General features: G+C 36.4%; 1 protein-coding gene across 1 annotated transcript; it reads right to left on the bottom strand.

Annotated features, from left to right (window-relative positions):
• Nucleotides 1–5,655: 5,655 nt before the first annotated feature.
• LOC123525035 (TLC domain-containing protein 4-like) lies at nt 5,656–49,127 on the bottom strand. Its single transcript, XM_045303709.2, has 7 exons — nt 48,899–49,127; nt 33,628–33,835; nt 32,643–32,732; nt 29,028–29,086; nt 24,769–24,863; nt 19,565–19,638; nt 5,656–18,403 (listed from the first exon to the last, which is right to left on the bottom strand). Exons 2-7 carry the CDS (start codon nt 33,792–33,794, stop codon nt 18,100–18,102), a joined length of 789 nt encoding a protein of 262 aa, XP_045159644.1. The 5' UTR covers nt 33,795–33,835; nt 48,899–49,127; the 3' UTR covers nt 5,656–18,099.
• Nucleotides 49,128–50,909: the final 1,782 nt, after the last annotated feature.

The raw sequence follows: 50,909 nt of genomic DNA, 5'->3' as shown, positions 1-50,909 counted from the left end.
TTAAAATTCATATAAAAACCACATTAATTATCAGGAAATGTAATTCAGTAGACATGAATTAGGTAAGTTTATTTTCAAATATTCCATTAAGGCAGATACCCCATGAGGACATTTAATACATTATATATGGCAAAACAGTTTACAGCCTATTCATACAGTCTAAATTGAAGCATAGTGCAGGCCATGTCAGTATCCTTACAGCTGTTGATATCAATTACTATCAAAATTAATGGTTTTGAATTAAAAATTCAGTCGGGTGTTTTACAAACCACAATATTTTGTATGACAAAACTTAAGAAAAGATGTGTATATAAAGTGTACATTTGCTGTTTTGTAAATAGTTTGACTCAGTATTAAATATAATTATGTAATATGTGTAATAAATTATTAGTTAACGTATTTAATTGAATTTATTACCAAGACAATCATATGATCATCCTGTCGAAACAAAACACAAGATCAATATATTACTTGAAAAACAAGAGGGTCCTTGACCCTAAAGCGCTCACCTGTGTACAAGGCTTCAAGTGTCTTTGTCTAACATAATGGTACAAGTACTGTATAGAGTTAGGTTATGTCAGATTTTTAAAGTCTGATAGCTGAATACCTATTTTCAACCAAAAAGACCCATATGAGTAATGAATCGGAACCATTTGAGCAATTTTGAAAGAGGGCTACCCAGAGATCATTTGTGTAAAGTTTCATCAAAATCTATTCATTGGTTTTGGAGAGGTTGTTTAAAGAAATTGTTGATGAAAAGTGACCATGCCCTGTGGCAGCCATGTTTTCTGAAAAATCAGAAAAATTTGAACAATAATAATTATAAGTAGAAGGTCACGCAAGGACAATTTGTGTGAAATTATTATAAAATTGGGCTAACAGTTTAATACAAGAATATTTTATACTATATACCTATAAGGGAAAGTGACGTGATGCCCCCTGGCAGCCATGTTTTTTGACGAATCGGAATAAATATATAAAAAGTTGAACAATCTTGGTAGAGGGTCACACAAGGACCATTAATTTGTGTAAAATTATTTTAAATTCGGACTAGCAGTTTCACACAAGAATATCTTTTAATTTCCTCTATTTACATATAGGGTAAAGTGACCACGCTCCCTGGAGGCCATGTTTTTTTTACTAATCGGTATAATCTGAACAATCTTTGTAGAGGTTGACGAAAGGACCATTTGTGTGAAATTATTTCAAAATTGGACCATCGGTTTAGGAGATGTTGTTTGAAGAATTTTCTATTTTTAGCTCTGGTGGCCCCTATGTGCAACCAAGCGGAACCGTTTGAACAATTTTGGTAGAGGACCATCAAAGGAATATCCACACCAAGTTTCATCAAAATATATTCAGTGGTTTTGGAAGAGATTTGTTTAAACATAATTGTTGATGACGGACGGACAGACGCACGACGGACACAGCGTGATCACAATAGCTAACCGTGAGCACTTTGTGCTCAGGTGCTCAGGTGAGCTAACAAGTTGATTTGTGATTTATAAAACACAACAAATGATCCACTTACTTGACGGTAAAGTATACACAGATGTCGAACGTTCACAAAGGCTACTTGACACACACAAGAATAATGAGCACAATAAACTGATAGATTTGTCAGTAAGTCAGGATTTACTGTATTTACTCCATAAAAGAAAATCGCAACTTAATCTTTTAACGTTTAACATAACATAAGAAGCTGTCAGTTTAACCAACACTTCGAAATTAACTATGCATCATAAATTCCTAGTGTACATAGAAGATTTTTAACTTGTTTTGCTATGGTAATCTTCACAGTTGTTTTAGCTCACCTGAGCCAAAGGCTCATGGTTAGCTTTTGTGACCGCTCGATGTCCGTCGTCTGTCGTGGGTCCGTCAACTATTTCTAAAATCATCTTCTTCTTCAAAACCACTGGGCAGATTTACACCAAACTTCACAGGAATGATCCTTGGGTGGCACCCTTTCAAAATTGTTCAAAGAATTGAATTCCACACAGAACTCTGGTTGCCATGACAACCGAAAGGAAAAATTAAAAAAATCTTCTTGTACAAAACCGCAAGGCGTAGAGCCTCGATATTTGGCATGTGACATCATCTAATGGTCCTCTATGAAAATTGTTCAATTTATGCTCTTAGGTTGAAAAGAGACCCCGCCAAGGGAGACCCAAGTCTACACAGACTTGTATAGGAAAAAACTTTAAAAATAACCTTGTCTGAAACCACAAGACCTAGGCCTTTGATATTTGGTATGTAGCATTGCCTTGTGGTCCTCTACCAAGATTGTTCAAATTATGCTCTCAGGTTGAAAAGAGGCCCCGCCCAGGGAGACACAAGTTTTACACAGACTTGTATAGGAAAAAACTTTAAAAATATCCTTGTCTGAAACCACAAGACCTAGGCCTTTGATATTTGGTATGTAGCATTGCCTTCTGGTCCTCTACCAAGATTGTTCAAATTATACCCCTGGGGTGAAAAGAGGCCACGCCCCAGGAGTCCCAAGTTTAACATAGACATATACATAAAGGAAAAACTTTAAAAATCTTCTTGTCTTAAACTGCAAGACCTAGGCCTTTGATATTGGTACCGTGTAGCATTGCCATGTGGTCCTCTGCAAAGATTATTACTCTGGGGTGAAAAGAGGGCCCGCCCTGGGGTCCAAAGTTTTACAGACCTTTATAGGAAAAAACTTTAAAAATCTTCTTGTCTGAAAGTTCAAGGCCTAGGCCTTTGATATTTGGTATGTAGCATTGCCTAGTGGATCTCTAACAAGATTGTTCAAATTATGCCCCTGGGGTGAAGAGGCCCCGCCCCAGCGGTCACTTGTTATACAAGTTATATAGGAAAAAATATAATTACCTCATGACCCCAAGTGATTAGGGGTCACCTGACTGTGACCTTGACCTACTTTCTAAATTTTTAAGATACAGCCTTGAAATTTGGATGACATGTCCCGTACGAAAAACTAAGGCGGAATCCGCTCAGAATTAAAGCGTATTAAGGGCGTAATCCTGCTAAAATTGATATTCAAAGGCGGACTATAGGCGGACACGGATTATTCTAAAAATTACGCCTAACAGGAAGGCGGAATTTTTCTTAAATTCTGGTTAATGCTTTTCAAAAAAAAAGGTGCATTCTCACTAGGCGGAATTCTCAGATAAAATAAGGGGAAATTTTGAACTTAGAAAAAATGGCTTTACTGAGATAAGGCGGAATTTCGGGAGGTGGTAATTGTATATCAATTAATTTGAAATAGGATCACTGTAAGGGTCCAGTGAGTTTACTACATCCAGATGTTGTCACTTCTGTTTAGAGAGAAAGCACTTTCTGTAGGCATTTATACATGGGATGTTGTTAGTTAGGTAGACTAGACTAAGGAGTACATTATATATTTGTGGTAAGTTAGAATTTAAATAATTTACTTCTGTAATCCTTAAGAAATAGCAAATTAAAGTATAGAGAATTTAATGAACATCTTCCTGTTTTAACCAAATCACTATCTGTTAACTACTTACATTTCAAAAGTACATGTATAATGTATAGCATTTACAAAGTAGCAAACAATTTAAATAAGATTTCAATTCTAAGTTAGTATTTAATTGTTATTATCTTAATTAGTATCATAATAATTGCCATAATTATAGACATTTATCACAAAAGTATGGCACTGGCAACACACATTAATGATAATTTCAGTATAATAATCAGTAGTTCATGACATGTCCATGCTTATTTAGTGGAGGTGTAATTCTTTTTAAATCTTTCAAGAAATGTCTGTATTGTTGTGCATTTTCTTCAATAATTCTATCATTAAGCCACAGCTGATATATTTGTAAAATCGAAGCTCACAGTCTTTTTAATTGTATTTGGCAAAGCAAAATGAATCTAGTGAAATGTGAAAAGCTTCATGCTCAAGATAAATACTAAGGGTACTTTTTTATGTTTTACATAAGGCGGATTTTATTCCGGTTAAGCTTTTCTGGGTATTTTTTTCCGCCTAAGCAGTGAATATCCTTAGACGGAATTTTTTCCTGCTTAAACATTTTTACGCCAATTTAGGCGGTTTCCGCCTTACTAACAGGAAAAAATTTGCATATTTCGAGCCCTATTCTCCCTAAGGTCTCCCTAAGGCTGATATTACGCTTAATAGCAACATAAGATGGAAACCGCCTTATTTTTCTGGGCGGTTTCCGCCTAAAGTATGGGCGTACTTTTTCGTACGGGGTAGTTTTGCACTCCGATCTTAAAACTACCTTTCAGTGACCACGAATATGACCTACTGACCTACTTTCTTAATATTTCAGCATCTATTTGACATTTGAAACATGTAGCTCATATTACTCAGGTGAGCGATCCAGGGTCATCATGACCCTCTTGTTCAATAAAGTAAACACTTTCTTAACATTCCTTTTTCATTTAGGTCAGTGGGAACTAACTCAAATTCCATTGGCCCACGTTGTAGTGATTCCAGTCATGGGCCTTGCCTAACATTTAAACTTTTGATGCTACCTACTCAGAGTGAAAGAATTATCCAAGAACTTTTGAAAAACTTTTGTGAATTTAAGGACCATAACTCCAAATTTCTGAATGAAATCTCAAACAGAACACTAGGTGTGCAACTTCACATGCTATACAACAATCCCCTAGTGTTTTATGACTCTTAAGTCAAATACTTTTTGAGATGCAAGTGATACAAACTTGTATCCCATTTATGCATATTTTTGACAATCAAGGGCCATTACTCTGATCTGACTGATAAAGTCCAGAACAATATCCCATGTGCACAACTTCATGTGCTGACTAATATTCCTATGATGTTTCATGACCCTATGTAATACACTTTTTAAGATATGTGCGACACAACTTTTATGCCTTTTTTATGCATATTTTTTTACTAAGTCAAAGGCCATAACTCTGGTCAGACCGAGTGATATCTCTAACAAAACTGCAGATGCACAACTTCACATGCTAAATAACATTCCTGTAACGTTTCATAATACTGGGTCAAATACTTTTTTGAGATGCATGCGATACAATTTATTTATTTATTTATTTGGGTTTTACGGCGCACCAACACAGTATAGGTTATATGGCGCCAAACAGGACACAAATTTTGGTTTCATATCTTATTTACATCGAAATAAAAACGTGAGGTATGGAATCAAAACTTGCATACCTGCTGGAATCACAGAGATACAGCAAAACCAAGTGTTAAGACCCTATTAGTCGCCTCTTACGATCATGCAAGGGCAAGGCAGTGGTTCCAATTCTTTTCATACACAGATCGTCCCAGAACCGCATGCAATACAAACTTTGGCCCTTTTTATGCCTATTTTAGACTAAGTCAAGGGCCATAACTCTGGTCTGACTGTGAGATCCAATTTAAAACCATGGTGCACTGCTTCCCGTGCTGAATAACAATCCTGTGATGTTTGATGAATCTGGGTCTGGCACAAATATAATGTACGTTTTTAAAATATGGACAACTATAGAAATTAAGCATACTTATATTTAGGTGGTCAAAATTGTCGTATACATAGTCATTATCTAAATATTTCAAACAAATCTTCTACTACTCCTCCACTGCAGTTTTTATTAAATTCTGATAAAAATAGCCAACTTACTGAACATGGCAAAGAAACAAACAAAAGTTGATAAATTTTGATTCTTTCTTTATTCAACTTATCCAATTGTTGTTTATCAATCATATGTTCTCTTCAACAGAGATAAATCCACAATTAACAAATGCAGTTTTATGCTAAAAACAACTAAACACCTTTTTTTACAAAACATTCTCAAGTGGAGATATTTTCATATTCATTTTTAAACCAGTAAATATCACACAAAAGATTGTCTGAAGGTAAATAACAAGAGGACCAAGATCACCCTAGGTCGCTCACCTGAGTAACACACCATAACAGTGTAAACATGTTTTACCTAGTGATTTCATGGACACAAATATTCTGACCAATTTTCAATAAGATTGGACCAAAAAAACGTGGCCTCTTTAGTGTACATAAGCATTTTCTTTGATCTGACCTAGTGACCTAGTTTTTTTTACCCCACATGACCCAGATTCAAACCTGTCCAAAATTTCATGAAAACAAACATTCTGACAAAGTATCGGGAAGATTGGAGCCAAATTGTGGCCTCTAGAGTGTATACAAGATTTTCCTTTAATCTGACCTAGTTTTTGATCCCCGTGACCCAGATTTGAAATCATCCAAGACTTCATGAAAACATTCTGACCAAGTTTTATGAAGATAGAATAAACTAGAATGTGTCTGTAGGACACAGGGTGTGCCCCCCACTGGTACATTAGTCACAAATAAGGGGCAATAATTCAAATGTTTGCAGTCTTAATGGGGTATAGCCTCAACAATTATTTTATGAAAAGGGTTCATTATTCTAGGCACTTTACTTTTTGAGCTATGCGCATCACAAACAAAAAATCCACTATTCTGGCTATTTCAAGGGCCACAACTCTGTAATAAGAGTAAGATTCTCAAGAAGAATGACAAGAGTGCAAGGCCACATCATGATAAAGACTCCTGCAAGGTTTCCTGAATTTACATCTAATACTTTTTGAGTTAGGCACATAATTAGGTGAAAAAGTGCATTTTTTTAACTATTTCAGGGGCCATAACTTTAAAAATAGGTGTGGAACCAGCCAAAAAATTAGAGGTGTGCAAGTTTATATCATGATAAAGACTTATGCAAGTTTTCAACCATTTATATTAAATACTTTTTGAGCTAGGCGCGTCACAAGGTGAAAATGTGCATTTTTGACTATTTCAGGGGCCATAACTCTAAAAATAGGGGGCATAGCCAGACGAAAAATAGGAGGTACGCAAGTTCATATCTTGATATAGACTCGTGCAAGGTTTCATCAATTTATATGAAATACTTTTTTAGCTAGGAGTGTCAAAATGTGCATTTTTGACTATTTCAGGGGCCATAACTCAAAAAATAGGAGGCAGACCCAAAGAAAAATAGGAGGTGTGCAAGTTCTTACCATGATTAATACACATGCAAGGTTTCATGAATCTATATCAAATACTTTTTCAGCTAGGTGCGTTACAAGGTGAAAATGTGCATTTTTGACTATTTCAGGGGCCATAACTCAAAAAATAGGGGGTGGAGCCAGATGAAAAATAGGAGGTGCACAAGTTCATATCATGATATAGACTCATGCAAGGTTTCATCAATTTATATGAAATACTTTTTGAGCTAGGCGTGTCACAAGGTGAAAATGTGCATTTTTGACTATTTCAGGGGCCATAACTCTGAAAATAGGGGGCGGACCCAAATGAAAAATAGGAGGTGCGCAAGTTCATATCATGATTAATATACATGCAAGGTTTCATGAATCTATATCAAATACTTTTTGAGCTAGGCGTGTCACAAGGTGAAAAAATGCATTTTTGACTATTTCAGGGGCCATAACTCTAAAAATAGTGGGCGGAGCCAGATGAAAAATAGGAGGTGCGCAAGTTCATATCATGATAAAGACTCATGCAAGGTTTCATGAATTTATATGAAATACTTTTTGAGCTAGGCGTGTCACAAGGTGAAAATGTGCATTTTTGACTATTTCAGGGGCCATAACTCTGAAAATAGGGGGCGGACCAAAATGAAAAATAGGAGGTGCGCAAGTTCATATCATGATTAATACACATGCAAGGTTTCATGAATCTATATCAAATAGTTTTTGAGCTAGGCGTGTCACAAGGTGATAATGTGCATTTTTGACTATTTCAGGGGCCATAACTCTAAAAATAGTGGGCGGAGCCAGACGAAAAATAGGAGGTGCGCAAGTTCATATCATGATAAAGACTCATGCAAGGTTTCATGAATTTATATCAAATACTTTTTGAGCTAGGCGTGTCACGAACTTCGGACGGACAGACAGACGGACGGATGCAAGGACAAGACCAAATCTATATGCCCCCACCACTCATCGGGGGGGGGGGGCACAAAAATGCGCCCCCTAGGGTGTAAACAAGTTTATTCTTTGATTTGACCTGGTGACCTAGTTTTTGACCCAACATGACCCAATTAAAAGTTCATCAGATATTTCATGCAGAAAAACATTCTGACCAAGTTTCATGCACATCAAATGAACAAGAGTGTTAACAAGTTTTTCCTTTGATTTCACCGGGTGACCTAGTTTTTGACCCCATACTACCCAGTTTTGATCTTGGCCTAGGAATCATCAAGATAAACATTCTGACCAAGTTTCATAAAGATAGGGTCATAAATGTGGCCTCAAGAGTGTTAACAAGCTTTTCCTCTGATTTGACCGGGTGACCTAGTTTTTGACCCCATAGGACCAAGTTTGAACTTGGCCTAGAAATCATCAAGATAAACATTCTGACCAAGTTTCAAGAAGATAGGATCATAATTGTGGTCTCTAGGTTGTTAACAAGCTTTTCCTTTGATTTGACCCGATGACCTAGTTTTTGATCCAGGTCTAGAAATCATCAAGATAACCATTCTGTGCAAGTTTGTATCAAATCAAACATAAATGAAACCTCTACATGGCTGAAAGGGCCAAAACAGAAAATTTTACCCCTTTCAGGGGCAGTAACTCTAGAACCCATGAAGGAATCTTGCCGGTTTTCGAAAGGAACTGAGATCTTATTGTGACTTAAGTTGTGTGTAAGTGTGGTTAAAATCAAATATAAAATGTCACTTCTATCGTATTCACAAGGTAAAAACTAACAAATTTTGGCTCTTTCAGGGGTCAGTTAGGGGCCATAACTCCAGAACCTGTGATTGGATCTGACAGATTCATCATGGAATCCAAGATTTATTGTTGTTGAAGATATTTTGCAAGTTTGTATCAAATCAAACCACAAATGAAGCCTCTATATGGCTACAAAAGCCAAAAAGCAAATTTTGGCCCTTTAAGGGCCCATAACTCTGGAACCCATGATGGCATCTGGCCAGTTTTCGAAAATAACTGAGATATGATGCGAATACAACTTGTGTATAAGTTTGATTAAAGTTTATTGCAAAATTTGGTCTCTATCATGTTCACAAGCCAAAACAAGAGGACCATGATGGTCTTGAATGGCTCACCTGTCCCCACATGACCCAGTTTTGAACTGAGTATGACATTGTTTTTTCTATTATTTGACATAGTGACCTAGGTTTTGAGCTCATGTGATCCAGTTTTGAACTTGACCTAGATATCATCAAGATAAAAATTCTGACCAATTTTCATGAAGATCCATTGAAAAATAAGGTCTCTAGAGAGGTCACAAGGTTTTTCTATTATTTGACCTAATGACCTAGTTTTTGAAGGCAGTGACTCAGTTCTGAACTTGACCTAGATATCATCAAGGTGAACATTCTCACTAATTGTCATGAAGATCTCATAAAAAACATGGCCTCCAGAGAGGTCACAAGGTTTTTCTATTTTTATACCTACTGACCTAGTTTTGACGGCACGTGACCCAGTTTCCAAATTTATCTAGATATCATCAAGGTGAACATTCAGACCAATTTTCATGAAGATCTGTTGAAAAATATGGCCTCTAGAGAGGTCAAAAGGTTTTTCTATTTTTAGACCTACTGATCTAGTTTTTGACCACAGTTGACCCAGTTTCGAACCTGACCTAGATATCATCAAGATGAACATTCAGACCAACTTTCATACAGATCCCATGAAAATTATGGCCTCTAGAGAGGTCACAAGGTTTTTTTATTATTTGACCTACTGACCTAATTTTTGAAGGCACATGACCCAGTTTTTAACTTGACCTAGATATCATCAAGGTGAACATTCTGACCAATTTTCATGAAGATCCATTCAAAAGTATGACCTCTAGAGAGGTCATAAGGTTTTTCTATTTTTGACATAGTGACCTAGTTTTTGACCGCAGTTGACCCAGTTTCAAACTTGACCTAGATATTATCAAGATGAACATTCAGACCAACTTTCATACAGTTTCCTGAAAAATATGGCCTCTAGAGAGGTCACAAGGTTTTTTTTATATTTGACCTACTGACCTAGTTTTTATGGCATGTGACCCAGTTTCAAACTTGACCTAGATATCATCAAGGTGAACATTCTGACTTACTTTCATGAAGATCCATTGAAAAGTATGGCCTCTAGACAGGTCACAAGGTTTTTCTATTTTTAGACCTACTGACCTAGTTTTGGATCTCACGTGACCCAGTTTTGAACTTGACCTAGATATCATCAAGATGAACATTCTGACCAACTTTCGTAAAGATCCGACCAAAAATGTAATCTCTAGAGTGGTCACAAGCAAAAGTTTACCGAAGCACGGACTTACTGACGGACGGACGACGGACGCTGCGCGATCACAAAAGCTCACCTGGTCACTTTGTGACATGTGAGCTAAAAAGCAAATTTTGGCCCTTTAAGGGGCCGTAACTATGGAACCCATGATGGGATCTGGCCAGTTTTCGAAAGATATTATGCCAATATTAGTTGTGTGCAAGTTTAATTACAGTTGCTTGCAAAATGTGGTCTCTATCATGTTCACAAGACAAAAATATCAAATTTTGGCCCTTTAAGGAGCCATAACTCTGAAACCCAAGATGGAATCTGGCCAGTTTTCGAAAGGAATTGAGATATTATGCAAATACAAGTTGTGTGTAAGTTTGAATAAAGTTGATTGCAAAATGTGGTCTCTATCATGTTCACAAGAAATTGTGAACGGACGGACGACGGACGATCACAAAAGCTCACCCTGTCACTATGTGACAGGTGAGCTAAAAACTGTAACTTTAAAGTCTAAGTTGAGCAAGTATTCTACTTGAGAATGTTTCTGAAAGCAAGGTTTAATAAATGCAAAGAGTAAGTTTTTTAAACTAAACTGCAGTAAAATTATCATTGCAAACTTCTGTATGACAACTCCACTGCAGTATCAAAATAACTGGTAGCTTTCCAAAAACAAGTAACATCATAAATAGTAAACAAACTACAAAACAGTAATGTCAGAGGTAACATTGTGTATTCTATATCAGGAACCAGTCAGGTGACAGCTAGCAGCATGCAAAGCAGTGGTTTCTGTATCAATTATCCCTTACCCTGCTAAATTTCTATAATGAACTTGTCCCTCTTTCAATTTCGACAGTACCATTAACTGCAAAAAGGGGTGCCTACCAAATATATACTGACTAGTGAACAGGGCAGATCTTGATCAGACTGCAAGGGTGTGCAAGCTGATGATTGCATGTGTCCAGCATGATAAGGGTTATACTCTTCCTGTTGATTATGTAAGTATGAGGGTTGTCCCAAAATAGCATAAACACTTGTCAGAGACTTAATTGTTGACCTTTTAATTTAATAAAATTTGCCATGATGCTGGAACATTTATTTTCCAGCAATTCTATATTACTTTCATGAAGATCTTCAGTAACAAATGCATAAATTATTATTTAAGCAGCTTTTGGCAAGAGCAGCGCAACATGTATTTTGTGTTTTTAGTTCAAAATGTGAAATTAAACGACTGTAGAATTCTTAATTTACATTCCAAAATTATATAATTTTATTAGAATAAAGGAGCACTCATGCTGACAGAACTTTAAGTTAAAAATTGATCTAACATAAAAAGGAGGTATCTGATCACAATTTCACAATGAACTCTATAAAAACTGTATGGTAAAATGACCATGATTAAGCAAAAGGCAGAGCACCTGAATGTGACATTACTTGCTGAACACAAGGAATACCTGTCAAAAACTAAAAATTTTACATTCACTGGAAGAGGTCAGAACTGTTTACACATGACCCAAGAGAATTTCTGACAGCTGTGTACCAAATGAAGGCGAAACACACATAACACCTGCATCATTTACTGCAACAACTGTTCAATCAGCGTTAAAGCAAGCTGATAAAGATCTAAGACAAACGGCTAGGGACATTAGTTTTTCACACAGGCTTTGATAATCATCCGGGAAGATATACGCTATGGGTACTTCAACTCCTCACTGTGAGGTAAAAAAGGTGAATACTGTAAGTGTATTAATATTAGCGGAGTACTAATTTTTGCGCTATTAGCAGGATCGGACATGCGCTAATTCATGTCTAGTGCTAATATTACACTGAAATGAAAGACTTTCTTAATAAAAAAGTACCCGGTAACATTTATCGCATTGAAAATATCGTTATTACAATGCAACAGAACACAGAGAAATACATATTAATAGTGTAAATATGACAATAACTGCAGTCCTAATTAATATTCTGAAGAAAGTTTTGAACAGAATAATAAAATATGTTTGAACATTAGGCAAAAGTCATGTAATTTGTGAAATAAGTTGTCAAACTTGCATTTTTTTATCTTCGCCATTGTTTGTAAACATCGTATATAACACCTTCGGAGTAGATCGCCAGTTTGTCTAGTCGCTCTAATTCCGAGTGTCACCATAACATTTTACTGCTTTGAAAACAAAGTGTGAATTTGAAAACAAAGTGTGAATTTGAAAACAAAGAATTATCAACATTCTGCACTGTATACATGTATAAATTTTCAGTACACAGATTAACACTGATCTAAACGAATGTAGATTTATTTGCGTGCCTGGCCGATTTGATAACATTATTAATACAAGATTTCCATACAAATGCAAACATTATTTATATATTTTTAAGGAAAAAACGTGTATATATAGTCCCAGGCAAAACTGATTGACACAATGGTCACGTTGGGGCCATTCCGTACTTCATCGGAAATTGGTTTTTCAGGTTGGCTATTTTAGCGCTGCTGATACTGCGCTAATACAAGTACGCGCTAATAAGCCGAAACTACTCAGTTTAAGGCGTTTGCGCTAAAATTTAGCTGCGCTAATATAAGTACACTTACAGTATCTCGAGATAAAAGAGTGATGTAAAGTTTCTGTTTGATGTGGTTTCTGACATGCACTAAGATATTATGCTTCATATTTTATCATTTGTTTTTTCTTTCATGCCCTTTTATGACTTTGCAAAAATATTACAGAGGAACAACCCTGGGCCTACTAGCATTTCTCTTTTACTTTTGTTTGTTCTTTTACTGCCTATGTCAGAACCATGGGTTCTAAAACTATGAAATATGATACCAGTAAAAGAGTTTATTCTATACCTTACTTCAAATAGAAAGAAAATTTTACAGAACAGAATCCAGTTACTCCTGCCAATAAAAGTAAATGTGTACAACAACCGAAAGTGTGCATTGCCCTGATGCCGATACAGGTTTAGCCATGCCAATAACTATCAATAAAGGAATGCCATTGTCATTTCATAACTGTATAACAAAAACCTGCAATAAATTTACTATGTATATTATTTCTGATAAAACAATTGGTAATGCCACTTAATAGTTTAACCCACTTATAAAGTTCATAGTAATACTAACTGGAATATAATATACAGTGCTACAAATCATGATTTCTACATTGTAATACCTATAAAATGGAAGTATGTAAATATGGTTGATTTTATTTTATTTTGTAGAGTTTAACGTCGCACTGACACAATTATAGGTCATATGGCGACTTTCCAGCTTTGATAGCGGAGGAAGACCCCAGGTGCCGCTCCGTAAATTATTTCATCACGGGCGGGCACCTGGGTAGAACCTTCCGTAAGCTAGCTGGATGGCTTCCTCGCATGAAGAATTCAAAGCCCCAAGTGAGGCTCCAACCCACATCGATGAAGAGCAAATAGTTTGAAGTCAGTGAACTTAACCACTCTGCCACAGAGGTCCCCTTAAATATGGTTGAATAAGTATGGCTTCATAGTATTATACTGTCTTGGATCAAGTTATGTGTGGTACAATTCAAGTCAATTACTGAATAAAAGCTTGGAAATAAGCCATAATCAACAAACTATGGTACATCTATGGACATAACGGATACACAGTGAATGGTATAGACGATAAATAAAATCTGTATTGCACAACGCCACTACTTCCTGATCTCTCGCACAATTGTAACAGTGAAAATCATACAACACCAACGTAAAAGAATTCCACTGTTTAGATGGAATGTGAGAAATGCTGGCTGCTTTACACCAGACTTTTAAAATTGATATGATAATAATAAAATGTAATATATCAACTCAGCTTATCTTTTTTCAAACAGTATATAATATTCTAAAATATTGTAGCGGCATACAGATGAACCATTCAGAAAGCTCTGGAGGGATTTCAGACTTTCCAAAAAAGGGTAATAAGCTCCATTTTTCATTGCAGAGAAATGCCAAGAAAATCACAGATTAAAACTGAACGGATAAAATTATCATTAAAAATCGGCTAAAAATTAATTTTATATACAAAATATTCAAAATGATGACCTTCTCAAATTCTAATTTTCTTATTTTACTGCCACAGTGAAATAATGACGAAATGATGGAATGAACAGAAAGTAAATTTTAATATTATTTTAAACTTTGTTATTGCGTTCCAATGTTAGATTTGTTTTTTAACCTTCAAGACTTCCTAAAAGCATGATATAAAAAATTAAAACTTTTTTTGTCAGATTTGACACAGCAAATTGTTCCATTAAAAGATAAAGTCTTCTGGATTCATATTTTTTCTCCACCATAGACCAAATGTCACTTTAACATTGATTCTTTCATGATACATTCTCCCTGTAAATTCACAGTAAATGGACAAATCTGTCTAATAAATAAAACACAAAAACAGTTATTACTGATATGGATTCAAACAAAAACTTTTAAAAGGACAATACTTATTTTGAAAGACTTAGTGTACTGGATATATAAATGTATAGTTTTCCACTTTCTGCCAATCTGGTAACAAATATTTGAATAATATACAATATATACATACACAAACAATCATTTTATAAAACCTTTAACCATTATCCTGCTAAATTTCTGTAATGAACTTGTCCATCTTTCAATTTGGACAGTACCATTAACTGTTAGAAAGGTTGCATACCAAAAACATACTGACTGAATGGCGAACAGGGCAGATCATGATCAGACTGCAAGGATGAGCGGGCTGATCATGATCTACACTGGTCGCAAAGGCAGAATCATTCCTGTCCTGCATGATAAGGGTTAAGCATGTAACATTCCACAAGATACAATGGTTTGATTTCATTTTTCCCTCTCTCATATCATATGGAGAAATAAAATATTTCAATTTTTACAAGAGACAGAGTTAAAAAACATTCAACTTTACTATTCACAACCACGCTTAAAATCTATATGGCAAAAACAATTCTTTTCAGAGTTAACAATGATTTAACTAACATATGGACCATTTCATGAGAAAACTTGTTTTAGTGACAAGATAACACTTTTTGCATGATAAATAGTTTAAAATACTGGGAAATCATTGTTTAAATGTGTCCATGCAGAAACTAGAAACCAGTATACCGTATAACCCCGTTTAAACGCCCCCGGGGGCGATGCATTTTACGAAAAATTTGATCCAAACAATGTCAGTAACTCGTATAAACGCCCCCCTATTCATCCAAGTTCATGCACTGACATAACCCGATACGTAATCGTACTGGGAATCTGTGTAAAGTCGCGCGCTGAGTGACATCATCCGAGTTAAATTCGATCAATACTGTAGCGTTTATAGCGTGGCATATTCAGTACTTACACACAGTAGCTTTATTTGTGCCATGCCTGTTGATGTGTTTAAAAGTTTGTGTTAATAAAGTGTGGTTTCTTTTTAAATTCATTTGTACTGTTATGAAATTGTTATTATCTGGATATTATTGTGTTGGATCTAGGACCAATTTTTGAAGGTAAGATTCTTTTATTTTCCCCAAAAAACGTGGGGGGGGGCGCGTTAATTAGAGGGTGGGGGCGTTAATACGGAGTTATACGGTATTGTAATTAACAAAATAACATGTTCTTTTTGTTGTCATGACAACAGAAGTTCATGAACCATGACGAGAAGGCTGGTAATGGAACCAAAACTATAGGCTTAAGTTATTTTCAAACTAAAATGTTTTCCAGCAGTCTGTAAATATTCAAATGTATGATGACAAGTTAGTGATACATAAAAATGGTTGCATAAATGACATGAAATTAACACACCATGCACGACGATGTCAAACTGCTTTCACAACATTCCTGATGTATTTAAATTTTTTCAATGAATAATTTAAAACCATTGTAACTCTTCAAATAGTGAAGGTAGCTTATTTGAAAGGTAAGGAAATATTCATTAATATTTTGCAATCTTAATTTTGATTTTTTTTTGTCACTAATTCAGGTTTTATCCTGAAACTGCCTAAATATAATTTTCTGTGAAATCAATACTATAATTTGTTGGGGTCAAATTTTTGTGGATTCCATGGCTTTAAAAGTTCACAAAATCCTAACAAAATAAATGAAATTTAAATTTATGTTAGCTTGGTAATTTGACATTTACCCAAGAAATAATCATTTTTGTCCATACTATGAAATTCTATGCTCACAAAATTAAATGACTATTCTCCCATTTGGACTTGTTGAGCTCAAAATTTCAAACTTAAAGAACAAACTTAATAATTATCTTGAATGACCAAGGTTTTACACTTCAGTTCATCTTATTTGTACAATCCATCTAATCTGCAACCTTGAACCGACACTTTTCACAGTAAGCTAGCCCTGTATGACTTCACTTTGTTTAAATAGCATTTAGGATTGTTCTTTCTTTAATTTACCAAGTGAGGAAAGACCAGGATACACCTATACCCTAAGGAAAAGACAAGCTACATGTGCACATAGTGACATCATAATTGTGACTTAATAAACTACATGTGCAGTTTTATAATTTACAACATCTTTGAATATTGTGCAACGGGAGTCAAGAAAAATGATGTTAAGGACGTATGCTAGAATTTGGGGCGAAATTTTTCCCAACAACAGAATTTCTTCAAACTTTGGATGTTGAAGGACAATCATCTAAGAAACAAAAATATGCAATAAAAATCATAGGTCACCAGTACTGAAAAGAGTTATCTGCCCTTGAAAACGGCATTTCCCCCAAAAATGTCCTACACAAGCAGGCATGCAAGATCCTTACGATGTTTAAACAACATATTCTTATCAAGTTGAAAATGTAACAGGGATATACTACACCACAGTAATATGATCACAAAATGCACAAGCATAGAACTGTTATCTTCCTTAACTCTTACTCTGCTGAATTTCTATAATGGACTTGTCTATTTTTCAACCTGGACAGTACCACTAACAGAGCATTTTAATGGGGTGCTTACCAAAACAATAGTGACTGAATGGCTAACAGTGCAGATCATGATCAGACTGCATGGACGCGCAGGCTGATCATGATCTACACTGGTCGTAAAGACAGAATCAGTCGTGTCCAGCATGATATGATAATGACAATACCCGGTAATATAAAGGTGTAAGAATGTGTGGTTTACCTGAAAAACTATCATGACCTCACAAATAACAGGACATGAAAATATACGGCAAGATGTTCTGAAATTGCTTTATACAAAAATCAATCCTTTGATCTTAATTCATAGCCACATAAAGTCATTTTACTATACAAATAGCTCATTCATACTATAAACACAGATCAAAGTTTTCTGCAAAGAAACCCCACAGGATCTGGTCAAGTCAAATGAGGTATACAGGTCAAAGGTGACTAGTTAAGTTGCTTAATACAAAATCCTGTAAATGTGATAAAAATAATCATTAATTCGGCAAAGGAGTTTTAAGAATGAATCTTTTTTTAAAATTTTTGAAAACATAAAACATGCCCATTTTATGATCAAACATTTTTTTTCATGTGAGATACCTAGTTATTGCCAAATTTTGACCTTTCCATTTACCACCCATTGAGTTCTTTAAAATGACGTATTGTGGCAGTATTTCCATAAAGTATTTATAAAGATATATATGAAGCCCCTTTAAAATATGTGAATCAAATATTAATCATTAAACTATTTAGACAAAAACACACCATTATTCATAAAAAACACAAAAAGTAAATCTAAGAAAGATCAAATTATTTTTGATACATAAAACATGCTACACCTGGATTAAAGATACAGTATTCTAAAACATTGTGCTTCCTTAACGTGACTAAATTACAGCTACCTTGTAAAACATTGTGTCAAGTCATTTGGTCATATCACACACTATTCTTCTTTCTTCACCATCACATTCTCATTTGCGTCTTTCTGCGTCAACTGTTTATGCACGCCTTTAATCAGTCTATAAAACCATTTGATGTTTAAGGCGTCTAACAAAAGACAAGATACAATGAGAACGTATCTGCAACCTTGTGTGCGATTGAATGGTTCAGTTCCATACACAGAGTAAATCATATACCAGCATTGTGGTAACGTAAAAATTCTACAGAAAGCAAACACAGCTGTCAGTATACAACCATTGTAGAAGTAGACTTTGCTAGATTTCTTTCCCATCTCCGAAAGAAACCACCTGAAACATGCAAATAAAGGCTTGTAAAAGAAGTGTATGATAATATAAACCTGTATAATCAGACAGGGCTCTTTTTCTTATAAAGCAGAAGCTGTTCACAGGCCTCTTCACCTCATGATGCTAGGTCAAACACTTTGAGATAAGTGTGACACAAATTTTTAGACCCTTTATGCATGTTTCTGACCATGTCAAGAGCCAAAACTCTGGTCTTACTGTCGTGAGTAAAATCCCTAACAAATCACCAAGTGAACAATTTCACATGCTGAATAACAAATTCTGATGGATGAATGGACAGTCTTATAGACGGGGGTAAATCAAAGTACCGTCCCCAATTCCCAAAAACATTTTTGAGGTGCACAACTAGAGCTATCACTTAAGGTGATCTATACCCTCATTAACAGCTTTGTTTGAAAAGTTTAAGATGGTTGAAATTAATATTCACTGTATCTTTTAAAATGCCACTGGATGTACCTAGACTGAGATACACGGAAGTCCTTCCAGTGGATTTAAAGATATAGTCTTAAATTTCAAAATGTTAAAAAATGAGGTAACAAAACAATAGTTAATTTTATAAATATTCCAAGATAATATTATGGTTCTTCTGCTCTTTGTATCCATTTACTATCATGTTCCGTTGTGTAAAATTATAATATAAAATTCCATTCAGTGCAGTCGAAGACACTGAGTTACCCAACTTGCCCTGTGAGCTCATCTCATGATATCAAATACATGTGTGAAGTTTGAAAGCATTTGGCCTAGTAGTTTTAGAGAAACCCGTTTACAAGTCCAATTTTTGTGATGCCAACCTCAATAAATGGTTGACAACAAAAGCTATCTGAAAATTTTTAGTCAAGCTAAAAAGAGGACAATGTCCAGCTAGCCTGACCAACTATCAGCTAAACTCAAGACTTCATGTGCAAGAGGCTCATTATGTTGTTTTAGATGATTTAAATAAATAGTCATCTATGACTGCTGATTTATGTAGGAAAACTATCAGCTGTCTGTGAACAGAAGTACCAGGTACAGAATCCAGGAACATAAAAGTTAAGTTTGCTGATCACAGTTACAGAACTGTAAATACTGCTAAAAGAGGCAATAAACCCTTATCAAATGTACAAAAGAGTACATAAAAACATAAAATCTAACAAACAGCAACAGTACCTGTTATTTACCCAGGGTGTTGAAAACTCTGCCATTAGTCGGAAATTAGCAAAGTATATGTAAACACCATACGACTGAAAATAAAATACACATTGAATATGTAAGTCAATACGAGTTGTATTCTCTAAATTTTCACAAAAACATCCAAAACTAGAGCTGCTTTTGAGAAAATCACATGTCTCCCACAACTGCCTAATCATCTAAATAGTAAGTCAGTCTTTATATACTGTTTGCTCACTACAAATATACCTTTGAAGAGTAAAAAGGCTGATTTTGGGTAATTCAAGTGCCATAATTCTGAAGTGCCTAGGGCAATTTGAAGATTGGACTTAGAGTGCATGCACATAAAGGACCCAAAAAGGACTCCTATACTACTAGATCATGCACATTCATCATGCCAAAAGGGCTCCTATGCTACTAGAGCATGCACATTAATCATGCCAAAAAGGACTCCTATGCTACTAGAGCATGCACATTCATCATGCCAAAAGGGCTCCTATGCTACTAGAGCAGGGGTGTAAAATTTTTTTTCACACCACTCGCCCTGCAGGACTAGTAGCCAGTAATATCTACTCGCCCTTAGTGAACAGCCACTCGCCCTAATAATTGACACTTTTGATACTGTCCTTTTTATGAAAGGAGTATTGTGTACAATAGTATTATTTCCCGAAAAATATTTATTTTGAAAAGTGTCTAAAAAATTTGGACACAATAATCATCGTCCATCCACCCGTGTTGAAACAGATGAAAAAAAAAACGTTAAAGATTATCGGTAATTATTCAGTTGATAACTAAGTAATTGACCTTGTTTTCATGATCATTTTACACCCCCTCAAAGAGCTAAAAGAAGTGTGTCAGTATCTTGACATCTGAAGTGGAGATCAAAGCGGTATATTTGCTCGAGATTGTCATGGCATTACGTCATGTTTTCGCGCCATGTGACACATCACTGTCTGATCGTACCGCATCGGTTCTTAAAATTGCTGAGAAATAGAAATCAATAAAAAGTTTCTTCTTTAATTTGTTATCAAAAGCGAATGTGCTATATCCCGTATAAAAGGTAAATGTCTCAAACGATAGTTACTATTATAGCGGATATCCTACTACTGTGACCTATTTGCCCTCAAGGAATTTACATTATTGTTTGACAAAAAAAAACTTTTAAATTGTTGGTCAAAAAATACATGTACAAAGATTCATTTAAAACTTATTTAAAACCGCAATGACATCACATTGCTTTATTTTAAAATCGCATTTCTATTACGTTAACGAGGTCACGTAACCTATTCTGCTGCACTAACAAACGTCCAAGATTCACAGAAATGATCCCATCTGTTTGCCAAAAATCGTTTTACTCCATGTATTGCAATTGCTGCCGCTTTTTCATTATTTAAGATTTTTTTATTCTGTTTTTTGTTCTTTCTGGTCAAAAGTCTGAATTTTATGCCAAGAGTATTCATCATTTATTTGCTTTTAGAAAGAAATAAGTAACTAAAATCGCGCTGTTTGAATTTTTACAAATGATTATATGAAAATTCGACCGTTTTTATAGAATTTTGCCTACATTTCTGTCGATATCTTATTAAAATCATTATAGAATTCAAATAGTATTATTTCTCAAGAGGTGTTGAAAACTTGAAGCGAAAATATTAAAAAATGAATGCACTACGCACGCTTTTTGTGTACGTGTCTATGTAAATTAGATGTCGCACGTGCTTGTGGAAGGGAAAATTACCGGCATGACGTTTTGATATCTTTACGATTCGCGGGTAAATTCCAGTCGATCCAGGTAGCGACTGAACCATCTCAAAGTTTGTTGACGTTTTGGAGCTGTAATTTCTGTATTTTGGTAAAGTAAGGACGTAAAAAAACCACTCGCCCAATCGGTCAAGTATACAGCGAGGTCCACTCGTCCTACTCGGACTTTAACTCGCCAATGCGAGCGGGCGAGTGGAATTTTACACCCCTGTAGAGCATGCACATTCATCATGCCAAAAGGGCTCCTATGCTACTAGAGCATGCACATTCATCACGCCAAAAGGGCTCCTATGCTACTAGAGCATGCACATTCATCACGCCAAAAGGGCTCCTATGCTACTAGAGCATGCACATTCATCACGCCAAAAGGGCTCCTATGCTACTAGAGCATGCACATTCATCACGCCAAAAGGGCTCCTATGCTACTAGAGCATGCACATTCATCACGCCAAAAGGGCTCCTATGCTACTAGAGCATGCACATTCATCACGCCAAAAGGGCTCCTATGCTACTAGAGCATGCACATTCATCACGCCAAAAGGGCTCCTATGCTACTAGAGCATGCACATTCATCACGCCAAAAGGACTCCTATGCTACTAGAGCATGCACATTCATCACGCCAAAAGGGCTCCTATACTACTAGAGCATGCACATTCATCACACCAAAAGGGCTCCTATACTACTAATCAAGAGTAGTATAGGGGTCCTTTCGGCGAGATGAATGCGCCTAAAATCAGAGTGTTTTTCCATAATTCAAGGGCCATTATTCCTAAGTGCCTGGGCCGATTTGGCTAGTTATCGAACTTGGCCGAGGACTTATTGGCAAACACATTTTGTTCAAGTTTGGTGAAGATCGGATGAGAAATGTTCGACTTAAGAGTGTGAACAAGCTTTGTGACAGACAGACACACACACACACACACACACACACACACACACACACACACACACACACACACACACACACACACACACACACACAAACATACATACAGACTGGAGTAAATCAATATGTCTCCCGCACCACTGTGTAGTGGGAGACATAATCAGTATCTCTGATAACAAACTACTTCACATTTGATATATTAGACAATCAAGGTAGTTATAAAGAGGGTATTAAGAAACATACTGCAAATACATAAAACATACCGCAAATACTTGTTTACAACAAAATTTAAGAAAAATTGCATATTAATAATTTCATTGCAACCGATGTGTTCTTTTCAACAAGAGGGCCATGATGGCCCTATATCGCTCAACAGAGTTGATCTGGCCTACTGACCTAGTTTTTAACCCAAAATGACCCAGTTTCAAATTTAACCTAAAGATCAAGTCAAACATTCTGCCCAAGTTTCATAAAGACTGAGTCACAACTGTTGTCTTTAGAGTGTTCACATACTTTTCCTTTGATTTGACCATATGACCTTGTTTTTGACCCCAAATGACCAAGATTAAAACTGGACCTAGAGATCATCAAGACAAACATTCTGACTGACCAAGTTTCATAAAGACTGAGTCACAACTGTGATCTCTAGAGTGTTCACAAGCTTTTCCTTTGATCTGGCTTACTGACCTTGTTTTTGACCCCACATGACCCAGTTTTGATCTCGACCTAGAGATCATCAAGACAAAATATTCTGACTAAATTTCATAAAGACTGAGTCATAACTGTGGCCTCTAGAGTGTTCACAAGCTTTTCCTTTGATCCGGCATACTGACCTAGTTTTTCATCCCGCATGACCAAGATTCAAATCTGACCTAGATATCATCAAGACATTCTGACCAAATTTCATAAAGATTGAGTGACAACTGTGTCCTCTCAAGTGTTCACAAGCTTTTCCTTTGATCAGGCCTACTGACCTAGTTTTTGACCCCATATGACCCAGTTTCGAATTCGACTAAGAAATCATCAAGATAAATATTATGGCCAAGTTTAATAAAGATTGGGTCAGAACTGTGGCCTCTAGAGTGTTCACAAGCTTTTCCTTTAATTTGAATGGGTGGCCTTGTTTTTGACCGTACATGACCCAGATTCGAACATGGCCTATTGATTATCAGGACAAATATTCTGATTAATTCTCACAAGTTTCAAACTTAAATTGTGGTCTCCAGAATGTTGACAAGATTTTCCTTTGATCCAGCTTAGTGACCTAGTTTATGAGCCCACATGACCCAGTTTCAAATTTGACCTAGAAATCATCAAGACAAACATTCTGACCAAGTTTCATAAATATTTGGTCACAACTGTTGTCTCTAGAGTTTTGACAAGATTTTCCTTTTATCTGGCCTAGTGACCTAATTTATGACCAAACATGACCCAGTTTCAAACCTGACCTAGAAATCATCAAGACAAACATTCTGACCAAGTTTTATAAAGATTGAGTCAAAACTGTAGCCTCTATTGGGTCACATCTGTGGCCTCTAGAGTGTTCTCAAGCTTTTCCTTTGATCTGGCCTAGTGACCTAGTTTTTTTACCCCACATGACCCAGTTTCGGACTTGACCTAGAGATCATCAAGACAAACAATCTGACTAAGTTTCATAAAGACCGAGTCAAAATTGTGACCTCAAAAGTGTTCACAAGGTTTTCCTTTGATTTGACTGGGTGACCTAGTTTATGACCCACATGACCCAGATTCGAACTTGACCTAGAAATCATGAAGACAATCATTCTGACCAAGTTTCATAAATATTCGGTCACAACTGTGGCCTCTAGAGTGTTCACAAGCTTTCCTTTGATCTGGCCTAATGACATAGTTTTTGACCCCACATGACCCAGTTTCAAACTTGACCTAGAGATCATCAAGACAAACATTCTGACTAAGTATCATAAAGATTGACTCAAAATTGTGGCCTCTATAGAGTGTTCACAAGCTATTCCTATGATTTGACTGGGTGACCTAGTTCTTGACCCCACATGACCCAGATTCAAATTTGACCTAGAAATCATCAAGACTAACATTCTGACCAAGTTTCATAAATATTGGGTCACAACTGTGGCCTCTAGTGTTCACAAGCTTTTCCTCTGATCTGGCCTAGTGACCTAGTTTTTGACCCCACATGACCCTGTTTCGAACTTGACCTAGAGATCATCAAGACTAACATTCTGACCAAGTTTCAGAAAGATTGGGTCACAAATGTGGCCTATAGAGTGTTCACAAGGCAAATGTTGACGGACGCCGGACAATGACCGGTCACAATAGCTCCCCTTGAGTTCTTTGTGCTCTGGTGAGCTAAAAATACAATTGTCCACAGCTAAACTAAAGTCTGAAGTTGGATAAATGAAAACTGTGAAAAGGTTAGAACAAAATCATCTTAGCAAAACAAGGTATTAACCTGACAATTTCCATATTACTTTCATTTTTTGTTTAAAACTTGTGCATTGCACTACCTACGTTTTTTAAATACTGAATGTATGTATTATTTACTGTGTAAGAGCTACTTACCATTACATAATAATAAGCAAATGCAGATGCAAAATGATGCAATACGTAAAACCAATCACCAATTTGTTTGTAGTATCTCAAAATAAATAGAGAATCTGAAAGTAAACAATAGCAATGTATATTTAATGCAACATTGTAATAGTCTGCATTGTAAGTAAAGTAATAACTGTTGTTTTGCTCTTTTTACTCATTGGTAAATAGTCATTAATTCTAGGTATCCATTATTCTACCATAATTTTCACACAGTCAAGCCTGTAATTTACCATTTAACAGGCGTATGGTTTAAACAGCCACTTTCAAGCCTTAAGGGTAGGTACCATTTCAGACACAGATGGGTACCTCAGTACAACAAATGACTTTCTGTGAGCCAGCTATATAACTCCCTCACATTTAGAATTCTACATCCCGAGCCAAGTGTTGAATCAAGAGAGGCAAGACATGCAAAATCCCTGACTTTACAAAGGACCTTAGACAAGAGGGCCATGATGGCCCTGTAGCGCTCACCTGAGTACCATTTCTCAAAATGATATGATCGTTTCAAACCAATCTCATTAGAAGCTGCTAAGGTGTATTCATTTAGATAACAAGAGTGCCAGAATGTCACAATATACACCCGTCACAGCAAATTTCTTTACTCTAGACCTGTATTTGCAAATGGAATTTTAATTTTGTGGTTGTTTAGTAATCACTGTAAGTCATTTGTTTTTCTAAGTCCACAAAAAAACTCCTTACCAGGTAGAGATACATTAAAATACACCTAAAATTTGAAAGTAACATCTATGTTGTACCACAGAAAAGTGGTCTTGTTTTTTCCCTACGGTCAATTATAAAAAAGTTACAATATAAGTTATTTATAGTAACAACTAAGGGAAGATAATCTTAAAAAAAAAAAAAAAATCCAAAAGAAAATTGTAAGTCCACACAAAAATCTTTACAAGGGAGAGATTGGTCAAAATACACCTCATAATTGGATGTAGCATGCATGTTGTACTACAGAAAAGTGGTCTCGATTTTTCCCTACGACTAGTAATGAAAAAGTTACAATATAAGCTATTTATAGTAACAACAAAGGGAAGTAATTCTAAAGAAGGGAACTGCGCATGACACTTCATCTCATGATGGTGTATAATTGTGCCAAGTTACATCAAAATCCCTCCATGCATGAAGAAGAAATGCTTCGGACAAAGTCATTCTTGTATCTGACCTTTGGCCTCTAAGTGTGACCTTGACCTTTGACCTAGGGACCTGATTCTTGCGCATGACACTCTGCCTCATGGTGGTGAACATTTGTGCAAAGTTATATCAAAATCCCTCTATGCATGAAGAAGAAATGCTCCGGACAAAGTTTTCATTCTTGTATCCGTTGACCTCTAAGTGTGACCTTGACCTTAGACCTAGGGACCTGGTTCTTGCGCATGACACTCCCCCTCGTGGTGGTGAACATTTGTGCCAAGTTATATCAAAATCCCTCCATGCATGAAGAAGATATGCTCCGGACAAAGTTTTCTTTCTTGTATCCTTTGACCTCTAAGTGTGACCTTGACCTTAGACTTAGGGACCTGGTTCTTGCGCATGACACTCCGTCTCATAATGATGAACAATTGTGCCAAGTTTCATCAAAATCCCTCCATGCATGAAGAAGATATGCTCCGGATAAAGTCATTCTTGAATTTGACCTTTGACCTCTAAGTGTGACCTTGACCTTAGACCTAGGGACCTGGTTTTTGCACATGACACTCCGTCTCATGATGGTGAACAACTGTGCCAAGTTTCATCAAAATCCCTTCATGCATGTAGAAGATATGCTCCGGACAAAGTCTGTGGATGCCGCCCGCCCGAATCGCCTGCCCACCCACCATCCCGCCCGCCAGGGGCGTTCCCATAATACGTCCCGTTTTTCAAACGGGCGTATAAAAAAAAAGGAAGGTAATTTGTCATTATTTCAGTCACTATGTATCTTCACTGATTGTCCCAAGTCAATCTGTTGACATAAATGAAATTTCAGATCAGTATCTTCATTAGTTAAGGAGATATACCCATTTTAAATTGAAATAAAGGGAGGTAATTTGACATAAAATCAGTCAATTGTATCTACCCTGACTGTCTCAGTCCAGCTAATGACAGTAATAAAATGTCAAATAAGTCCTATAAGTACTTACTGATATAAATCTATTCAGGGGAAGTAATCAGATATAAAATAACTCTGGAACCTACGATTGGATCTGACAGATTCGTCATGGAATCCAAGATTTATTGTTGTTGTAGATATTTTGGAAGTTTGTTTCAAATCAAACCATATATGAAGTCTCTATATGGCTGCAAAAGCCAAAATAGCAAATTTTGGACCTTTAAGGGGCCATAACTCTGGAACCCATAATGGAATCTGGCCAGTTCAAGACAGGAACCAAGACCTTGTGGAGGTACAAGTTGTGTGCAACTTTGGTTAAAATCAAATCCTAAATGAAGCTGCTATTGTGCAGACAAGGTCAAAATAGCTAATTTTGGCCCTTTCAGAGGCCATAACTCTGGAACCCATTACGGGATCTGGCCAGTTCAAGAAGGGAACCAAGAACTAATGGTGACACAAGTTTTGTGCAAGTTTGATTAAATTCAAGTCATAAATGAAGCTACTATTGTGCAGACAAGAACAAATCAAAGGCCTGAATGGCCTGAGTCGGCTAATGATTGATGTACTGACAGTATAGTCTACCAGTTTCAGTTTGTTTTTAGTTTTTTTCTTAAAATTTCATAACAGAGCTCGATATTTACCCAAAATATTATATCCGGATACGATTACACTTTTCTCCAGTTTGAACAATATATTTTACAAATTGTGATGATACGAAGACATTTAGCAGCAATTGGCAGTATCTGACATTGAAGTTTACGGTTAAATTACCTCTTATTTAAATCTTTTCATAAAAAAGTTGTTTCGTTTCGCCAAACATAGACGATCTACTTTCGATTTCAAAAACTACAAGAAAATACAATTTAATGTTTTGCCGATTTGTTTATTTCTCGAAAAATAAGAATTAAAATCATTTTTAATATCAGTAGTAACTAAACAAACCAGTAAGAGCTTCTTCTTCCGATAATTTATCCGTTTACTGACTGCAAAATTCAACCCACGCAAAGTTTATAGAAATCATACGATGCGTGTTTACGTTCAATGTGGGAGAATTAAGGCTGATCGGCTATGTTACCTAACGCATCCAGACGATTCAGATTTTGTCTTTAAAAAAGCATTGTGTGCGTTTCTGTAATTTTATATACGTTTTTATACGCTTAGAAATTATTAGACATGTGTATTTGCATTATTTTTATACGTAATTTACGGTAATACGCATCTTATATGGAGCCCTGCTGGAACTATTTTTTGTCTTTCGCTGGATGTTACCCAAGCTTTGTAAGCCTGCGCAATTCTTAAAATGCACATTTATGCTTAATGAGTTACATTCGAGAATTGCACAATTACAAGTCATAAATATGACAGATTACATCGTATATTGGTCATAGCAAAGGGAATTGACACAACTTAACTTCATTCATGCAGTGAACTGTTTGAAATTTGAGAAATCTAATGGAACTACATCCCTTCACATGTTATTCGGTCCATTTAGAGAACTTTGGATAGCAAGGACTCGTCAAAAGGCTTTCAGCCTTTAGCCGACTCAAAAATAGCTAATTCTGGCCCTTTCAGGGGCGATAACTCTGGAACCCATAATGGAATCTGGCCAGTTCAAGAAAGGAACCAAGATCTTATGGTGATACAAGTTTTGTTAAAATAAAATCATAAATGAAGCTGCTATTGTGCAGACAAGAGTCAAAAAAGCTAATTCTGGCCCTATCAGGAGCCATAACTCTGGAACCCATAATGGAATCTGGCCAGTTCAATAAAGGAACCAAGATCTTATGGTGATACAAGTTGTGTGCAAGTTTGGTAAAAATCAAATCATAAAGCTTGTATTGTGCAGACAAGGTCAAAATAGCTAATCTTGGCCCTTTCAGGGGCCATAACTCTGGAACCCATTACGGGATCTGGCCAGTTCAAGAAAGGAACCGCGATCTTATGGTGATACAAGTTGTGTGCAAGTTTGGTTAAAATAAAATCATAAATGAAACCACCATCGTGCAGACAAGAAATTGTTGACGGTCGGACGCACGAACAGACGACGGACGAAGGGTGATCACAAAAGCTCACCTTGTCACTATGTGACAGGTGAGCTAATAAAAGTTAAAAGATTATGACTGAGACTAACCTGCTGCTAAATAGCCTACCAAAATCGCACAACTGGTTTTCACTAAGTTGCTCTGTCCCCTGAAAAAGACAGAAAAATTGTTATACAGTTAACCTTAACATTGGAGCTGCTGACTCCAGAATTAAAATTATCCTCTACTAACCGCAGGTAGTCATGCTATCATTTTTGAATGCTGAGTCCAAGTAATCTTCAATTACTGATCAGAAACCATTTTAAGTTTTGAGGTCACTGTGACCTTGGCCTTTGATCTACTAACACTCAAAATAACAAGAGATCACAGAGTGATCTTGGCGCCCACCAATGTGCCATTTTTGAGTGTTCCAAATTTCAAGTCTTAATGAATAGCTCAAGGTCAAATTTCATTTCCGTACACATCACTGTGCATGTGGTCCAAATTCGAAAGCTGTAGCTTGAGAAATGTGAAAGTAGGTCACTAGATCAATTTCAAGGACAAAGTTCTTTGTACACAAAACTATGCATGTGCATCAAGTCTGCAGGCTGTAGTTTGAGAAATTTGAAAGTAGGTCACTAGGTCAATCTTAAGGTCAAAGTTTATTTCGGTACACAAAACTATGCAAGTGGTCCAAATTTGAAGGCTGTAGCTTGAGAAATGTGAAAGTTGGTCACTAGGCCAAAATCAAGGTCAAATTACACTTCAGAACACAAATCTATGCATGTGGTCCAAATTTAAAGCCTGTACCTTCAAAAATGTGAAAGTAGGTCACTAGGTCAATGTCAAGGTCAAAGTTTGTTTTGGTACACAATCCTATGCATGTGGTCTAAATTTGAAGCCTGTAGCTACAGAAATGTGAAAGTAGGTCACTAGGTCAATCTTAAGGGCAAAGTTCATTTCGGTACACAAAACTAAGCAAGTTGTCCAAATTTGAAGGCTGTAGCTCGAGAAATGTGAAAGTAGGTCACTAGGTCAAAATCAAGGTCATATTTTATTTCGGAACACAGAACTATGCATGTGGTCCAAATTTGAGGCCTGTACCTTCAAAAATGTGAAAGTAGGTCACTAGGTCAATGTAAAGGTCAAGGTTTGTTTCGGTACACAAAACTATGCCTAAGGTCCAAATTTGAAGGCTGTAGCTTGAGAAATGTGAAAGTAGGTCACTAGGTCAAAATCAAGGTCAAATTTCATTTCAGAACACGAAACTATGCATGTGGTCCAAATTTGAAGCCTGTACCTTCAAAAATGTGAAAGTAGGTCACTAGGTCAATGTCAAGGTCAAAGGTTTCTTCAGTGCACAAAACTATGCATGTGGTCCAAATTTGAAGGCTGTAGCTACAGAAATGTGAAAGTAGGTCACTAGGTCAAAATCAAGGTCAACTCATGTCAAGGTTCATCTTGCCACTCAAAACCATACATGTGGTCCAAATCTGAATGTTGTAGGTTATTGACAAGAAGATTTTAAAAGCTTTTCCCTTTAGAAGTCTATATGAACCATGTGACCCCCAGGGCGGGGCCATATTTGACCCTAGGGGGATAATTTGAACAAACTTGGTAGAGAACCACTAGATGATGCTACATTACAAATGCCAAAGCCCTAGTCTTTGTGGTTTGGACAAGAAGATTTTCAAAGTTTTCCCTATATAAGTCTATGTAAACCATGTGACCCCCGGGGCGGGGCCATATTTGACCCTAGGGGGATAATTTGAAAAATCTTAGTAGAAAACCGCTAAATGATGTCACATACAAAATATCAAAGCACTAGGTCCTGTGGTTTTGAACAAGAGGTTTTTCAAAGTTTTTCCCTATATAAGTCCATATAAACCATGTGACCCCCGGGGCGGGGCCATATTAGACCCAAGGGAAATACTTTGAATCATCTTGGTAGGGGACCACTAGATGATGCTTCATACCAAATATCAAAGCCCTAGGCTCTGTGGTTTTGGACAAGAAGATTTTCAAAGTTTTTCCCTATATAAATCTATGTAAATTATAGAAATAAACAAAGGGCTATAACTCATTCAAAAATTGTTGAACCAGTCTGATTTTCAGCGGGACACAACTAGGGTACCAATACATCATTCTGACAAAGTTTGGTCAAAATCCCCCTGGTAGTTTCTGAGGAGATGCGATAACGAGAAATTGTTAACAGAAGGACGGACGGACGGAATGACGGACGGACGGACGGAAGGACGACGGACCACGGACGCAGAGTGATTTGAATAGCCCACCATCTGATGATGGTGGGCTAAAAAGGCAGTCTAAAAGTCTATGTGACCTTGACTTCTGACATTTTAACCAGAAATAATATGAATCCTCTACTGACCACAGGTAATCATTCTAATACCCCAGTCACACATACGGCGCAAATAGCTACGTCTAGCCACGAATAGAAACGAAGTAATCCATATCGCTCCGTACCTGAGCCATACCTCAACGTTGTAATCCGTATCAATCCGTACCAACACTTGGTCAAAACGTATTCAAGACTTATCCCAAACTTGCAAGTTTCTCCAACTTTTGAACATGCACAAAAGTTTGAGCAATTCATAGCCATTTGAGCGTGACTTTAGTCCAACTTGATTAAAACTAATTCCTCCGTAGCTAAACGTACTAAAACGTAGTTATCCGTACTGAAGCGTACCTTGCCATATTGATCTGTAGCTGAACGTAGCTATCCGAGGATGCCCGTACTTAAGCATGGTTCAACGTAGTTCACCACAGACCTGTCCACGCACTGGACAAGTTGCCAGGCACAGTAAAACATAGTTTAACGTTGTACTTATTCGTGTCCTATATTTTTTGTTCCCCGTTTCTCACCATTTTTCCAGTACTAAGACGTACTGCTCCGTACTTATCCGTGTCCATCCCCCACCCTACACAGACCAATCCCATCCCCACCGTACCTGAACGCACGGCCATATCCGTATGTGTGACTGTAGCTTAAGACGTTTGACTGTCACAGGTCCAAATATCTCCAGTTATTGATCAAAAACTGTTTTGAGTATCTAGACCACTGTGACCATAACTTTGACCTACAGTACCAAAATATAATAGGGACTATTTACTGACCACAGGTAATCATCCTCTGAGGTCTGACCACTGTTAGTTCAAGCATTTCTCCAGTTATGTAGCAGAAACTGTTTTCAGTTTCATAGTCACCTTTGAACTTCTTGGTCACCTTTGAACTTAAGTCCCAAAACAATACGGATCATTAATTGACATAAATCACCTAATGAAGTCTGATTACAGAATACCAAAATATTTTCTCTAGTTATGAACCGAAAACCTCATGGTCTATCTATCAACAGACAGACTAATTGACCAAACTACCAACAATCATCCCTATAACAATATACCTCCTTTTGCTGGAAAGAAGGCTTCAAGCAAACTAAATTTGGAGCAGTACTGAATTGGTTTTATAGATTAAAAATATTTAGATATTTAGACTTTTCATTTATCAGTGTTAAAGTTACCTAAATTCATCAGTAGTAAGTAACATACAGTATCTTTTTTTACACTGCTGTTGTTATTACAAGTCTTAACAGATACAATTTAACATCTATGAATTTAATGGAACATCTCAGCATGAAAATCAATATTACAGAAGTATTTTTCTGATATCATCTACAAACAGCATCTATGTTTCAAAACATGCATACCATATAGGGTCTTCCTTGAGCTGAGCTTCAAAAATCAGAGTATAAATGCACAGAGCGCTCACAATTATGGCATGTACAGTGGAACATATGCTGAAATGATAAAATAATTCGCACTGAGTATTAGTAAACACATAGTAAAAGGAACTATAACTGCTGTGGCTGGCCAATTTACTTAGACAGAATGAATAATATTGCCACAGAAGATAAAATTACATTTCAAAATGTATCTTAGATGGCCATTTACATTCAGTTCATTACATATTTTAATGTGTAATACAGGTATACATGCATCTGTATGATAAGTCATCTGAATGAACTCTAAGTTTGATATGTTGACATAAAACATTTTGTACCTCTCAGACAGGTTTTTTAAAAGCAAACATTAACTGCATTTGTTACCCTTACCCTGCTAAATTTCTATAATGAACTTGTCCATCTGTCAATTTGGACAGTACCATTAACTGTTAAAAGGGGTGCTTATCAAAAAATTACTGACTGAATGGCAAACAGTGCAGTGCCAGACCATGATCAGACTGCACTGATGTGCAGGCTGATTTTGGTCTGCACTGGTCGCAAAGGTAGAATCACTTGCTGCCAGCAGGCTAAGGGTTAAATTTTAGTCTTCTTGAGCACAATGAATGTTCAAACTACAGTCAAACTTTATTCACTTGAGCTCGGGATAATTCCAACCCCACCTTTAACTTAAACGCATCATCAGGTCCTGGCAAAATCCGTGAATAATGTATGCTGTTAGATGGTTTGATCTACTGATAACTCAAACAAACTTTGCCGGTCCCATCCAGTTTCAGCGACCAAAGTTTGACTGTATAGCAACAACTTGTATAATATAAACGTAATAAATTATTTGATGAAAATACAATGTAATCTGTTGTTCTAAATATGAATATTATAATGTGTTATCAATTAAATATTACCCAAAATACTGATTTTATCAAACTTCTATTGACATATGAAACCTATTTACCATGTATGCCAGTATATCTGTTTATTCTCTGGGAGGTTGTCCAGTCCTGGAAATATCTTCCGAGAAAGTGGCGGACTTACATACTTGAAAAAAGCAACAACAATCACACACGATACCAGAGATATCGGGTAATAGGAAGCATCAAATTCTGCAGGAAACTCCGTCATCTTGTCCTAGAGATTTGTGTATGTCATTGTAAAATTATCATCTGAAAACAAAAATAAAGCAAATATAATTGATTGTAAATCAATGCCTAAATCAGTATTAACTACATGTACTAGTATACATTAACATACAATGATAAACATTTTATCAGTATTTCATTGACATACGAAAATGAATGTACTACATGACATTTAACCACATTACATGATGACAAAGTAACTTCCTTTTGAAAGTAGCTAAGAGAAATATCATTTAAATCTTTAGAATGCAATTATCTGTTCTGTTCTATTTTATTGCCAACTCAATACTGCCAATAAGATTCCGCTAATTCATTTTGCAAAGTAATTTATACAATGAAATAAGTATGTGAATTCAAAGTTTCTGAACTCCTGAAAAACACCTCACCTGACTTTTCAATAATGTTCAGTACACCTGTGTTTGTAACAGGGCTTTGCTGTAATCAAATACTAAATTATATCTTTATTTTAGGTCAATAACGTGTGACAATTGACCGTGCATTATCTTAATGATAATAAATATTATTTAACATTATCATTTCTGTCTTTGGATAAGTGTTCCAGTTCACTGACTGCAAAGCTACTTGCCCCAACCAGCCATGGGTTGGCAAATGGGACCAGCCGGTGCCTGAAATAATGCCCAGAGGTCCATCCTTGGTCTTCCTCCACCATTAACAGCTGGAAACTGGCCATATGATATAGCGTAGTGTGTCAATGTGATATTAAATCCAATAAAACAAACAAACAAACTTGTGTTATCAATTTTACTTTATAGCTGTTGACTGATAAGATATAAAGTATTTAAAATATGCCATGGCACTATCACTGAAAGCTGGGTTGGGCTGGGAGATGATTTATTTCATTATAACAAGAAACTATACCTATCCATATTTCAAAGATCAATAAATGCAATGTAATTTGTAAGTTTTGTTGAGTTTTAGATGTAAAAGGAGATCAAGACTTTTATCTAATAATCATGATGAAATGAAAAAGTACATCATATAGGCCTACTTAAATATGTGATAAGTTTGGTTAATTTTTCAAGAATTCTAATTTAGTAGAAAGAAGTCCCCAGACTGCAACATTTTGTTGATACAAATAAATATTTTCTAAAATTACTTAGACATTTATTCTACTTATAGTAACACACAATACTTTTTAACTCTAGATTTTAAGAGCTTAAAGAATACATTTTTATGATCTTTTATCTTGTACTGGTGGACTAAAACAAGTAGGTTAATAAATAATAGTCAAAACATACCCCAGTGTTCGACATGTTGTTCCCCTATTAACCTTTTATTTTTACTGAGATGACAAAATTGTTTAAAGTTCAAGTACCAGTTGATATACAAACTAAAGGGCAATAACATAGCCTAGCTCTGTGTTTAATATTTTATTAGCATGCACTTTATTTGGCAATTCTGAATTGGGGAGAGACTAGTTATTCTGTTAAATAAAGCCTTTATTTTTTTCATAATGGATAATGCATAATAAAATTGTTACAAAACAGCTGTTCAGTCTAGTACGGATGTTAATTCATCTTGTGTAACTTTGCTGCCAAGTTGAAAGTTGCAAAGAAAAGTCTAGGAATACTTAGGGAGAAGTGACTTCTCCTGGATTCTCCCTCCAGGAGAAATAGGGAGAAGTTTTGAAATTCAGAGACAGGTTTGGCATCATGTACCATCATATCAACAAACACTTAGTAATGCAGTGTTTTCTTCAGGACTACAATGCTAAACTATTCAAGAGCTTTTCATCAATTTATGGTCATTAAAATGTTGAAATAATGAAAACATTTTGACATAAACAAGTACATAAAAGAAAATTTTGAATCACAGCACTTTCTCTTCTTATGGCACATAATGACATTACAGATCACACAAAAATGGAGCATAACTCGGTGAAATAGCAAAACAAGAGTTATGGACCTTGAGTATTGCATGTCATAACATCATATTGAAAACAAGTAGCTGCGTTCAATAAACGCTTAATGCTCCCGGTGGCATCCTTGTCGATACAAAGCAACCTAAGTCCAAAACGAGGTCAAGTTCAAGGTCAAGGTCAAACTGAGGTCAGGTGATGTCTGAAGATGAGGAATGGTCACAGGTTACATCTGCATTAGAATCAAGTCATTCTAGTTAGGGGTATTGATGCTAGACGAAACGGTCCCATTTGGTTAACCAAGAGATGGCCCATATAAAGCAACCTAAGTCCAAAATGAGGTCAACGCCAAGGTCAAACTGAGGTCAGGTGATGTCTGAAGATGAGGAATGGTCACAGGTTACATTTGCATTAGTATCAAGTCATTCTAGTAGGGGGTTTGATGCTGGACGAAATGGTCCCATTTGGTTAACCAAGAGATGGCCCATATAAAGCAACCTAAGTCCAAAATGAAGTCAAGGTCAAACTGAGGTCAGGTGATGTCTGAAGATGAGGAATGGTCACATCTGCATTAGCATCAAGTCATTCTAGTAAGGGGTATTGATGCCAGACGAAATGGTCCCATTTGGTTAACCTCATACGGACAGACGGACGGACGAACGAACGGACGGACAGGACAATCACTATATGCCTCTCGCATCAGTAGATGCCGGGGGCATAACAAGAGGGTCAAGATGGCCCTAGGTCGCTCACCTGACTAACAAACAATAAGAGTGTAAACATGTTTTACCTAGTGATTTCATTGAGACAAATATTCTGACCAATTTTCATTAAGATTGGACCAAAAAACTTGGCCTCTTGATCTCGAGTGTAAACAAGCTTATCCTTTGATTTGAGCTGGTGACCTAGACCCTACATGACCCAGATAAAAATTCATCCAATAATTTCATGCAGACAAACATTCTGACCAAGTTTCATGCATATCAAATGAAAAAGACTGTTAACAAGCTTTTCCTTTGATTTGACCGGGTGACCTAGTTTTTGAACCCATATTACCCAGTTTCAAACTTAGCCTAGGAATCAAACATTCAGACCAAGTTTCATGAAGACAGGGTCTGTCATAAATGTGGCCTCAAGAGTGTTAATAAACTTTTCTTTTGATTTGACCTGGATGACCTAGTTTTTGACACCATATGACCAAGTTTCGATCCAGGCCTAGAAATCATCAAGATAATCATTCTGTGCAAGTCTGTATCAAATCAAAGCATAAATGAAACCTCAATGTGGCTAAAAGGGCCAAAACAGAAGATTTTGCCCCTTTCAGGGGCAGTAACCTATGACGGAATCTAGCAGGTTTTCAAAAGGAACTGAGATCTTATTGTGACATAAGTTGTGTGTAAGTGTGCTTAAAATCAAGTAAAAAATGTCACTTCTATCACATTCACAAGAATGGCTCTTTCAGGGGCCATAACTCGGGAACATATGATTGGATCTGACAGATTCATCATGGAATCTAACATTTATTGTTGTTGAAGATATTTTACAAGTTAATATCGAATCAAACCATAAATGACGTCTCTATTTGGCTGCAAAAGCCAAATAGCAAATTTTGGCCCTTTAAAGGGCCATAACTCTGGAATCAATGATGGGATCTGGCCAGTTTTCCAAAGGAACTGAGATATTATGCCAATACAAGTTGTGTGCAAGTTTGATTAAAGTTGATTGCAAAATGTGGTCTCTATTGTGTTCACAAGCCAAAAACAGCAAATTCTGGCCCTTTAAGGGGTCATAACTCTGGAACCCATGTTGGGATCTGGCAAGTTTTCTACAGGAACCGAGATATTACACCAATACAAGTTGTGTGCAAGTTTGATTAAAATTGATTGCAAAATGTGGTCTCTATCATGTTCACAAGAAATTGTGAACAGACAGACAACGGACAAAATGCGATCACAAAAGCTCACCCTATCACTATGTGACAGGTGAGCTAAAAAACAAGAGGACCATGATGGTCCTGAATCGCTCACCTCTTCCCACATGACCCAGTTTTGAGTATGACGTCGTTTTTTCTATTATTTGACATAGTGACCTAGTTTTTCAGCTCATGTGACCCAGTTTTGAACTTGACCTAGATATTATCAAGATAAAAATTCTGACCAATTTTCATGAAGATCCATTGAAAAATATGGTCTCTAGAGAGGTCACAAGGTTTTTCTATTATTTGACCTATGGACCTAGTTTTCGAAGGTAAGTGACCCTGTTTTGAACTTGATCTAGATATCATCAAGGTGAACATTCTCACTAATTTTCATGAAGATCTCATGAAAAATATGGCCTCTAGAGAGGTCACAAGGTTTTTCTATTTTTATACCTACTGACCTAGTTTTTGATCGCACGTGACCCAGTTTCGAAACTGACCTAGATATCATCAAGGTGAACATTCAGATCAATTTTCATGAAGATCCATTGAAAAATATGGCCTCTAGAGAGGTCAAAACATTTTAATTATTTTAGACCTACTGACCTAGTTTTTGACCGCAGTTGACCCAGTTTCAAACTTGACCTAGATATCATCAAGATGAACATTCAGACCAACTTTCATACAGATCCCATGAAAAATATGGCCTCTAGAGAGGTCACAAGGTTTTTTTATTATTTGACCTACTGGCCTAGTTTTTGACCGCATGTGACCCAGTTTCGAAACTGACCTAGAAATCATCAAGGTGAACATTCAGATCAATTTTCATACAAATCCCATGAAAAATATGGCCTCTAGAGAGGTCACAACGTTTTTGCATTATTTGACCTACTGACCTACTTTTTGAAGGCACATGACCCACTTTCAAACTTGACCTAGATATCATCAAGATGAACATTCAGACCAACTTTCATACAGATCCCATGCAAAATATGGCCTCTAGAGAGGTCACAAGGTTTTTCTATTATTTGACCTACTGACCTAGTTTTTAATGGCACGTGACCCACTTTCAAACTTGACCTACATATCATCAAGGTGAACATTCAGATCAATTTTCATGAAGATCTCATGAAATATATGGCCTCTAGAGAGGTCACAAGGTTTTTCTATTTTTAGACCTACTGACCTAGTTTTTGACCATACGTGACCCAGTTTCGAATTTTACCTAGATATCATCAAGATGAACATTCAGACCAACTTTCATACAGATCCCATGGAAAATATGGCCTTTAGAGAGGTCACAAGGTTTTTCTATTATTTGACCTACTGACCTAGTTTTTGATGGCACGTGACCCACTTTCGAACTTAACCTAGATATCATCAAGGTGAACGTTCTGACCAACTTTCATGAAGATCTTATGAAATATATGGCCTCTAGAGAGGTCACAAGGTTTTTCTATTTTTAGACCTACTGACCTAGTTTTTGATGGCACGTGACCCAGTTTCGAACTTGACCTAAATATCATCAAGGTGAACATTCCGACCAATTTTCATGAAGATCTTGTGAAATATATGGCCTCTAGAGAGGTCACAAGGTTTTTCTATTTTTAGACCTACTGACCTAGTTTTTGATGGCATGTGACCCAGTTTCGAACTTGACCTAGATATCATCAAGATGAACATTCTGACCAACTTTCATAAAGATCCCATGAAAAATGTGACCTCTAGAGTGGTCACAAGCAAAAAGTTTACGGACGGACGGACGCACGGACGGACGGACGACGGACGACGGACACCGCACGATCACAAAAGCTCACCTTGTCACTTTGTGACAGGTGAGCTAAAAACGAAGCATGTGTTGGGAATGTCTTTGTCTTTTTGAATGTCAAATGTTATTGACCTGGAATACTAATCCCCGTCAAGGTTAAACTCTATTTTCTAGACAAACCATATGATATTCACCAGAACTACAGAATGATGTACATTTTTTGTAAATCAAAAGAAGATCAACTGCTGACATTGTCTGTTCAATTCCAATTCAAATATTTATCAATATCGGTTAGGTTTCAGTACTGGGTTTGTTCAAGCTCAGAGATCCCTATTCACAGTACATTGAAAGTCTTTACTGTAAATGGCAATGACAATTAAGTTAATTTTAAATAATTCCACTTTTAATTACATGTTAAAGGGATTTCTTTCATTTTTAAAGTAACTTTTATTTTACAGCTTAGATATTTAATGCTCCCTATAATGGCCCGTATGTTGACAGTTTGGTGGAGCAACTGAACAACAGATTTCCTGTCAAAGATAGCAATGTCATCTATGCATTTGGATGCTTAGGCATGAGACCTTTGTCATGTTTATCTAAAGAGGACCTTGGTGAATGGGGAAATAAAAAACTGGATGTACTTATTAACCACTTTGGAAATAAACAGATCCATAAGCATGGAGAGCAAAGTAGCAGTGCTGACCCCATTATTGATGCAGAAGCTACCAAAAAGGAGTGGGGTAAGGTAAAACCTCTTGCTGTGAATGCTGGATACCCTCGCGACAAAATGCCAGAACTTTGGCAGTTAATTTACAAACACCACAACTTCAAGGAAGACTTTCCAAATTTAATGAAACTAGCAGCTTTAGCTCTGACAGCTCCTATCCATACCTCTGACTGTGAGCGGGGATTCAGTAGTCAAAACATAATCAAATCCAGCCAGAGAAACAGACTTAGTCCAGAGAGAGTAGATGACCTGATATTAGTTTGCAAGGAGGGTGGATTATTGAAAACATTAATGATTTGACTTTAGAGGTCACACCCTATTACCTGATGTCCACCACGCCGAGGGATGCGGCTGCCACAGAGGTCAGAAATCAATAACGATGAGTAGTGGTGTTAGTTTTTTTAGCTGTATTTTTTCATTTCGACTTTCCATGAAAATATTCTGGTGCAAACATACGTGTAAATGCCTTAACATATTATATAATTAATCCTGGTGGCCAACTTTGCGAAATAAAGAAGTATTCAGCTGTTTAAATTGGACGTTTATTAAAATTGATGCGAAAATCATATTCAACGGCCCAATTCGAAGTGTTTACAAAATATTTTGATCGAATTTACCTCTCACGTCAAACGATCAATCATCTGGGGATAATCCTGGCAAGTTTCAAGTCTGTCCGTACGTCTACACCGACATTATGACCTTCCAAAGGGACCCGGGTACAGTCACGTATGATAAACTTTACCGCAGAGGGCATTTCTAAATGATGCCCATCCCACCGAGGAGTCAAAATATAGGATACCATTTACGGCAGAGGGAAATTTGGTGTACAAACGTCTTTTTTGGCTGTTTGTTTCGCTTTTAAGTCTTGGGAGGTCATGGAATCATTTGCAGTATGCATTGTTTATATACTTATGTTTTATAAGGGGCGATTTTCAATGGCAAACACCGCTGTAATCAGTCTAGAGTGTATTTCTATCTCCGACACTGCATACTATCTGCTACATGTATAGATTGGTTCTGCTGCTGACTGTAAACGTTCATTTTGTAAATTCATTTTTGTTTCAATTTCTTTTATGATGAAATATACAGAAATAATGATATCTTAAGTCCTGATACGTGCGTTCTTGCAGGATTCAGTGTTGAAGTTACGGTTAATATTAGATATTAAATCGTTTGGCATTTGTTATATACAGCTTTCATTTAAATACACATCATATCATATAGTTAAACACAGTTTGTCGAGTAGTATATTTAATCATATATATTTGAAATGCATGAGAATTGTTTAAAAAAAGCAAAGACACTGATTTGCAACTTACGCTACAGTAATTGACCATTTAAGTACATGGAACTGGAATACGACGAAAACATTTGGAATGCTGGATATAGGACAGAAAACATATACCGACGTGATTCCAAATGAAGGTGAAATATTCATTTCTAGTGACCAGCGTGTGGTAATGTATCGAAGTTACAGGGCAAAATATCAAAACTGAATACATCTTTAAAGTTTTCAAGAGAGATAGATCAGAATGAAATCTTCATTTCAGATAGTAACTCGGTAATAACTGATGGTTTAGTTATTTCCATTGCATTTTGATAGATCTCTCTTGACATGACAATTAACTAAATGGCCAATCACTCCAGTATTAACTTCAAAATCATTGTTACAGTAATAGCACGTGTATGCCTTCATCTTTGGTTCTGAAACTGAATACAAAATAAATTGTTTAGAACATTTCTTTAAACGATTAATGAATAACAGCTTTATTTAGAACCGATCACTTGACTTATGTCACTGACAAATATATTTAAATTTTCTAGCCTAACGGATCTTTTATGTAGAACTATGTTACGATCAGTAGCCTCGAGCTCTCAGTATGAAAGCTTGATAATGCAAAATAATTTGATATTTAATATTAACCTGTATTCAATTAACACTGAATCCAGCAAAAACGCAAGTACCGGGACTTAGGATTTCATTGCTGGCAGCAAATGTCTGTATATTATGATAAAAAGAAACAACAAGAGCACCGCCTTGCGGGTGCTGACGCTCATCTGATTTTTTTTGTGTAATAGAAATATTGTCCTACCCATGATTTTCTAAGTCTAAAAAGGGCCATCATTCTTGCAAAAAGCAGGATAGAGTTATGTTTCTTGATGTACAGTGTCCACTTATGATGGTGAAAAACTGTTGCAAGTTTTAAAGCAATAGCTTTAATAGTTTATGAGAAAAGTTGACTTAAACATAATACTCAACCAAGAAAATGATTTTCTAAGTCCAAAAGGGGCAATAATTATTGCAAAAAGCAGGATGGAGTTATGTTGCTTGCTGTACAGGGTCAGCTTATGATGGTGAACAAGTGTTGCAAGTTTCAAAGCAATAGCTTTGATAGTTTAAGAGAAAAAGTTGACCTAAACATAAAACTTAACCAAGAAATCTGATATTTTCTAAGTCAAAAAGGGGCCATAAATCTTGCAAAAAGCAGGACGGAGTTATGTTTCTTGCTATACAGGGTCAACTTATGATGGTAAACAAGTGTTGCAAGTTTTAAAGCAATAGCTTTGATAGTTTAGGACAAAAGCTGACCTAAACATAAAACTTAACCAAGAAAACTGATTTTCTAAGTCCAAAAGGGGCAATAAATCTTGCAAAAAGCAAGATGGAGTTATGATTCTTGACGTACAGGGTCTGCTTATGATGGTGAACAAGTATTCCAAGTTTCAAAGCAATAGCTTTGATAGTTTAGGAGAAAAGTTGACCTAAACATAAAACTTAACCAAGAAATCTGATATTTTCTAAGTACAAAAGGGGCCATAAATCTTGCAAAAAGCAAGATGGAGTTATGTTTCTTGCTATACAGGGTCAGCTTATGATGGTGAACAAGTATTCCAAGTTTCAAAGCAATAGCTTTGATAGTTTAGGAGAAAAGCTGACCTAAACATAAAACTTAACCAGGCAACGCCGACGCAGACGCCGACGCCGACACCGACGCCGACGCCGACAACCGCTCAAGTGATGACAATAACTCATCATTTTTTTTCAAAAAATCAGATGAGCTAAAAATGATTTTACAAAACGAAGACTTTCAGTGGCAAAACAACTCTATACATTGTACAGTATCAGATTGTATGTATATATATATACTGACTGCAAGACGATTTATCATTTAATATAAACCGTAAATTCAACACTGAATCGAGCAAGAATGCAAGTACCGATACCATCAGGACTTGAGATATCATTATTTCTGTATATTTCATGATAAAAGAAATTGAAACAAAATTGAGTTTACGAAACGAAGACTTATAGTAGCAAAACAACGTCGGAGATAGAATGAAGTTCAATCTAGACTGATTACCACCATGTTTCAGCGGTGTTCGCCACTGAAAATCGCCCATTATTAAACACAAGTATATACAGTGCATACTGCAAATAATTCCATGACCTCCCAAGACTCAAAAGCAAAACAAACACCCAAAATAGACATTTTCACACAAAATTCCCCTCTGTCGTAAACGATATCCTATATTTTGACTCCTCGGTGGGATGGGCATCATTTAAAAATGCCCTCTGCGGTAAAGTTTATCATACGTGACTGTACCCGGGTCCCTTTGGAGGGTCATAACGTCGGTGTAGACGTACGGACAGACTTGAAACTTGCCAGGACTATCCCCAGATGATTGATCGTTTGACGTGTGAGGTAAACCCGATAAAATTATTTTGTAAACACTTCGAATTGGGCCGTTGAATATGATTTTCGTATCAATTTTAATAAACGTCCGATTTAAATAGCTGAATACTTCTTTATTTCGCAAAGTTGGCGACCAGGATTAATCATATAATATGTTTAGGCATTTACACATATGCCTGCACCAGAATATCTTCATGGAAAGTCGAAATGAAAAAATACAGCTCAAAAAACTAACACCACTATTCACCGTTATTGATTTCCTACCTCTGTGGCAGCCGCATCCCTCGGCGTGGTGGACATCAGGTAATAGGGTGTGGAGGTGCTCTAGCACACTGGAGAAGGAAAAAACAAAGACGAATATTTTCTGCATAAGAACTGTACATAGAAATTAGTTACTTAGTCACTGAGAAAAATTTAAAGCTTAAATTTTAAAATAGATGATCTTGATGTGTTCCGAGATTTTGGTAACAGGAAATGACTGTGTACATCAGATTGTGGTGTTATTTTGAATAACTTTTAAGTTTTTAAGCTAAATGCAAGAAATTGTTGAAAATACAGATCTATATATAGTTAGTCACTAAGCTGAATGCAAGAAATTTTGAAAATACAGATGTATAGTTAGTCACTGGAGAAGAATTTAAAGCTTAGATTTTAAAATAGATGATCTAGTCTAAGAGTTATTTTGAATAACTTTTAAGTCTTTAAGCTAAATGCAAGAAATTGTTGAAAATACAGATGTATAGTAAGTCACCTGAGAGGAATTTAAAGCTTAAATTCTAAAATAGATGATCTTGGTGTAATTTTGACTAACTTTGAAGTTTTTTCAAGCTAAATGCAAGAAATTGTTGAAAATACAGATGTTTGGTAAAGGTAAAGCAGTTTAATTCTTTCATGACCCCTGTTTTTTTTAAATGTCCCCAAGTTTTTGTCTTAGTGGGGAAAACTTCTGGAATGAACACTGCACTTACACAAGGAAAAATATCGCTGGTACTTGCATGCAAAACTTTAACCAAGGTGTGACGCTGACGCTGACACCGACACCGACGCCAGGGTGAGTAGAATAGCTCGACTATTCTTCGAGCTAAAAAATAGTTTGTAACAATGTAATTTAATATTAGTTTGTCTAATCTTACATCTGTTTGTGCCACTTCGATTCCTCGTGATTTATTAGGTGTTCTTCGGTTGTAAATTTATGTTCGGAAAGAAAATATAAACAATCCGGTGAAGGCTGGTATCTGTGAACTATTAGGATCCAAGTTTTAGTTTAAAACTGCTTGAATCTTATTTGTTCTTTCATTTTCAACAAAATTTAAGATGTATGCATAATTAATCTCTAGAAAACGGAGCATTAGCTGCTCTTGTTTTGAGTCTCAGCAGTCTGACTACCCCTAGAAAACCCCTAATAGGCTTGTCTAGAGGTACCGATCCTTACCTATAGAATCAGCTTCTAGAGGTACGGATCCGTACTCCAAGACACTTCCTTCAAAGTAGGCAGTGCCTCTCCCTAAAACCAAAGAACTATCAAAACAAGATGACCATGATGGTCCTGAATCGCTCACCTCTTCCCACATGACCCAGTTTTGAGTATGACAACGTTTTTTCTATTATTTGACATAGTGACCTAGTTTTTGAGCTCATGTGACCCAGTTTTGAACTTGACCTAGATATTATCAAGATAAAAATTCTGACCAATTTTCATGAAGATCCATTGAAAAATATGGTCTCTAGAGAGGTCACAAGGTTTTTCTATTATTTGACCTATTGACCTAGTTTTCGAAGGTATGCGACCCTGTTCTGAACTTTACCTAGATAGCATCAAGGTGAACATTCTCACTTATTTTCATGAAGATCTCATGAAAAATATGGCCTCTAGAGAGGTCACAAGGTTTTTCTATTTTTATACCTACTGGCTTAGTTTTTAACCGCACGTGACCCAGTTTCAAAACTGGCCTAGATATCATCAAGGTGAACATTCAGATCAATTTTCATGAAGATCCATTGAAAAATATGGCCTATAGAGAGGTCAAAAGATTTCAATAATTTTAGACCTATTGACCTAGTTTTTGAACGCATTTGACCCAGTTTCAAACTTGACCTAGATATCATCAAGATGAACATTCAGACCAAATTTCATAGAGATCCCATGAAAAGTTTGGCCTCTAGAGAGGTCACAAGGTTTTTTTATAATTTGACCTACTGACCTAGTTTTTTATGGCATGTGACCCAGTTTCAAAGCTGACCTAGATATCATCAAAGTGAACATTTTGACCAATTTTTATGGAGATTCATTCACAGGTATGGCCTCTAGAGAGGTCACAAGGTTTTTCTAATTTTAGACCTACTGACCTAGTTTTTGACCCAAATGACCCTGTTTCGAACTTGACCTAGATATCATCAAGACGAACATTCAGACCAATTTTCATACAGATCCCGTGAAAAATATGGCCTTTAGAGAGGTCACAAGGTTTTTCCATTATTTGACCTACTGACCTAGTTTTTGATGGCACGTGACCCACTCTCGAATCTGACCTAGATATCATCAAGATGAACATTCAGACCAACTTTCATACAGATCCCATGAAAAATATGGCCTCTAGAGAGGTCACAAGGTTTTTCTATTATTTGACCTACTTTCCTAGTTTTTGAAGGCACGTGACCCAGTTTTGAACTTGACCTAGATATCATCAAGGTGAACATTCTGATCAATTTTCATGAAGATCTCATGAAAGATATGGCCTCTAGAGAGGTCACAAGGTTTTTCTATTTTTAGACCTACTGACCTAGTTTTTGACCGCACGTGACCCAGTTTCGAACTGGACCTAGATATCATGAAGATGAACATTCAGACCAACTTTCATACAGATCCCATGAAAAATATGGCCTTTAGAGAGGTCACAAGGTTTTTCTATTATTTGACCTACTGACCTAGTTTTTGATGGCACGTGACCCACTTTCGAACTTGGCCTAGATATTATCAAGGTGAACGTTCTGACCAATTTTCATGAAGATCTTGTGAAATATATGGCCTCTAGAGAGGTCACAAGGTTTTTCTATTTTTAGACCTACTGACCTAGTTTTTGAAGGCACGTGACCCAGTTTCGAACTTGACCTAGATATCATCAAGATGAACATTCTGACCAAATTTCATAAAGATCCCATGAAAAATGTGACCTCTAGAGAGGTCACAAGGTTTTTTTATAATTTGACCTACTGACCTAGTTTTTTATGGCATGTGACCCAGTTTTGAACTTGACCTAGATATCATCAAGGTGAACATTCTGATCAATTTTCATGAAGATCTCATGAAATATATGGCCTCTAGAGGGGTCACAAGGTTTTTCTATTTTTAGACCTACTGACCTAGTTTTTGACCGCACGTGACCCAGTTTCGAACTGGACCTAGATATCATGAAGATGAACATTCAGACCAATTTTCGTACAGATCCCATGAAAAATATGGCCTTTAGAGAGGTCACAAGGTTTCTCTATTATTTGACCTACTGACCTAGTTTTTGATGGCACGTGACCCACTTTCGAACTTGGCCTAGATATTATCAAGGTGAACGTTCTGACCAATTTTCATGAAGATCTTGTGAAATATATGGCCTCTAGAGAGGTCACAAGGTTTTTCTATTTTTAGACCTACTGACCTAGTTTTTGAAGGCACGTGACCCAGTTTCGAACTTGACCTAGATATCATCAAGATGAACATTCTGACCAACTTTCATAAAGATCCCATGAAAAATGTGACCTCTAGAGTGGTCACAAGCAAAAGTTTACGGACGCACGGACGGACGACGGACACCGCGCGATCACAAAAGCTCACCTTGTCACTTTGTGACAGGTGAGCTAATAAATAGATCAGCAACTTGAAAGGCATATAGAGCAAATCTTGCCAACATCACGTGGGAACTGAATGAGATCTCATTTACCGGTGTATGAAACAGACAGCAGAAGGATAAAATTTTGTGTTGTGAAAAACTTTCTATCAGATCATTTGCTTATAATGATAATGGTTTTTTTTAATGTTATTAGTATTTTCTACACGGGGAAGGTATGAATTTATGATTGGAAGTCTGAGAAATCAACAGCTGTCGTTTAAAAATTGGACCTGATTCACTTTATTATGTGCCGGCAGTGTAATACTTCAATAAGCGTCCCGGCAGGTGATCAAGTCAGCAAATGCTTCAATAAGATAACGTGGTGACACGCACTTACGCGAGATTACCTCCTGTTGCCATTGTGTGTTTTATCAGGCTGGGCACATCTCCCAATCGGGGTAAATTACCTCGTTCCGGGTATTTTACCCCGATCGGGGTAAACTAGAACAATAGAAAAGCACAAAAAACTTGATATTTCTTTTTTTTTAAGTGCTAACATAAACATTATTGCTAAAGCTTTATATCATCATTACAAACATGCCTATGTACCATTTTATCAATTCTGAATTTGTTAAAAATGGTAAAAATCTGAAATTTTTACCGGTACAACAAAAATCTGTTGTCAACCGTTTCTATCATACGTAGTTGACCTGAGAATATGAGCATTAGCACTTCCTTAATAAAAAGGTTCCTAATAAAAAAGTTATCAAATATTTTGTACTTTTCTTCTGTTGTTGTTTTACCCCGATCGGGGTATATTACCCCGAATGAGGTAATTTACCCTGATTGGGAGATGTGTCCAGCCTGTTTATACTTCCAACTTCCAGTGTTCCCAGAAACCCCCAAATGGGGGTTTTGTAGTCCGGATGTTTCGGGACAGCTTGATAAGACTGTCGCTAGAGGGATGACAACTAAAAAATATCAGATCATAAAATAACTCATCCCAATATGCCAAATGAGTAAGGCTAGGGGTTTTGCACCCCCAGAATGGTACTCTGCAACCCCAGTTTTGGAGACAGCTGTTTTCTCTTAGTGAGGGGGGCAAAAGTGCAAGAAAAACTCAGAACACTGACTTCTTTGCTAAAACTTATAAGTTCAGAATTAGACTCGTGAAAATATTCATTATTTATGTTCTAGAACTCAGTCAGTTGACAGGTAATGTCTTCAGGCTGTAATGAAATTTTGTACTGCAACGATACAAAATTATTATGCTACTTACTTTTGTTTTACCCAACACGTATGTGGAATGTCTCTCGAGGATACGATAACAAACATTTTTTCCTACATTTCCTCAATTTATTAGAGCTATTCTCAAGAGTTTCTGTAATGCGTTTGCATGACTATTTCTATTCCTAATTATGACAATCGTCTTATACAGTAGCCAAGGAGAAATACAGCAAAAATGTATATTATATATTAGACGTGTCAGCATGTGAATACAGGTCGTGAATACATTGGCAGTGATAAAGTCTGAACCGTGCCGTATCATACTTTAAGTATGAACTCCCCGCAGCGATTACTTCCCTTTACGGTACATAAATATAATGAACGCAAGGGAAGGTAACCGCTGTGAGGTCTACGTCCTCGCGAGGGGTTTGACCTAAACGGAAGATAAATAGATAGGAGCTTGCCAAGTATGTTGCGTGTAAATAATTTTAAGTTGTCTACGCCAGATGAATGTTTAATACTTGCAGGGAGTTGTGATAGATGGTGTGTTATAGCTCCATGTTACTTGCAATGATAACAGAAGTCATACTATGTGAATCACAAACATGTTAAAAATTCTTGTAAAATTATATTAAAAACGCATAAATAACCTTAAAATGTACTCAGTGCCCTTTGCAGATGACAACACCATTAATTTAAGAAACCATCCAAACAGTCCAGAAGACAGGTCAGTCCCGGTGGGCTTGAAGTATTACCTATTATGGAATCCTCCATCATTTTCGTCAAACATAATCAAAGAAGGCAGCGTAGAGTTCAAAATGTAAAAGGGTTGAACACCAACATTTCATAATTTACATTCAGTATGTCTCAAAACGGCCTGGTCATAACCTGTGTAATAAAACGTTTTATAACTTTATCAATAACAATTGAAAAACTTCCATGACCCAAACTCTTATGAAGTTTGTAAACAACAGACATATGAAAATTGAATACTAAATTTTAATACCAGACCTGAATCTTTACATTAAAATTTTGCAAAATTTATGCAATTATATAAGAATGGCAGCAAAACATTTGTCTGTCTTCTGTCTGTATATTTGTCCTTGTAGTCTACCTACCTATCTGCCTATAATAATGTCAACAACGAGAGAGAGAGAGAGAGTTACAGGTATGGAATGCACGTCCACTAATTAGTAAATATGAGAAAAGAATTCTAAATGGCTGATATGGTCCCAGCACCAGTTTATATGAAGTAAGAAGGTAAATTAGGGGAATACAATCTTCTACCTGTGTTAACTTATGAATATATCCCGTGATATTTCGAAATAAGTTGCATTATACAATCATTTTAATTAGGGAGAACACCAAAGAAACAAAAGATAAATGTTTTAAAATGAACTATTCCTTAAATTCTATTTTCTATCTAATAATAATTTCTACTGATTTTACATCCTCTATACCTACGTAATTTTCACCAGAAAAATGGCTGTTTTGTCAAAGCATTCTGCCATTGTAATATCTGATTATTAGCCGTCGTGAGAACGCTGATCCCAATGCATTAACGTCTTGGAAACGAAATATTTTTAACATTGTTGATTCTCGAATAGAATTTTATCAAACTAATGAACACCTACTTCCACCAAAACCCAAGTTTACTTTAAGACATTTGAAAAAAGAAATCCAAGAATTTCATTCTAAGTATGTCTTAGTTCCAGCAGACAAGGCGGCCAACAATATTATCATCATTTGACGCCTACATTATATTAATTTTTTACAAAACGAACTAAATAGCACTAAAACTTATACATTGAGTCCTTCTGTTGAAAATAAGTTGGTCACTGATCACATCACTGAAGTTTCTAATTTAAAAATTCGTATAGACGATCAACAGATTAAACTACCGACAATGTACTGGATTCCTAAATTGCATAAACAACCATATAAAACTCGCTTCTTCGCTAATTCAAGCTCTTGTACAACTACAAATATTTCAAAACTATTAACATCATGTCTAACTGCTGTGAAAGTCCACGTGGAAAGATACTGCGATAAAGTATACGAAA

Source organism: Mercenaria mercenaria, chromosome 3 (assembly GCF_021730395.1).
Source record: "Mercenaria mercenaria strain notata chromosome 3, MADL_Memer_1, whole genome shotgun sequence".
In the NCBI taxonomy this organism is placed as follows: Eukaryota; Metazoa; Mollusca; class Bivalvia; order Venerida; family Veneridae; genus Mercenaria; species Mercenaria mercenaria.
This window is presented reverse-complemented; position numbering and strand designations above follow the sequence as displayed.

Excerpts from the sequence above, each read along its gene's own strand:
- LOC123525035 (XM_045303709.2), bottom strand. The coding sequence starts at position 33,794 with ATGACGGAGTTTCCTGCAGAATTTGATGCTTCCTATTACCCGATATCT. Across the intron at positions 29,087-32,642 it reads CTCAAGGAAGACCCTATATG|GGGACAGAGCAACTTAGTGA; the intron begins GTATGCATGTTT and ends TGTCTTTTTCAG. Across the intron at positions 19,639-24,768 it reads TTGCTTATTATTATGTAATG|TCGTATGGTGTTTACATATA; the intron begins GTAAGTAGCTCT and ends TTTTATTTTCAG.